Raw genomic sequence first — 72,089 nt, 5'->3', positions numbered from 1 at the left:
ATATTTAATTATACTATTAATAATAACATATAATTATATATATTAAATTTATATAAATACTTATCATTTTTAAAAAAATATCATAATTTATTATTTAAATATTTTTTAATAATAAAATAAATTTGTAAAATTATATTTTACAGTTTTGAAATAATTTTTAAATTTTCACCTATCCATGGTTTATGCCACAAATAGCATCATGTTTCTATTATCTATGAACTCAAAACATGACGAGTATGGAATTGTGATCTAATTGGGATCATGTTTTTAAACAAACCGCATATTTTCTTCATCTATCTTTTTTAATTAAACAATCTTATTTTTATTAAATAAATAATATTTTACATATTTGTTAAATAAAATAAAATATTTAAAGGGATTTCCTTTTTTTATACATTTTATTTTTTTATTTTATCCTTCGTAATCCTAAAATTAAATAAATTTAAAAATTAATTATTTTAAATCGAAAATTTGAATTTTAAAAGGTTTAGAGAAATTTGAATTTTAAATTTTTTTGAAAAATTTGAAATTGAAAAACAACAAAAAAATTATTTTTTAATTCAAATAATTATTCCCAATAAAAAACCAGTTACACAATAAAATTACATACAATAAAATTTAAAATCTTATTTATTTTTATAATTGTTTTTTACTGTTGTGTATTTTATACAAAGTTTGTTATGGTAGTTATGTTAAATATATTGATTTGTTATACGGTGAATTATATCCTAAATGTTGATTTTGATTGTAGTTTGTTAACACTTAATTGAATCATGTTAATATATAATGTTATTTTCTTTTTTACCGTTGTTTATCTTTTATTGTTTCTTTATGGCTTTTTTTTATGTTATTATTATTAGTAGAAGATTTTACAGTTAATTTAGATTATTTATTGTGAAAATTCAATCAGCAAAATTTTCACAAAATATAAAATTGTGAAGTTGATGTGAATGTAACTACAAGAACACATGATTCTTGACATTCTTAGGAATAACTTGAGCTGGATTTGAAAGGCACTTTACTTTAGAATTGGATCAATGTTCTAAATTCAAGAACTCACCAAAACTAAGCACCAACCAAGACTCATATTGAAGTCCATGTATTGTCAAATTGAATCAAAACAAAAGGAAAGAAGAACAAGAATTAAAACTACACAGAATTAAGAAACTAGCTACTGAACCGAAAAAGAAACAAAGAACAAAGCTGGAAAACAGAATGTAAACGGTAGAAAATGAATTATAATAGTTGAAGATTTGTATTCATTTAGTTTTTTTTTTTAATAGTGAGATTGTTAAAAAAATGAAACAAATTTTTAGAAATTAATTTATAAAAACTTTTAGAACGATTTTCTTAATTTTTAATTTGTTTATTTAATCATTTCTTTTTTTTACTTTTCTCTTCTAAATTATTTTAGTGAAGGGTTATCGAGGTGTTAAGTAGTAAGTTCACAAAAGCATGAGCGAAACACGTAAATCTACAAAAGACATACCAACCTGTGGACATGAGGCTGTATTCTATCCATTTAAATTTCCATTGAAACAGTAATAAATTTAATGCTTTGAGTTTTAAAGTCAAAGAGTAGGAAATGCAACATATTAATTATGTCATATATTAATGTGATCTTAATCAATTTATTTCAATAATATAATAAATGTGTCTTAGTTTTTATTAAAAAAAAATCATTATAAATAAGGTCCTAATTAAGAACCCATAAAAAGAAAAATGAATTAAAGAACTGATGAGGATAACAATACACATTTATTACTTGTATTATATGCCGTTTTTATAAACACTACAAGAAAAACACATATTTGCATGGGTCAAAAACGGACGTAAAACAACAAAAATCGACGCATAAGTGTCGGATTTACGTGGATCACTGCTCCCACGAAAAAATCGTGGACGCAAATGGAAATTAGTGTGGACCAGTGAATGCGACGCATATTGCGTAGGTCAAAAACGGACGTAAAGGCGATGCAATTGCAACGGCTTATGCGTGGGTCAAACTAACGCAATTTATAATGTTGCCCTATGCATCAACTTGGCCGAAATGGAAAAAAAAATTGGTATCAGACTTTGCGTGGGTCAGGCCCACGCAAAAGCCGACGCATGGATTAATTTTCATAAAAAAATAAAATATACGTGGGCCAAAAGCCGACACATAAAGAGGATGAAAAAAAAAATTTATATTTTGTTCTAGCCAATTTAATCTGTAAACAAGAAACAACATCCAAATCACATTCACAAAAATTGGTGTCATTCACACCATATGCAAAATACCAAAATAATTCAAATAGTTAGACAAAATCTTTGATCCATTCAAATATTCAAGATAGATATAAATACTTAAACAAAACTTAAAATTAAAATTGTAGTTTACAAATTTAACTAAAAACACTAAAATTTAAAATGCTAGATAATTCAAAGACATAAAAGAATGTCATTGAATATATAAAGTGAATCCCTTGGTGATGTGATTTATGAAAATCTGTAAAAAATACAAACAATATGAATAAATGATCAGCTTAAGAAAGATGAAATTTAAAAAAAAAATCATCATAATAATATAACAAAAATATATTAAACCAAAAAAAAAATAACATGTTACAAGTTTTATCTCCCATAATTCAGAAATAATAATTTATAAAGTTTAAAGACCAATTCATAAAATTTAGAAGTTTACTAGTTTAAATAATTTTGGACTATGTAAGATGATAATGTGTGTTTGTTTAATGCAACAATGTTTCACTGAAATGTTAGAAGGTATAGAGAAGGATAAGAAAATTCTATTAAGACTCATAACAAATTTTCTTAGTCGTTTTCTTAGTCGTGGAGATAATGTGTTGAGAAGAGTTGCAAAAAAAAGAAGAAAATCATAGCAACATGGATAAAGCTGGAGAGTTTTTACATGAAAAAATTGTTTGTTATTAATTCAGATTTTATTATTATTAATTATGATTTTATTATCCTTAAACTGTTTTACCGTTGTTATTGCATTAATGGTCAGTTTACAGGCCTGTTAGTATTTCTATTTTATAGCTTTCAGTATTTGTAATTTTATTATATATATTATTGAAGTAAATCAAAATAAGAATCAGTTCAACAGTTTTGCAATTTTGTGCAATTACCTTCAATCAGTTTCTACAACCTTTTGCCTTCTCTTATTTCCTTCAATTAGTTCCTACAACTGGTATCAGAGCTAGTCTGTTATCATGAACTCTACCCAATTATCAGTCCTTATCATTAATGGAAAAAATTACAATCTGTTGTGTGTGCAAATGAGAGTGTTGTTTGATTATCATGAGTTATGGGATGTCGTTGAGAGTGGAGTGTCTGCATTAGCTGTTAATGCAACCGAAGCGCAACGAGTAGCGCATCGTGATCAGAAGAAGAAGGACAATAAGGCTTTGTATCTCATCCATCAAGGGATGAATGATGAGACGTTTGAACAGATAGAAGGAGCAACAACTGCAAGTGAGGATTGGACCATTTTGTCAACCAATTATAAAGGTGATGACAAGATCAAGAGGGTGCGTCTTCAAACCCTAAGACGCCAATATGAACTGCTACCGATGGAAACCACAGAGACTATTGATGTCTATATAAATAAAGTTCTTGCCTTGACAAATCAGATGAAAACCAATGGTGAAACACATTCGGAGCAGGAAAAGGTGAAGAAGATTTTGAGATCTTTAACTCCCAGATTGAACATGTTGTTGCCACAATTGAAGAGGCCAATGACATTTCAAAAATGACAGTAAGTTTATTGTCTGGTTCCCTACGAGCGCATGAGCAGCGAATGAATGACAATAATATTGAAAAACCAATTGAACAGGCTTTACAAGCACAAGCCTCAATTGGTAGTTCCTATCATAAACACGGTAATTCACGAGGCAGAGGACGAGGACATGGTGGTAGTTATTCCAGCAAAGGTCGTGGTGGTCAGAATCATGGAGGCGTTGAGCAAAACAACACTGGTTCCAATCACATTCCAAGTTCAAATAACTCTTGGCGCGGAGAGCATGGTCGCGGAAGACGAGGGGAAATTTATAATAAATCAAACGTGGATGCAAATGAGTGCAGATCAAAAGGTGATAATCATACCGCCAATTGTGCTCAAGAAGACACTAATCACGTACAAGAGGAAGAGGATCATGCAATACTAATGGCAATCACATCAAATGAAACACCAAACAATCAGACTTGGTATTTGGATACAGGTTGCACAAATCATATGTGTGGTCAAAAATAGTTGTTTGCAGATTTAGATGACTCATTTCGCACAAAAGTGAAATTCGGTGATGGCAGGTTCGTTCCGGTGACTGAAAAAAGGCGAATTCTTATTACATTGAAGAATGGTGATTACATGTACATCTATGATGTTTTCTATGTACCTGATATGAAAAGTAATATGTTGAGTATGGGACAGTTGGCCGAAAAGAGTTACGTGATGCACATAGTTGAAAATAAATTCTCAATTTCTGATAAAAAAGTTAATTTGATTCTTAAAACCTTTTTATTAAAAAACTGCATGTTTCTAGTAGATATTCATATGGGTGATTTCAAGTGCTTGAATGCAATAGTGAATAATGAATCGTGGTTATGGCATTTACGCTTTGGGCACTTAAATTTTCAGAGTTTGGAAAAACTTTCCAAACAAAATTTAGTGAATGGTTTACCCCATATTCATCACCTTGATCAATTGTGTGAGGCTTGCATTTTTGGAAAGAATCACAGGATACCATTTGTTAAGGAGCCTTGACGTGCAAAATTTCCTTTGGAGCTTGTTCATACAGATGTTTGTGTCCCGATGAACATATCATCAGTTAGAGGTAATAAGTATTTTTTAACCTTTATGGATGATTTTTCAAGGAAAACCTGGATTTATCTATTGAAAAGCAAGGATGAGGTATTCCACTGCTTTAAAATATTTAAAGCATTTGTTGAAAGAGAAAGTGACAGACTAATTAAGATGGTGCGTAGTGATGGAGGGGGTGAGAACAACTCTAATGAGTTCAAGAGGCACTGTGAAGAACTTGGGTTGCAACATAACATAATTTGTCCCTACACACCTCAACACAACGGAGTTTCTGAGAGAAAGAATAGAACAATCATGGACATGGCGAGGAACATGCTTAAAGCGAAAGGTATGCCAAATTATTTTTGGGCTGAGGTCGTAACATGTGCGGTATATTTGATAAATAGATCACTGATAAGTGTCTAATTTCAGTAATATTTCATATTAAAATATAGGCACTTATGAGGATTTATTGCTAATTTACATATAAAATAATTCCTAATTTATGAATTTATACCTTTTTACATTTTTTATGATCTTTATTTGAATAAGAGTATTTTATTCCCAAATTTGGTGTTAATTGCAGATTTCTAAGGAAGATTGGAGATTTGGGTTAAAGATGAATGATTTGAGCTAAAAAGATAAAGATAGAAGGTCCCATAATGGAAAAAGATGCAAAGAAAGATTGGGCCTTTTTTATGTTTTATCATTTAGCCCATTAGCGCGACACAATAAACAACCTAACCCTAGAAATCTAGGATAAATAGAGGGCTAGAGGCTCAACCTTAGGGTGCCAGATCTAACACAAAGATGCTTCTAGATGTTGCAGCTGGCGGCACAATGATGGCTCTTGATGTAGAACAAGCGACAAGGATTATTGTTGCATTGGTGTCAACTGGCTCAAAATAAAATTCTGACACAGCAGATTGGGCAACTGACCGCACAAATGGCTAAATTGCCCCAACAGTTATATGTTGTGCATTCATCTCAAAGCCAGAGTCAATCAATCATGTGTGATTTTTGTGGAGGTGATCATCCTAATGGTCACTGTTGTTATCTGAACAATTCATTTGAAGTTGAGGATTCATCCATGCTTGAAAGAATGAGTAAAGTTGAAGAAGCCCTAACAAAGCTTGTGATAATGGAAGAAAATAGCATGACAACGATCAGGAATATAGAGATCCAAATGGGAAAAGTGGCTAAACAATTTGAAGAAATACAAAGTGGTCAGCTTTCAATTGACAACCAAACCAACCCAAAAGAGCATTGCAATAAGGTAATAGCTGAAAAAGAAGATGAGACTGAGGAGTTAGAGAGAGAAATGAAAAGAAGTGAGGAAGAAAAAATTAAAAATAAGGAGAGAAGTGTTCTTGAAAAAGTTTTATCATATCCTCATCCTCCTTCAAAAACAGAGAAGGACAGAAAATTCTTTGACAAATTGCTCCCTAGGAATTATTTTGCAGGAAATCTGAAGCAAGATTCAACATTTGAGAGATTTCTGAAGAATATATAGGAGCTATATTGAAGAGAGAAATAGAGAGTTGGAGGCTAGATGCAGTGTTATGACTCAAAGGGACTTGCTTCAAAATTCTAAGAACTTAGGAGGTTTTAATCTTCCCGTGTCTATAGGTGCTTTATCTGTGGACAAGGTTGCACTGTATTTAGGCGATTTGGAGGTTCAACCCACCAAGACGCAGTTGGCAAAAAGATCCATCAAAGATCCTTATGGTGTGGTTGAAGATGTTCTTGTAACGAGGAAAAATGCATACAACATGATGCAACAAAGAGAGTTGTCCATCTTGAAATAAACAGGCGTCAAGCTAGATGACGTTAAACGAGCGCTTACTGGGAGGCAACCCAGTCCACATTTTAGTTTTATGTTGTTTTATTACCTTTGCTGATTTTATTTTTAAAAAAAAGTAAATAATAATAATAATAATAAAAAATCCTATATGCCTCCTAATCATTTTGCAGGTTATGTATTTTTGACCTGGGGATAGGTTCTATTATTCAGGGGGGCAGATCCAGCAAACGAAGCAAGACTGTAGATAAAAATTTTAACAAAATGCTGGATGACTTCTTAAGAAGAGAGGATTGAACAAAAATATGGTTTTATCTCTCTAATTATCTTTTCTTTTCAGTTATTTGAATTTTTTTCTTATTTTATTTATTTTATTTTTCGGTTATTTTGTTTTCTGTTTATTTGCTTATTTGTTTGCTTTGTTTTTATTGCTTATTTTGAATAAATTTCCTGTTTTATTAGTTTGGTAATTTTAAGTCTTGAATTATCTTTCTTGACTAAATTTCAGTTTTAATTTATTTGTTTTCTAGTTTATTTTTTTTTCAAATAAAAAAGAACTAGAATATTAATTTTGAATTGTGGAAAAAATAATTTGTGTTTAAATATTAAATAGTGAGATGAATTAGACACAGGTTAGAAAAGAAAATATGATTGAATCCCTATTCAAATGTAGTTAACATTATGATACATGAAAATTTAACAGGATGATTGATTAGGACAGATAATGACAAGACAAAAAGGAATGAGACCATTTAAACCAAGTGAGTGTATGAACCTTAAACAGTTTTGAGAGTTTTCCTGATGAATTGACAGTTGTGGTTGCTTAATTTTTATTTTTGTTGCATCATAAAAGAGCATGAAGATGATTGAGGCATTTGTTTGTGTTAATTAGGAGCCAGGGCCAAAAAGCCAACCTTTATATTAGTATTCCATTTTTTTTTATATCCCCTTTGGGCCAAGAAATTTTTTGTTAATATTGCACCTTAACCTTTATTGATATAATTTCCTACCCTTTAGCATGTCTAAGGAAGGAAAACATAGATGCAATACATATAGAAAAGGGAATGGTTGGTTCTGATTGTGAAAGTTCAAAAAGTTTAAAATAGGAAGAATTTTTTCCTATGATTGAAAAAAAAAAAAACAGAAACAGAAGAAGAAAAAGAAATAGAAAAGAAAGATAGAAAGAAAATGAGGAAAAAGGTGATATCGAAAGAAAGTGGTAATTAGATAACATATATGTTCTCTATAATTGAATTGTAGGTATGTTCTTCTTCTTTAAGATGTGCCTTTTGTTATCTAAGAAAAACCAATATTTTTTGGAAGCCCAACCTCATTACAACCCTGGAAAAGACCTCAAGATTCATGTGTCTAATATGTTTGTGATTTGAAGATGAAATGAAAAGCAACTGTGATTTGTTATGATTTAGTGAAAATAGAGAGAAACACTTACCCGTGAGCATATGAGAAGATATTCCTTGATGAATTGTCATTTATTTGTTTTGATTTGATCCTGGAGATTGATTATGTCTATAATTTTCTATATTTGAATTTGGAAGCATCATAAGTTTCTAATTTGATTTGTTGTTTAGTGAATTAAGTTGTTTGATATTTAAATTCAAATATATTCATTTACTTTGCTTGAGGACAAGCAAGATTCTAAGTTGGGGAGAGTGATAAGTGTCTAATTTCAGTAATATTTCATATTAAAATATAGGCACTTATGAGATTGGGAGTAATCTCATACTTCAGTGATAGAAGTATGCGTGGCTAATTCTACCCTTTGGGATTGGGAGTAATCTGCTCAAATTCTTATGTATTGAGGTGATATCTTATATATTAATATTCAGTTCTTGATTGATTATTGGTATTGTTGTTTTACTTTTAATTTTCCGTGACAAATTGAGAATCTTAAATCTGACCGGGAGGTATTTTTAGGGTTCGGACCTAAACAACAATACTTAACATATTTGAGTGCTAGGAATAGACTTGAAATGTTAATTGCTATTAAACGTCTGAGCTTCGTTCTAAGTTGTTCTTATAATTATGCGAGGGATCGATAGTTAGGGAACATTCTTAAGGATTTTATATGCGAGGAATCGATATAAATGATTTTTATACGGGCATCAATCTCAATCAAAGAACTTAATATTGACATGCTAATCAAAATACTTGAGAGTGAGAGAGATGAAACTAATCCTTATTTTTCCAATTGAAACAACTAATTCTTTGTCTGTTTTCTTATTGATCAGTGCCAACACAATTAATTCAAAACTCTTTTAATTGTTCTGTTTTTATATTTAGCGATTATTTTACTCGATAATTCACTGTTCCTTGTGGGATCGATATCCGTCCTTAGGGACAATTATTACTTTTGACAAACGCGGTGCACTTGCCGTAAAAAGTCATCAATCACCTACTCGGAGTGTTCCTAACACAACTCCGATTGAGGCATGGAGCGGATTCAAACCCAATGTTCAACACTTGAAGGTATTTAGGTCAATTACTTATGCTCATGTCCCCAAGGCAGCAAGATCGAAGTTGGATGATAAGGCAGAGAAGACCATTTTCATTGGATATAAGCATGGGGGATACAAATTGTACAATCCAATGACAAAGAAGGTGATTGTTAGTCGTGATGTTACATTTGCCGAAGATGAGGAATGGCAATGGAATGCAGCAGCTGAAATGGGTTCGAAAAAACGATATATTTATGTTTTGAACGATGATGTGGAAGATGGAGTCACTCTTGAAGCACCTGCAGTTCAACCTGAAGCTGTAATTCAACCTGAATTTGCAGCTCCAATTGCAACTATGATGGAGCGACCAAGAAGGCAGTAGTGACAACCTGTACATCTTCAAGATTGCAAAGTAAATCTTGATGATGAAGTTGATGACAATGGAGATTTGGTTCACTTTGCTTTTCTTGCAGATTCAGAACCCGTGAGACTTGCATATGCCATTCAACACCCCAAATGGCAAAAGACTATGAATGAAGAATTGATGGCGATTGAGAAAAACAATATCATGACTCAAATTGGTTTTAACCTAGATGTTCCAATTAAGATTTATGTTGACAATGTCTTTGCAATTAATCTTGCAAAGAATCCGGGTTTTCATCAAAGAAGTAAACACATTGATATTCGATATCACTTCCTGCGAGACCAAGTTGGGAAGAACATGATCAAATTGGAATACTGCATATCAGAAGATCAGATTGCAGATATTTTCACTAAGCCATTGAAGATCGATGCTTTCATCAAGTTAAGAGATATGTTCGGCATGAAGGTTGTTCCAAATCAGAATTAAGGGAGGATGTTGGTTATTAATTCAGATTTTATTATTATTAATTCTGATTTTATTACCCTTCAACTATTTTACCGTTATTATTGCATTAATGGTCAGTTTACAAGCTTGTTAGTATTCCTATTTTATAGTTTTCAGTATTTGTAATTTTATTATATATATTATTGAAGTAAATCAAAATAAGAATCAGTTCAACAGTTTTGCAATTTTGTGCAATTACCTTCAATCAGTTTCGACAACCTTTTGTCTTCTCTTATTTCCTTCAATTAGTTCCTACAAAAATCTATAGTAAATCACCTATATCAAAAAGCAAGTATTGTACTCCTATAAGTAACGCGAAGGCAATTAATAAACAACTGAATGAATTCAATAAGTTGATTATGGTTTGGAGAACATTCATGTTTAGATTGGTGTTAAGGATAATGTTTTATTTATACTATTTTCATTAAATTGGTGTTAAGGTTAATGCATTATTGTTGTTATTTTTATTGCTAAAATGCATGATCATTTTAAGGAAATCTTGTTTAATGGAAAAAATACTCTCCCTTGAAGAGGTTTTAGGCGACTCTAAGTTAGAAATGTTAAATGATAAGTTTGATATTAAGACGTCTAGTGTCAAATGGATTATTATAGTAAGAAAAAATGTCTTTGTGTGCTAAAACATGAGGTAGAAAGAGGTTGAAGACAAGGTCTCCTAATGGTAGAGGTGCATAAAATATTAGATATTTCTATTGAGAGAAGGAAGGTTAGACCAGAAGATTTTGTCCAAAGATACAGAAGAAGACTAATAACCTTGACAAATCATTTGGATTAGATATAAATCATCGACGTCAGGTGATACAACGCTATCACTACAAGAAAAACGCGAATTACATACGAATCAAAATTCGTATGCAAAATCAACATTACATACGGATTTTTACATATGGATTAAATTCCGTATGTAAACATGTATTACATACGGATTATATCCATATGTAACTTTTTGGCGCCATGAAGCGGGAATTAAATTCCGTATGTAGTGAACAAGTTTCAAAGCCAGGTTCCTTCAGTAACCAAAGAAAATTTAACCACTACACCAAGCAAATTCTTTAATATTATTATGATTTTTATTATACTTAGTATTATTAATAATATTAACAATATTAATAATATTAAAATATTAAAAATATTAATAATAATAAGTATAATAAAAATGATAATATGATTAAAGAATTTGTATGGTCTAATGGTTAATGCTTCCCTGATTATTGGAAGGACTTGTGTTTGAGTCCTTGCTGCTGTATTTTCTTCTTACAATATTTACAGAAATTTTGTGTTTACAATTTATGGTAGTTTGGTATGGTTTGAGTTTTAAAGTCAAAGAGTGGGAAAAACAACATATTATGTGATATATTAATGTGACCTTAATCAATTTATTTGAATCGTATAATAATTGTGTCTTGGTTTTTATTGAAAATTATCATTATAAATAAGGTCCTAATTAAGAACCCATAAAAAGGAAAACGAATTAAAGAACTCATGAAGATAACTTAAAAATCAAAATTCATCACACTTTAACACCGAAAAAACAAGATAAAGGAGGAAAATTACCATATTTCTCCCCAAAAGCACAGAACAAAAGAAAGAAAAATTAAATTAGCAACTAGAATGAAAAAAAAACAATAATTAATAAAAGAATTAGTATTTTTTCTTATAAGTTTTTCATTTTTTTTAAATATCTTAAACCATGTTGTAGTTAAGGAATCATGTACATTCTACCTGATTATATTTTCAAACAAAGTAAGTTTATTTTTACTCTAAAGAACCCTTATTCTTTGTTTTTCTCTATGATTCAGTCATCAATCTTAGTGTGACTACTTGAGAAAAGTGTTTCTATCAACTTCATTAAGTTTATACTAAAATTTGATAATGTTTGGATAACTTGCTCTACGTTCCTAAATTTTGGAGTGGTTCCCTTGATTGAGGTAAAATTTTCATAAGAATAAAAAATTTCTGGTAAGGGGTTTAATAGCATCCTAGGCTAGAAGATCTGAATGTGGAGGGGACGTGGTCTCAATATTCAATTTATCTTGCAGGGATGTTATTTGATAAAATTGTTTGATTTTATGTTGTGTGTGTATAAATATTAGATTTTGATAGTTTGGAAGTTAAATATTGTTTTGATTTTTGAAAGGTTCTTTAATGGTGTACTGGGCAGGAGTGCTCGGGATCTCGATACCTCTGTTTGAGCATGTGGGTAGGTCAGCTCGGTTGTTGGACCCAAAGGGTGGGTCATGAGTTTGACTCAGTTGGTAAGCTCGATGGAGAATAATTATAATAATAAGTTTTTTCATATATTGATTGTTAGTTATATATATATATATATATGTTAATAATAAGTGCGTGCGTCAATATATTTGTAATTGTTAACTGAATAAACATGTGCATAAAGCTGTTAATTGAAAAGATAAAGTTGTTAATAAATAGAGAGCACCAGAGAATAAATGTGCATAAGATTCTCTTCTATTGTAGCACCGTGAGTGAAGGTGTCCATGAACATAATGTTTTTCTGTTACGTATGCTTTCGGTTGAGATTATATTCTTCTGAGTGAAAGTTGTTAAACGAGTAAGCTATAAAAGGGGCTTGAGACCCTATGTAAAGGTACGCTATTTCTGAATACTAGACTAAAACTAAATATTTACCTTATTTTGTATGCTCTCACTGACTTGATCGTCGGAGTGTGATCAACAGGTAGAGCCCCCTCTGTCCTAACAGAGCCACGTTCTAGTGCAACGAGAAAACGCAAAACAGAAGCTAGAGGAGACAAGTTAGGAGCGGAGTTTTCCACTCAAGCCAACCGACGAGAACAAATGGTATGAATTTTTAAATGTTATGTGATTGAATGATATGTATTATATATGAATGATGAAAATTGTATGAAATTGACGTCATACATTTGGTATAATGTATGAGTTGTTGTTTGATGGCATTAAGTATGAAAAACATATGTTTAACAGAGATCTTCTAGCTTCACTAATGATCTAAGTCATATAGACTAAGATATTAGGTGGTAAGAAGCTGATGAGGGAGTTTATACACACCGGGTTGTAGACACTCGGTATTGGATGTTTGAACTTATTCTGATCCTTGATTTATGGATTAAATATTAGTCTTTGGTAGGGGCATACTTAATGAGTCTTCCGAAAAACGATGGATTCATGTGTAGTCCGTGTGATTGAAATGAAATCAAAGTACTATGGATTGAAATGAAATCCAATGATTATTATTGAGAAATTGATCCGTGTAACTTGGTTTGCTCTTTTGATTGAATGATACATATTATAAAATTTTATTTTCACTAGCTTACCCTTGTTTTTCTTGTTGTGTTTGAACTACGATGATTGTACTATGCACACAAGCAGATGATCATTCAGGTGTAGGAGAGTCTGGAAGGTTTTCGACTTTTCTTTTGAACTATGAATTATAAATATTTGTATTTTTATAAGTCCTAATCATGTATTAGGAATGTTTTGAAAATCTCTAAGCTTGTATATAAACATGTAGAACTTGTATTGTAACAGTTAGATGTATTTTTGGGGTGTTACATTTAAAAGTATCAGATAGGTTCATCGTAGGATGACCTGAGGGTAGTGGGTTTATTGTGTTTCTCTTGCGTGTAGATTTCGTTTAAGTCTAACTTCTTAGTTAAAAGTTTCTAATAGAACGTTTAACAAAATAGTTTTTTAAGTCTTGGTTGTGGTTGAATTAAAGTGATTGTTATGAATAAATATGAAAATATTAAGAATGAAAACTATCTTTTGACACACAGTTATGAAAGTTACAAGTTCAAATTTTGGCTATAGCCTCTACAGGAGTAAGGATGCGAATATCTACCCTTCCAAACCCTACTATTTAATCAAACAAACAACTATCCTACTATTTATTACATTGTGTCTCTCTTCATTAATCACTAATTACTTAATTGATTATCGAGGAAGTTAATTCCTTAATTCATTGTAATATAATGCTTTTATGCAATATAAGATAAGTAAATTGTATTTTCATGTCACTCTTAAGATGAACATGTTCTTTTGATCTATTGTGTAAGGAGATAGATAAATATTTGTAATCTCTATCTATCACTTATCTAAATTCAGGTTTAAAACAAGAAAACCATATAGGATTGCATTGTAGGAGTGCTTAAAAGGCCTAAAGTTAAACGTCTTCGATTTTATGAACCTCTCCACCAATTTCTTCGCCAATCCTGCCTCGCCACAAGTACGAATCAAGATATTGAAAGTTCGAGCCGTAGCAGGAAGCCCTTATGTTCTTCAATGCATTAAACTCCTCACACTCAGCATATATGTTCATAAGTAAGTGATATGCATTCGTAGTGTGTCGGTAACCCTCTTGTTGGCTACACCACACAAAAAACTTGTATGTCAGCTTTGCACACCTAGTTTTATTCTTAGAATTTATGTTCTTCAAAATTCCAAAGAGAACCTCCCTCACAAGAAGCCCTAATGGCTTTACATGCAACTCACATAAAACCAACCTCGCATTGCCAGAGAACCTTAAGAACCCTCTTAGCATCTAACTTCACATTTTCTAAGAACCCTTTTCTAAGTGAAAACTGCTTTTGGTTATAACCCCAATCCTCGTTTAAACAGAGTGTTACATCCACAGTAGAATCAGAATTTAATCTTAGTTTTTTCAAAGGCTCATCAATGCATTCAAATCCATCACCATCAAGCGGATGGCTACATAAGTAATCCTGTAGATGGTGGAAGGAGAAGCTTCAGTCACGAAAGGGGTACCACCGTAGGGTTCAAAAACTTGTTGAGGAGAAGCTTCAGTGTGCGTGGGGAAAGTTACTGTAGGGTTCAAAAAATTGTAGAGAAATGAGAAGATTGAGAGCGCGCTGAGGGGCTACTTAGGGTTAAATGTTTTTCATTGTGTTAGGTTAAAAAACTTATTATGTCAGTTACAATAAAATATGACAAAATAAAAATTTATTATGATGATTCTATCCTGAAGAGACATAGTAAATACTTACTATGTTAATTTTAATTTTAACCATCATAATAAACTTCATGATTATTACAAAAATACCACCGCACTATATTTTATGACAGGTAATTAACTATATCCGTCATAATAAGCTGTCAGTGATTCTTATTTTTACACTAGTGAGATGAATTTAAACATAAGTAATTATACCTACATTCATTATAAACTAACATCTAGGTTCTCCATCTACCAACAATTAAATATTGTTATTAAACTTGCTCTTAAATGCTAATCTTAATGCACTAGTGCACAAATTTTCTTAACAATGATTAAAACAATATTTCATATAATGGTTTTGGAACTCATTTTAATACATAAGTAGTTAAAACAAGATTTGACCATGATTAATAAGTTTGTTGTATCTCAACATATAACAAAAGATCTAGTTTTAATGGTCTTTATTAAAATATGATCACGATATATTTTACTTTTGGTCAAGTTTCACCAATGACTAGTGGTCGTTAAAAGTAACATAAGATGACAATTACAACACAAAAACTATCATTATATTATGTATATTATTTTTAGTGCTTGTTTTGTTATATAACTACTTCCAACTTACATTCAACGAGATAAATACAACAAAGACAAGTAATTAAATATTATTACACTTCATTTCACATCATAAGCACTGTAACAGCGTGCCTTTTAACAGCGTGCCTTTTAACAGCGTGCCTTTTTTAAAAAGCCAACACAAACATTCTTTCCACAGTACCATTTTCTTTTATTTTTCTTCTTTCACTTTCTCTCTCCATATTCTCTTCTCTCCCTCTCTCTTAATTTCTCTCCCAATCTTCATCTATTTTAGAATCTAATCATACCACGCTGTAGCTGAGGAATTAAGGAACATTTCTACCCAATCAGATTTTCAAACAGAGTAAGTTCATTTTTACTCTAAATATCCTTTGTTCTCTATTTTTTCCTTAGGATTTAGTCATCAATCTTGGCGGGGTCAGTTGAGAAGTTTAATCCTCTCAACTTATTCTATTATATACTGAATTTTTGTTCTGTTTGGATAATTTGCATTAGGCCCGTAAATCTTGAAGCTTATCCAAACGGTGGGGAATAAAATTCTAAAAGTTGCTTGGAAAGCAAGCAATTGAGGTAAGGGAAGCTAAATTTATTTTTTAATAGCATCCTAGGATAGAAGATCTGAATGCGGAAGGGACGTGGTCCCAATATTCAATTTCTCTTGCAGGGATGTTGTGTGTTTATTTATATTGGGTTGTTTGTTTATATATTATTAAATTTGTGGAAATATTGGGTTTTGATGATTTAGTATTAAAGTGTTATTTTTTTTATGCCAAATAAACTTTTGAATATTGTGGATAACTTTTTGAATGATATTGTATGACAAAATGGTATGGAATTGAATTCATACATTTGGGATAATGTATGGACTGATGTTTGCTGTGTATTAAGTATTGATGTCTATGTGGTAACAAAGATCTCCGAGCTTCACTGATGATCTAAGTCACATAGACTAAGATATCAGGTGGTGAGAAGCTGATGGGGGAGTTCATGCACACCGTGACATATGAGATGCACGGCTTGGGTTGTATTGAACTTACCCTGATCCTTTATGTTGGATTCGCTGGTAATCTTTGGATCAGGTGTTAGTCTCTAGTAGGACTTACTTAATACGTGTCTTCCGGAAGACGTTGTTTGTTGAATATTCTGGATGTGTAGATCCATGTGAGATCTATGTGATTGTTTATTGTTGAGATTTGAAGAAAATTGAATAATTTGATAAATTGATCATGTAATTTGGTTTTCTCTTTTGATTTAATTGTGTATATTATAAAATTCTATTTTCACTAGCTTACCCTTGCTTTTCTTGTTGTGTTTAAACTGCGATGACTATACTATGTACACGAGCAGACCATACAGGTGCAGGTGAGCCGTAGAGGTTTCAGAGTTTTATTTTGAGCTGTGGATATGTAAATATTTGTATTTCTACAAATCCTAATCATGTATTAGGAATGTTTTGAAAAACTCCAAGTGTGTATAAAAATATGTAGAACCTGTATTGTAATAGTTAGATGTTATTTTTCGGGGTGTTACAAGCACAATTATAAACAAAAGGATTTAAAAAACTTTTAAATTAATATATAATTTAATTAAAAACATAAATATACTCCAAAATTATCTTAAATCAATATACAATTTAGTAAAAGCATAGTAAAAGTATTAAATGATAATTAAAAATGTTATAAAGACAAAGTACTAAAAATTTATATGACAATATATTTTTTCAACGTGGCTTTGAAATCGTTTATATCTTGAAACTTTATATTATGTGAATTGCATTTACATGAGTCAACATTTATCCAGTTAACGTAATTATACGTCATGTTGTTTTAAATCGACGTAAAAATGATTTTTACGTCACTTATAATTTTGATTTTTTGAGCCATCCCTATGTGTCGATCTTTATACGATGCAATTTGGCCATAGAAATTGACATAGAAGACATATTTTATACATAAATTTATATTATCTAGATAGATTTAAATTTATTTGAATAATGTTATTAAATATAATTAATAAGTCTTCCGTTGTAGATAATGAAGTAATAATTAATGAGTATTAAATAAATAAAACATGAAAAATTAAAGATTTACTAGAAAAATGTTACATTGATAGAGGATTAAATATATAATAAATAGGAGGCATGTTATTAGAAAATTATTAAATAAAAATTAATTTTAAAAACTAAAAATAATTAATTATTATATTGATTAAATTAGAAAATATTTTAGAGACTAAAAAATTATTATTATTATTTAAATAAGTTTTTTTATTGATAAATAATTTTTAAATTATTATATAATTAGCTACCAAAATTTTAACTAACAATTTTAGAATTTAAATAGTTTGTAACTAAAATTTTAGTACCTAATTAATTAGATATTAATTTAAAAATTATTTATCAATAATAAAAATTAATTTAGATATCAATAATTTTTTTTCTCTAAAATAATATATAATAATTTAGTTAATATAACCGTTAATTATTTTTTATCTTTAAAATTAATTTTTATTTAATTATTTTTTAATAGTGTAAATATTAACGGACATAAACCTATATTGAATCGAGATCGTAGACAAAACTCCATAATATGAATGAATGTTGTTCATTTTATTGTCTCTTTAATTTTGGAAGTTTCCTTTAAAATTGAACCGAGATCCTAGACAAAACTACATTCATAATAAGAATGTTGTTCATTTTATTGTGTATTTAATTTTGGAAGTTTCCTTTAAATTGAACTCTTGTTTTGTATTTTGTTTGAAGGAAGATGATATATAATTAGTGTTTTGATAGATATTTTGGAAACTTTATATCTAAATGGATTTTTTGGTTGTAAATTTTGAAAATAAATTTTGTTGAAAATCTATTTTATAAAAGTTGGATTACCTCTAAAATACTTTATTTAATTAATTATTATTGATAAAAAAAATCGAAATACATGTGGAAACTACAGTTTCTAAACCCTTTTACATAGAGTTCAATAGTATAAATATTTATTTAATCTGTCTTACTTTTTTTTCAGTATCATTTCCATATCTTACATTATTTATCATTTATTGCATTATCACTCTTGATTCTTCTATCAAAACACTATGTTTCCATCACTAACCCCACACCAAACCATTAAGAAGAATTCTGAACTTGCACCTCTACAAAATATCTTTGTTTTCAGATTTCAGAGTTGATCATACACAAATCACATAAAGAGAATTAAATGAATTAAACAAAAATAAATAATTAATAAAAAAATCATTTAGAATAGATCACTAAAAAAAATTTGATAAATAACAATTAATTTAAAGATAAAACATAGTTATTTGTTATTTTATATAAGGTAGATTTATTTTGTAAACTAAAAATTTATTAGTATGGAGAGTAGTTTTTATGTATACCTATATATAAAGAAATTTTTTTCTTTATAACCGTTTTTTGGTGTATACAAATTTTTTCTGATTCTATCCTTTATTTAATATATCTTATTTTATTAGTACAATGTAGTATTTTGTCATTTCATATGAATTACTTAAAAATAAAATTGTTTTTTATTTTAAATTAATATTAATGGATAGTTTTTATATGCAAACTAACTCTACTTTTTCTTTCATTCTTTATTTTAAGACAACAACAAAAAGAAAGAGAGAGTATACTCTCACCTGGTTTCCACACCAAATCTCACATAAAATAAAATAACATTTATTTCTAATTACTCTCTCCATCCATTTCAAGCAACTTTATTCTTTGGTAAATTCATTATTCTTTTGTATCTACCATCAAGTCAATCCTAACCTTAACGTAAACATCATCACACTCTTCGATCTCAAAACTCAAATGAGACAAGAAGAAGAAAGAGGTTGATTAATCAATTCATCATTTTTCCTTTACATGTTATTTTTTGTTTTTCAATTTCCACTCATACAAAATTATTTATGTATGTATGTTAAATTTCTATCATCGTGAAAATTGAGTGGAAGAGGAAAATGTGAATACACAAGCACAACTGCGCCTGTGTTTTTCCAGTTAATAAAGTTTTAAAAATAATTTTTAAACAAGTATTTAACATTACCAATATCTTATATACTAATTACTTTCAATTATAAATTAGTCATTAATTTAATTAAAGATTAACTAAAACTAAAGTAGTTAGCAGTTAAAATCTTGGTAGTTAATATTATATATTCATTTAAGAATTAATTTATACATTTGTATTAATAATAAAAACTATCTTATATATCTATAATTTTTGAATTTACAAAACAACATCTAACCTAATCATAATTATTTTTTATCTTAAAACTAGTTGTTATTTAATTTTTAATGAATAAACTGAAACAAATTAGTAACACTTAACTTTTATCCAACAAAAACAAAACACACAAATAAATTATAGAGAAACATCTCTTATTCCACTCTAAATCTTAAATACATGAAACTCTAAATCCTAAACACAGTATAACAATCAACTTACAAAAAAAATCACAACACGCTCATATAAAGGTTCCTTGAGTTCAATTATCTGTCGTCATCGTTCAGTTTCACATCCTTTACCACCCACGAACTCCATAGTTAACTGTGTTGGACCCCAACAAGTTGCCACCCCCGCTGAAATTACTAGTGTTGTTGTTGTTATTGTCATGGTTATTATTGTCATGTGTTTGTTGATCTCGAGGAAACTTTAGAATACCAGTGTTCTTGAAGGTGGAGACCGTGATTCTGACATGTTCAGCAGCAATGACACTACCAGTAACCACACCTCCAAATATCTGGCCATGAGAGTTTGAGAGGTTGATGGTGAAAGATAGGGGAAAGGGAGGGGTGGCTCCGGGGTGAAGGGTATAGAGGTTGTTGTACAAGTAGGAACCAGCAAGGGAGAGCAAAGTGAAGGGACCGTGTTGCATGGTGGTAGGGGCACTGAGGGTTGAGTTCTGCAAGGTGACGTTGTTAACAGTGCCAGAGGCATTTAGGATGGCCACACTGACGTGACCCTTATGAGCAATGTCCAAGATGAACTCCATGATGTCCCTATTTGGAGGTACAGTGAAAGCAAAGACCTTCATGGAGGACTCCTCAGGCTGGGGCACTGGGAGGAAGGTGGAGCTTGGCTTGTTCTTGGAGCCTCGGGGCCTTCCAATAGGTTTCCTTGTGGATGGGTTCATCGGAGGCTAATGGGTGATGGTAGGTGTAGGTGGTGTTGTTATGGAGTGTGAAACTGTGTTTGTGGGAGGATTTATAATGTGGTGCTTTCTCTTAAGAGTTGATTCAGTGTAACCAAATCAAAGAAAATGGTGTGATGTAACGAAAGTGGGTCACTTTAATGCACATTGCAACAAAAGGTTTTAAGTTTTGAATAATTTTATTTAGAAATGGTTAATATAATTTAAAGCTGGATGAGACAAATGCATTAATATCATTTATTGAAATTTAGATGAGTTTCAATGGAAATTATTTGTCCTAATAAATAGTCATTTATTTTATTTATTAGTTATTAATGTGCTATTTAATTTTTTGAGAACTTGTTAAAATCATTGATTATTAACGTACATAAGGTTGCCAAATATCAAATTCAACTTCTAAACTTGAAATATTATAAATATCAGAAGGGGAACAATATAAACCTATAAAGCTGGAATAGTATAGAACTATATTTTTGGTTGGTACCTTCTATAAGTTTGATTAATTGGAGTCCTTTTATAAGATTATATCCAAAGTACTAGCATAAATACCTCTCAATCAACATTCATTAAGAGAAGACGATTTTGGATATTATAGCGGTAGCCAATAAAGTAGTAGAAAAAACTAGAAAAAAAAAGTAATTGTTGAGGTGAATTATATAAAAAAAGTCTATTATTGAGTAAATTTATGTATTATATGATGAGTATACTATATTTTTTTTTTTACGAGTTATCAAACTACATGAAAATCATTAAATATAAACTAATTTTAGAAATCAAAATAATTAATAAAATTAGTTTTTATATTAACTAAATTAAAGACCATTACATAAATTAAAAAAAATTATTCGTATCTAAAATAGTTTCTACTATTAATAAAAATTTATAAAGTAATTTATAAATTAATATTTAACTGTTAGTTACCAAAATTTTAGCTACTAACTACTTTATATTTTAAATTAATTTCTATTAATCTTTTATAGTCTAATTTATATTATAAAATATTAGTAGTTAAGATCTTTGTAGATAGTTTATATACCAATTTAGAAACTATTTTATAATTTTTTATTAATAATAGAAATCACTTTAGATACCAATAATTTTTTAGTATCTATAATAATATCTAATTTAGTCAATATAATGACTAATTATTTCAAATCTCTAAATTTAGTTGATATTTAATGATTTTCTTTTAGTGTGTATGAACTCTTCCATAATTTTTGCCCTTGTTAATGGAAGTCTAGAGTTCAAACTTACAAAAAGATTAAGGGAAGGGGACCATATGATTCCTTTCTTATTTTTAGTAGTAGCAAAAGACTAGTTGTGATGGTTAAAAAGTTATCTAGGAAATGTTTGTTGGATGGACTGAAAGTAGCTAAAATTAAAGTCCAGGTTAATATTATACAGTTTGCTAATGACACATTGTTTATAAAATATCAGAATCTTGGTCATAAAAAATCTTGGTCATAAGTGGCGACATGGGTCAAGTCAGCTAATAATCATTACTTCTCAAGCTATTTATTTTGCTAATTCACAACAATAATTCTTTATTTATTTTTCAAATACAATAAATTTTCATTTATTTATTTATTTCCAAATTCAATAACAATTTTCTTCATTTTTTAATTAATCAAATAATCAAGTTATTGTATTACATTACCGTCAAACATGATCCATACACGATTATCCAATTTTTTGTTCCTTAAAACTAACACTCTTAGAAAATTATGTATCAAATAATTTTTAACATTACATAACTCACTACAAAAAAACGTGTATGTAGTGGCGGTTATTAAAAACCGCCATAATTAGCAGTATAATACGACAGCTTCATAGACGCCATAATCTTCCTTCGAAATGTGACATTCAGAACCGTCATAATTATCCTTCTAAATAAAAATTCTCCCGCATTTTGTTCCCTCCATAATGTGTTTTAGTCCCAACAAAGCCCAATAGCCCAAACATTCAATATTCCTCTCTCTTCAAAAACCTATTTCGTTTGTCTCAAAACCTTAAACCCTCCCAACTTTGTCTTGGCATCCCTCTGTGGCTGCATCCTCTGGTCACTAAACAATGAGAGCCCCCAGAGGCGTGGGCGCGGTGGAGGTTTCAGAAGTGGCTGTGACGATGGCGGTTTCAGGGGTGGCCGCGACGGTGGCGATTTCAAGAGTGGTCGTGACGGTGGCGGTTTCTAGAGTGGCCGCGACGGTGGCAGTTCGGTCGCGGTAGAAGTGGATTTGGTCGTGGCAGTGGAGGACGCGGCGGTTTTGCAAGAAAGGGCCACCCTCCGAACACGTAGGTTTTTTTTCTTCCATTATGGAACTTAAGAAATGATTCAATTTCTTTATTATCTATTGGGTATTTAACGAACTCTGAAGCCTGAAAAGTATCCTACTTTGTTGATTTTGTTTCTGGCGACACGATTTTGAATATCAGAGTTTCCATCCACTTCTTGTCTCCTTCTTTGCCATTCCGGTTTGCTGCTATATTGTCTTTACTTTTCTCTTTGGAAAAATCGGAAGGGTTATATCGATTCATTGTTTTAGGAGTTGCTTATGATATATTAGTAGTTACATTAGATTTCATTGCAAGTCTTATTCAGTTAGAATTTCTATAGCCAAAGAAGAGAAGAAGACAGAGATTTAGGTAACTTTTTCAATTTCACAAGATAAAGTTGCAGAAAACAGATGGAAAATGGTTTCTTCTTCTTTTTTATATTATGATTATTTGTGATTGGACAAATTCATGTGAAACTGTTTCAAATAAAGCTTCAAAACATAGTTTCTATATATATATATATATATATATATTTATTTTTATTTTTATTATTTTAAAACAAATTATTTAATAGAAAGAACACTAGTGTTCGTCAATTTTTTACTGCCAATTTTGTGTAGAATTAGAAAAACAACATGATAGAAAAAGTGATTCCAATGGGATTCATTTGAAAATTAATTGATTCTGTGAATGTGAGGTTTTAGATTATCGCAACGTCGTTCAGTTTCTTTAGATTTTGTGCTCCTACTATCTATGGAATCCATTTCATTACTAATTGATTCTGCTATGGATTTGTCTTTGTAACAGTGCGCATGTGTTCACAGTTGTCACGTACTTATGGGCTTGTTTATGTTATCGTAATCTCATACACTACAACCACGGGCTTCCTTTTATTTTCTCTTTTGGATTTTTTAGTTTTCTTCCTCTTCTACGAGGAAACTACGAGTTTTGTATATGAGTGAGTTTTGCATGACACGGATCAGGTCACACGCCAAAGCTGAACACATAAGAGAAAATTAAATCTGGTGCCTACACGTGTGCTTCAAAGTTGGATTATACAAGTAAAACGTGGATGAGTACGATTTCTTCCACAACCCAAGTATGACCTCTTTGCATCTCTTTGCCAAAAAATTAACAGTATTATGCAATTAGTTTTCCCATTGATGAATAAGGGTGAACCAACGTCCAATTAATTTTCCTTACTTTTATGTATGTTTCTGATTGTCCTAGTACTTTTTTTATTTTTAATCTAATTTTATTTATTTATTTATGACAACATGTTTTTTTACTATTCATGCCACATCATTGTTTTAAGTGAATTTTGAAGTACGAAGTGTTTCATAGTTGTTTTTGGTGTATGTTGTCCATGCCTTAAACAATGTTTTTTTTTCATGATTATTTAAATTTGCAATTTGCAAAAACGCTGTTTTATTTTGTTGTAAGCATGCTTCTATTATTTCATAGAACAACTGATTTTTGCACAGCTACAAGTTGAAAGTGAATATGGAAGTCTTGGTTGGTGTAGCCTCTTTAGATTATATATGATTTAAAGGATTATAAGTTTTGTGTTTACAATCTTAAAAATGTTATAATGTTGTTTTCAGTCCTTAAAACTTTATTATAATATTGTTTTTATTTATTTTTTTAAAAATAAAAAATTAACTATAAACATATTTTAATTTATTCAGGAACCGGAGAGATTGGAAGAAGGTTGGAAGTGATGCTCCATCACCAAACCAAAATATTATTGGATCAAGTGGAGGTAGGAAGACAAATTAGAATTAGGACTATGAGTTTAGTTGTAATATGTTCAAATATAAAACAAATTTAATTTACTTGTTGTTTGTATTAGTTTGACATTATCAACTTTGTTCTCTCAATGAATGAATGAAGTCATCTTTTGATTATTATATTTATAAATTTTAATTATATTATGAAGTATAATTATATTATGAAATTAGTTTATGTTATAATTTAATTATATTATGAAAATATGAAATTAAATAATATTATGAAATCAAATTATAAAATATAATTAAATAAATTATTATAAATATTAAAAATAAAATTAAATATTTAATATTCGAATTACGATATTAAGTGGCGGTTAAAACTGCCACTATTTACGTTAGAATTGATTTACCCAGTTTTAAAATTACGACATTTATAACTGACGCTAATTACACGCTTAAAACCGCCACTTTATACCATGCATAATATGGCGTCTGCTACAACGGTTCTCAATTGACCGCCACATTAAACTTTGTGGCGGCAAGAATTCTGGCGGTACGCGGTACCGCCACAGACGTATAATGTGGCGGTTAAAAACGTCAATTTTTACAAAAATAACCGCCGTATTATTCACGTTTTTTTGTAGTGACTTACTACCCAATATATAAACAATAAAATTTAAAAAAAAATTATGACGTGGCAGAAGTCGTGCCAAGTTGGCACGACTTCCGTATGACATGGCTGAAGTCGTGCCAAGTTGGCACGACTTCAGTATGACATGACAGAGTCGTGTCAAATTGGAACGATTTGTGCATATGAAGTCGTGCCAAATTGGCACGACTTGCCTAAATTTGTAATTTTTTTAAAACGGACCCAATTTTGGTAAAAACCAAAAAAAATAACCCCATCATGGTCAAAAACCCAATTTTCTATTAGAAATAAAAGCTAGTATGATATTTTCATTTAAGATTTTCCTATCTCCAGGGAGAATGGTTGCATGTTGCATGAGCGGTGATAAAAGGGGAGAAAGTCTTCAGGAAAAGGTACGTTGTTCTTGACGCACTTTTTAACTTGTTGCTTTTGGTGAGTCCTAGTTGACTTGATCGTCAGAGTGTAATCAATAGGGAGGCTTGGACTTGGCTCCAGAAGAGGTAGATCTAGAAGGGGAATTCAACCTGAAGTCAATCGACGACCCAGTCAACCAACGAGAACAGTTAGATAGTCATCTAAGAAATGTTTGCTGCATGGACTAAAAGTACCAAAAACTAAAGTCCAGGTTAATATTCTACCGTTTGCTAATGACACATTGTTTATAAAGTAACAAAATCTTGGTCATAAAAAATATATACTAAGGTGTTTTGAATTAGCATCGGGACTTAGGTGAATTTCCACACAAGTATGATAGGAGTTGTGAGAATAGAAAAAGGAGGACTAGAAGAATTTTCCAAGTACTAAACTATGGTTAAAAAAGAAGGGTTGTTTGTATGGAGTATATGGGATTAGGACCTTTATTAGGTTTTTAGTGTTAATTTCGTTGTCTCAGATTACATAGGTTTCTTGTTTTGTTTTTATACAATAATGATAATTTCTCAAATCTTTGGAATCCTCTACAATCTTCAATCAAAAGTTGTGAATGAGTGATACTACGTGTGCAGTGTGTGTGAGGCAATCTGTGTGGTTCATACTCTGTGAGGAAACAAAGTTGTAGCATACAAGGAGCACACTTAATGTCAAAGTCAAAACCAAATCTCCATAATATCATCTAAGATAAAAAAAAATCTCCTTACAAGATCATCAGTCTTCCATATAAAACCAAAAATACCTGGAATAGACCAATTGGACTTAACATGCTTCAAAAAAAACCCAAAGAAGGCTTTTCGAAACTTGTCAATCAACCTCCAAACAAAAATACATAATATGTATTAGAATTCCTTAAACATATGTATTACAATCAAAGAACAAATATTCAAAACCCTAACTTATTTACGGTAACTCAATGCAATCAACATACCTTCGCTTATGATTACGATATGCTTCAATTGAAGACCTAATCAACTTACAATCAACGATAGCGTTTTGCTCCAATTGAAGTGTGTTTCAATTTTCTCCCACGACATTTTAGTCTGATAAGGGAATGCCAAATTAACAACGAAAATGCCCAAATCGGATTAGGGCTAACAAATTTAGTGAGTCAATGTGAGGTATCACTGTGCAAAAATAGGTATCAATGCGAGGTTAAAAAATGGGAGAGATGGAGAACACGAGCTCACAAATTGGGGAAAGTGAAAATGAAATGCATAAAAGAACATTTTATTAATGATCAGTTGGTTGATCCATCGGTAATGCACGAAAAATATAATCTACATCACCCAACACAAACGCAAAACGATTTTATACATTTTTTTGTTTTTTAACATTTGTGTTCGTCGCTTTGTCCATCAGTAATGCATTCCACACCCACGAATTTAAGTCCATAAAAAATATCCAGTCGGTAAATCCCAGTTTTCTTGTAGTGTTGGGTGCACATAAAAGGAGAAATCCAAGGAGAAACGGATTTTGACAACATATGGTAAATAAGGTTAGGACAAAACTTACAAGATGGAAGATCAAATTTATAATTTTTGTTGGGCGACTTTGGATTATTAAATTAGTAATCACAATCGTTGTTGGAGATCCCACATCGACTAGAGATAAGGACATTTCATAATATATAAATGGGTGCAAACCTCAACCCTATGAGCCGGTTTTATGGGGTTGAGTTAGGCTTAAAGTCCACTTTTCTAATATGGTATCAAAGCCATTTCGAGCCTATCCTAGCGAGTGTTTGTGTTGGGCCTATCGTGCCACCCGCTATCGGGCCGCTACCGGACCACCCAAAATATATAGTCCCACGCACGAGCTTCTATCTATCACTCTCGGCGTGAGGGGGGTGTGTTGGAGATCCCACATCGACTAGAGATAAGGACATTTCATAATATATAAATGGGTGCAAACCTCAACCCTATGAGCCGGTTTTATGGGGTTGAGTTAGGCTTAAAGTCCACTTTTCTAATAATCGTTGTACTATTTATCTTTTTAGCACCCAATGCAATATGCCAAGTAATCAAGAATCAAAGAAATTTATTCTAGGGTTAAGGATCTGAACTCAAAAAAATAGCTTGGATTAAATAAAAACTTGTGTGAACCAAATAAAGAAATATTAAGGACATAAGAAATATTTCACATAATGGTTTTTGAACTTTTATTAATCTAAGATTAGTTCAAAGAAGGGTTTGAATATGATTAATAACATTCTTGTATCTCAACATATAACAAAAATTATAGTTTTAATGGTCTTTATGTGACATAGGATGACAATTATTTTAAAAAATATCACCATGTTTTATTTCTTTTTTACTTTTAGTCAAATTTCAAACATGATTCTATCTAAAATTTTCGTCAAAAGTAACATATGATGATAATTATAACAAGAATTATCATTATTAAAAGACGGCTTTAAACTAGAGGGGGGTGAATTATTTAAAGAGGGTTTTCGCAAACTTTTCAAAACTAGAATGAATTTATCTCAGGAACCAATTGATTCAGCAATTCAGTTAGCCAAAACAGCAAGTAAAAGCTATAGTGCCAGAAAAACAATCGGTTGTTTCATAGAAACAATCGGTTGTTTATACCAGCAAACAACAAATAAACTGAATTTAAAGAGTTAGAGATAGAGAGATTTTACACAATTGTTTATACTGGTTTACTCCAAACCAGAGCTACATCCAGTCTTCTCAGAAACCTTGAGGATAACCACTAAGCAATCACCACTTGATCACTTACACAACATTCAAGAGAATGACCTTGAACACCTCAAGAAACACACTCTCCTTGGCCAACACTAAGATTGCTGATCTTGAACACCTCAAGAACACACAGCCAATCTCAGCAAACATAGAAAAAAAAATGTTCAACAGAGTACAAGGATTACACTTGTTACAGAAGATAATCTGAAATCAATACAAGCAGAATCCTATTCCAGCACTTTGATCAAAATCACAAACTCTTAGCAATCTCAGCACTTTGAAAAAACTCTCTTAGAAAAACTTTGTCAAAGATTCTTAATTGTTAAATCTGTTTTTCTGAATTTATTCAAAGATGTAGTTTGTTATCAAATCTTAACAAACTCTTAAATTGCATTAAAAGATTGGTCAAAGCATTTAATGACTGGAGCGTAAGCAGTTAAAACATTTAAAGCTCAGTCAAAGAAAAACAGTTTTTCTGTTATGGTCCCAAAACAAATAATCGGTTGTTTTGGTACTTAACAGTTCAACCATTCAAAACAGTTTTCAATTTTTTTCCAAAACACCTAAGTATAAACAATCGGTTGTTTCGACAAAACAATCGGTTGTTTTAACTTAGTTTGAAAACATTTTACTTTCACAAAGATTGAGAATGCTAATGCTTTAGATTTAATCACAGGGTGGATTACAACATATAAACTACCCCAAAACAAAGCTTAAACCAGCACAGCAACATCAAGCATAGCAGAGGCTTCAACATCCTTCAAAGGATTTGGATTCTTCAAAGCTTGAACACCACTTGGTTCAACAATCTCCCCTTATTTGATGAAGACAAATCCCTGATGCTTGTGTTTTACCTGATTAAATCTGAAGCAGTTTCTGCAATAGAACTTTGAGCAAAACATTGAACTTCTGATATTTTGTTAGCATACAGATAAACAGTTAAAGTTCAAAACACCTAATATCAGAAACATATTACATAACCCAAACTATTTTATCAACTGAAAACAGAAACTTAAAACACAACATATATCTCCCCTTATTTGTCTTCACAAATAGACAAAGATAAGAGATAAAACAAGATATTGTTTTCATTACATCAGAATTTAAAACAGTAACAACAGAAGGAAGAAAATAAAAAAACCAGAAAGATCAGCCAAAAACAATCGATTGGTTAACGAAACAATCAGTTGTTTTTCCTTCATTCTTCTTCATCAGCAAACTGAAGATCAAAGATTTGATTTTGAACAGCTTCAATCTGTTCATCCAGAGTCATAAACCTTGCATCCATGTTGTCAATCCTGGTGTCAATCCTTTGGAAATTACTAACATAGAGATCATGGGGGCTCCTTTGATTTTCAGCAAAGCTATCAAGCCTATTCATCATGAGTCTTTCAAAAGACGACATGGTTTGCATCCTTTCTCCTTGATGTCCATCATCAGCACTTGGTCCAGCATCTTAAAAATCTTCAGGTGGATTTTCATGTTGAACATCCATATCAGCAGGTTCATCTTGTTCAAGATTAGCAGCACCACTAGATGAGGCACCATGATCACCATCCTTGCTTATCCACTTTCCACCTACTTTTGTAAAACCCATCTTGCTGAGTGATCCATTGTTCAACTCTTGAGTTGACTTGACCAGCTCAGAAGTTTCATCTTCAAGATTAACTTTAAAATAGAGTAGAAATTTAGATATCAAAACAACATATGGATAGTTATAATCACCTAACCTCATGGCTTTTTGCATGTGTTCTTTGATTATATGAATCCAATTGATCTTGATTTTCTTGGTGATGCAGAAGATATAAACCAGATCTTCTTCAGTTAGCACCGAATGATTACTCCCCCTTGGAGTTAGAATCCAAGTTATAATGAGAGCAAGCAATCTCTCATCAAGTTTCAAACCTCCAACCGAGCATGTACTAACTTGAGCATGTTTATTCTTCAAGCAACTTTTGTAGAATTGGATTTTGTTAAAATCCTCCACCACACCAAGGTTTCCCTTGTTGATTCTTAGACCAGAGAACTTAAGTCCAGCAACAGCAGTCCATACTTCATGAGTTATCTCCATTTCTACACCTTTCACATGAGAAACTAGATTGTTTCCCTCAAACTTCAAGTTTGTGTAGAACACCCTCACCAAATCTGGATAAATGTTTCCTTTTCATCTCCAGGAACTTTCTGAGAGATTGATCCTTGAGTAGCCTTCTCACATTATCAAGCTTTTGACTTTTCAGCCAATCAAAACATACAACCTTGGGGTTGTTTATCTTCTTTATACTTGTTTCATACCTATACTTCTCAATGAGATCACTGTCTCCAGAAAACCAGCCTTCTAGCCTTCCTCCAGACCTTACAACCTTGGTTTTGACTCTTTTTGAGGTGGAAGGAGTTGATTCCATGACAGTAGAGACGAAAACAGAGGAGAGCACACTTTACAGACTTTTGCAAGAGATGTTGCAATTGGTTGTTCTTGTGGAAGAATTCTGCACTGGATTTTATAGCAGTAAGAGAATCAATATGAATTTAATTTCATTAAAGGGTACCTGTTTTTCAGAGAGAGAGGACTTGACTCTGCTCTGCACAGAAAATGTCAGAAAAAGCTGAGAATCACATGGTCTTCACATGTGATCTTTGACTAGTCATTAAGGCTCTTGAATTTCCAAGATTTTGGAATATTTTCCTTTATGACTGTTGTAACTCCTCTCTGAACATAATCAGCTTTCAACACAGATCCTTTGACCAAGATTCTCTCTTTTAAATTGATCTGCAACAGATAGAAACTCAAAATAGCAATTAAAGAAATTTCTTCATAGTGCTGTCAGACTCAAAACAATCGGTTGTTTTGAAGAAACAATCGGTTGTTTTTCTACAGCAGTTAAAAACTTGATTTTGAATTTTTAACCATGAGCAGAAGCAGTTTAAAGTAGATGACATTGATTAAAAAAAATTTTAACCATAAGAAAGAACTTTGAAACAGAAATTGAGAACAAATAAAGAAAAGTCTTATCCTTATGTTGATTTTTCAATGAGCCATGTGCTTTTTGATCAAGAAGCTTCTTTTCACTGTTGAGGTCTTTTGCATAGTATTGATTCAGCTTCAATGACTGCCTTTTTCTTCAACAGCTTGATCAGATGACTCAATTCTTGTTTTTCTCTTTATTTTTCCTGCATAAACAATTTCAAGTAGCAAGATTTGGTCCCCTTACAAATTTGGGTCCGTTTGACTTTTCTTTGCAGTTAGAAACATCACATCCCTTAGGAATCCATTTCATAAAACCACTTGGAACAGAATATTTTCTAATATTACAAAACCTAACAGAGTGACCTTTCTTCATGCAGTAAAAGCATGTAACAACCGGTTGTTTCGTCTTAACAATCGGTTGTTTTTCTAATTTTCTTGAAAAACTTTTTGAAAACCTATCTTGCTTGTTCTGTGGATTAAAGCCTAAACCAGCCTTTCCAAAAACAGAGCTTTGAGATGCCAAGACATTCTCAAAGTTTGAATTCCCTTTTGAAAGCTTGTCCATAGTTTCAACAAGATAGTGAACCTTTTTCTCAAGATTTTCACAATTTGTGCAAATGAGAGTATCACACTTGCAAGAGGCATTTTTGAAATGATTTTCCAATTTTTCAAAATCACTTTTTGCTTTTTCCAGATCCTCTTCAAGTGATTTAACTTTCTTTTCAAGCCAACTGTTAAGATCTTTCAATCGGTTGTTTGAAAGAACCAATCTATTAGCTTCATCATGTGTTTCTTGAAAAGCTTCAAGTAATTCAGTGTAATTTTGTTCATTTAAGGAAGCACATGAACTTACCTCACTTGAGCTGCAAGATTCATCATCATTTTTAGCTACCAAACATATGTTTGCTTTTTCATCTTCACTTGATGAAGAACTTGATGATGACACCTCATTTTCATCCCAAGCTATGTAGGCTCTTTTTGTCTTGCCTTTCTTCTCCTTGTAACTAGTCTTTTTCTCTTTGCTCTTGTTGGGACAATCTGCCTTTATATGACCTTGTTCACCACAACCAAAACAAGTATAGTTATTTGAATTGAATTCATTGGGTTTCTTGTTTCCATACCTATCCTTGTTGTTGTCTTTGTTGCGGTTTCTCTTTAGGAATTTGCTGAATTTTCTTGACAGCAAGCAAAGGTTTTCCTCATCACTATCATCACTTGAATCTTGCTTTCCCTTGTGTTTGGATGCTTTCAAGGCTATGCTCCTTGTGTGCTTATCTTCACTCTCTTGAACATTGAGTCTATTCATCTCTAGCTCATGTTCCCTAAGCTTTCCAAACAAAGAAGCAACACTTAATGATGTTAGATCTTTAGATTCGGAAATAGCAGTTACCTTTGGTTGCCATGCTCTATCAAGACATTTCAAGATCTTGATGTTCAGCTCTTCTTTATCAAAGGTCTTGTCTAGGCTCATAAGGTGATTGATGATGTGCATAAACCTTTTCTGCACCTCAGCAATTGTTTCTCCTTTAAGCATTCTAAACATGTCATACTCTTGGATGAGAGCATGCTTTCTAGCTCTTTTCACCTCATTTGTTCCTTCATGAGTGACTTCCAAAGTGTCCCACATTTCTTTTGATGATTTGCATTGTGAGACCCTGAAAAACTCATCAGAATTTAAAGCAGAGGTTATAATATTTTTGGCAATGCAATCGAATTTGACCTTTTTGCTTTCTGCATCAGTCCATTGAGACCACGGCTTCTCAATGACAGATCCATCCTTTTCAAACTTTGGGATAAAAGGACCATTTTCAATTGCATCCCAAATTCCTTTGTCAAGAGATTCCATAAATATTTTCATTCTTACTTTCCAAAACTGGTATTTCAAACCACAGAACAAAGGTGGTCTGTTAATTGAAGCACCTTCCCCAAACAGTAGTCTATCTGCCATTTAAAAAGATTTTTTAGGATCAACTTGAATAACTTTCAAGAACCAAGCTCTTGATGCCAATTGTTAGAAAAGATGGCTTTAAACTAGAGGGGGGGTGAATTGTTTAAAGAGGGTTTTCGCAAACTTTTCAAAACTAGAATGAATTTATCTCAGGAACCAATTGATTCAGCAATTCAGTTAGCCAAAACAGCAAGCAAAAGCTATAGTACCAGAAAAACAATCGGTTGTTTATACCAGCAAACAACAAATAAACTGAATTAAAAGAGTTAGAGATAGAGAGATTTTACACAATTGTTTATACTGGTTCACTCCAAACCAGAGCTACATCCAGTCTTCTCAGAAACCTTGAGGATAACCACTAAGCAATCACCACTTGATCACTTACACAACATTCAAGAGAATGACCTTAAACACCTCAAGAAACACACTCTCCTTGGCCAACACTAAGATTGCTGATCTTGAACACCTCAAGAACACACAGCCAATCTCAGCAAACATAGAAAAAAAAATGTTCAACAGAGTACAAGGATTACACTTGTTACAGAAGATAATCTGAAATCAATACAAGCAGAATCCTATTCCAGCACTTTGATCAAAATCACAAACTCTTAGCAATCTCAGCACTTTGAAAAAACTCTCTTAGAAAAACTTTGTCAAAGATTCTTAATTGTTAAATCTGTTTTTCTGAATTTATTCAAAGATGTAGTTTGTTATCAAATCTTAACAAACTCTTAAATTGCATTAAAAAATTGGTCAAAGCATTTAATGACTGGAGCGTAAGCAGTTAAAACATTTAAAGCTCAGTCAAAGAAAAACAGTTTTTCTGTTATGGTCCCAAAACAAACAATCGGTTGTTTTGGAACTTCACAGTTCAACCATTCAAAACAGTTTTCAATCTTTTTCTCAAAACACCTAAGTATAAACAATCGGTTGTTTCGACAAAACAATCGGTTGTTTTAACTTAGCTTGAAAACATTTTACTTTCTCAAAGATTGAGAATGCTAATGCTTTAGATTTAATCACATGGTGGATTACAACATATAAACTACCCCAGAACAAAGCTTAAACCAGAATAGCAACATCAAGCATAGGAGAGGCTTCAACATCCTTCAAAGGATTTGGATTCTTCAAAGCTTGAACACCACTTGGTTCAACATTGCCAAGTAATCAAGAAAATAGAAATAAATTTATTTTGGGGTTGGGGATTAGAAGAAAGAAGGAAGGTTGGATATTAAAGACTGATGGATGTTTAATATGACCCTTCTAGCTAAATAAAAATGGAGATTAGAAGTAGAAAATAAGGGCACGTGGAAAGACATTTTGGAGTCTAAGTATGGATCAATGACAAGACTAAAGGGAAATCATACAATAAGGAACAAATCATTGTGGTGGAGAGCCATACACAAAGTATGCGGGGAAGGACAATAAGAAAACTATAGTTTGACGACAATGTGGATTAGAAAGTAGGACCAGGTAGTAAAATCAAATTTTTCGAAGACAAGTGGTTAGGTTATACAACTCTTAGGTTCTATATAGAATCTCAAATAGGAAAGAAAAAATAATAGGGGTAATCAGTACATAGGTTGATAACAAATGTGAATGATGCTTACCTTCGAGAATAGATAAGTTTGAATGGGAAAATGTATGGGAACAAACACTATTATACGAAATAACATGTGTTTTACCTAATTGTGCAAAAGAGGATATATGGAGATGGTAAGGGGAAGGGGAAAGTGTATACACAATCAAGTCTGCATATAGAATTTTGGGAAGTAAAAGCACTCCCCACTGTGCAACACTTTGCATGGGAGGGTCTTGCTAAATAAAGTGCCGATGAGTGATAATCTAGATAAGGGGTAGTGGTAAGCAATGCACTTTGTCATTTTTTTTCTTTAGCAAGAGGAAATGGTTAACCACCTTTTTTTAGTTCCAAAGTAGCATATATTATATGGAATGTGTATGGTAGATGAGTGATGAACATAATTCTATTATCACTTAATAACTTTAATCATAGATTCTTGGATCTGTAATCATGGATAAATCCACTGTTTTAATTAATATTATTCTAATTGAGTTTATTTATGTTAATTATGTATTTTTAACCCAAAATTGCTTCTTTTGAATCAAATCAGGAAACGAAATATGAGATACATAATTAGAGAATTAAATATGTAAATATCTCTAAAAAAGAATTGAAATAAAATCTTCTGCACGAATATTAATCTCTCAAAATCCTGCAATTAAAACTTATCTGCAAAAACCTTCGAATATAGAGAAAATATACTTTGAAGATATTATTCAAGATTTTTTTTTGCAATATCTCTCACAGCAGTGTTGTAATTGATTACAATCAATGCACAAATCTGAAGAAAAATTGGAAATAATATATTTGGAAAAGAAGCAAGAATAAAATCTTAGACTGATTGGGAATGAAGATATTTGTTTAATAATTTGAAACAGAAAAGGAAACATCTGATAATTATAAAATAATATCATGAGACAAATTTTGAATCCGATTGTGTGCAAGGAAAAGAAGATTATAAAAGAGACTTCAGAGGAAGATAGAAAAGAGTTTTTGAATCGTGTCTCATAGTTGCACAACGCACTCTAACCTAGTTTATTTTCTTTTATGTATTATTCTTGTTTTGCTTCCACATGAAAGGATAAACCCTTTTTTGGTTGATTCCTTTGTAATTCCCCATTGAGTTCTGAGGTTCTGATCAATAAAAGTATTAGTTTTCAATTGTCTATAGCAGTTGTTTTAATTTTCCGATCTCTTGGAAAATTGGTTTTTGCGAGAGGTTGTATTTAAACGCATGATGGAGAGTCTTCTTTATCCTAAATTTTGGTTTCTTAGTTAGTTTGCATTAATCTGATTAATTTCTTGGACACATGATTCAAGAGAGAGGAGAGAAGCATCCTATGAGTACACACATGAATACAAGTAGGGTATTGAATACATCAGTAAACACATGCTTTGTTGATAAGATTCAGTTGAATTGGATTAACGCATGTTTGATTTAGTTTAATCTTGTGTAAGAATTGAAGGGTGATCATTTTTAGATAACATGTGAAGAATTCATTGGTGGAGAAACCTGAGAGTCAACCTACAATTTTTATTATTTTATAATCTCTACTTTATTTTTTTGCACAACCATCTCAGCCTACCTTTTATTTTTATAGTTATTGCTAACTTTTATTTATTTTTTGCTCAGTAATTAATAAATTAAATAAATTTGGAACACTTGAGGAGTGTTCTAACCCTTTTACAATATGCTCTAGGCCATATTCCATTCTTTTCACCTATATAGGCCATGAGCAATGAACAAAAACTGTATCAAAGCAGCAGCTTTCCATCACCAAAACCTATGAATACAAACCTAACTAAAAATAAATATTCCATAAATAACATGCCACTGAAACCATATTCATACACCCTCTCCATATGTTGCCTTAAAAGGTCCTAATAACCATTTTTAGGCTACGCATATAGCAATGTCCTTGGGTACACCTCTTCACCAATCCATAGTTCTACAAGTATGATATAAAGCATAAAGCCTAGAGGTGACTCTTTCTTGCACATAAGACCATTGTTAATAATACCTATCCCAAGATCATTCAACAGAAATTACTAGTAATACTAGATAAAAGCATAAAAGGTCACAACCTTCCTCTTAAAAAAACTACCCAACATCATCCTTTCTTTCTAACAGATGATAAACATGTCTTTGGGTCCATTCACCACTGAGCATAAGTAAAAGAAGCTATGTTTTCTTTACTCGTAAGCCATGACCACGCCTTGAGTTGGGCCAAAGAAAAGATCTCAGAGCAATCAACTCTACCATTCTTAAATATGATGACATTCCTTTAGCAATCCACACATATCCCCAAAATTTGCTTGTCTTCTGAGTTGCCCAACCTAATTTAAACTGAAAAAATGGGATCTAGCATCCCAATGGTACACTATATTCTCCCCTACCCACTTACTACACAAGCACTAGACTCTCCAAACTAGTTTACATTTGAAGAAGACATGACTCATTGTTTCCTCTTCTTCCCCACATATAACACACATGATGCTTTCAAGATCTACCCCCCTTCAAAGACCATAGGAAAAATGAATTCTTGTGGTCAGAAGAGCAAGAGCTTCTTTTTTATATTTTCCTGTGGGGCATGCTTTCATTCAAAGAAAAGAGAGGTGTCAACAGGCTAACTTTCCTAAGCTCATTTTCTGTCTCTTCTCACTAGTTTGTATTCATTATCCGGTGAACTTCAATTAATAAACAACAAGAAGATCCTTAATAACACACATGATGCCTTCAAGATCTACCCCACTCCTATGATGCCCACACTTTCTTTAGATTCTTCCACCAAATAGAATCCTTAGGATTACTTCCAACACTTCTTATTTTCCTCCATTCGCCATACTTTGATTCAAGGATCTCTTTCCATAAACCACCATTCTCTGATTTAAGACGCCAAATCCATTTCCCTAGCAGGACATCATTAAAAAGGCGTATATCTTTTATACCTAGTCCACCGTCCTCTCTGGGCTCACATACTTTATCCCAAGCCACCCATGCTATTTTATTTCCATCCTTTCCCCAATTCTAGAGGAAGTTTCTATGGAGTTTCTTTGTAGTAAGAATCACTGACATTGTCATCCTTAAAAACAACATATAGAAAATTGGGAGAGATGAAAGAACCGATCTAATTGTTTGCAGATAGATTTTGAACATTGATTTACTGATTTCACTATTGAATTTGTGAAGAGACGATTTGGGATCATTTGACCATAATTATACTACTATCTCTTTGCGGTTAGACATTCTAGCACTGGTTAGACGATCTACGTTGAAATCATTTTAATCCATGAGTGGATATAAGTTTTGTGCACCACGACCATTCAATGAGCCACTTTCAACATTTTCATTTATCACACCATAAAACAAAAGAAAATGAGATTTGGAGGCACTGTGGATATGGATTGTTTGGAAGTTGTGTGGGGAAATAAATAAAGTTATATTTAAGAATGGAAAGGTATATGAAGAAGAAGCATTCCAAGGGACCCAGCTAAAAGTTTGAACTTGGATCAAACACAAACACAAAATACCTGCTGTAAAATTTTCATTCGCAAACTGATACCTATGCCCATTGCAATGTATAAGAACTTTAAAATAATCTAGGAATACAAGCACTATCGAGATAAATCATAGCTGCATATTGGAGATAGTAGTCCACTTTGGGATATACATAGGGGGATGAATGACTGCAAAACTAAGAGTACCTTGGAATCGTCTATATATAAGTACTGAGTTCCAAGATTTTGTATATTCTTGTAGCGATATAAGAGTGAATAAAGCAAACAAATGATGAAAAGATCCTTTGATTAAACTATAAAACCGTGTTAAATCATGATTTAGGGAAAACAAGGAAAGATATATATTTTTCTTTTATTTTATTTTCTTCATTTGATAACTGAACTCCACTTTGGCTAATGGTTTGGAAAAAAATTAAATGCATATTGTTCGCATTAATTTTCCATTGGAATTAGAAGTTAACATTTTAATGAAACGTATTAACATTTGAAGAGCTGTTTTTGTTATAAATATATATTCAAGGTAAATTTTCAATGTTATTAGAAAATAATATAAACATTGCTTATATTAGTATTTATTTGTTTTCCAAATGGATATGTATTAAAACATATACCAATACGAGAAAAAATGGTTTTAATGGGTTTATTTTTACATTATTGAGGGTTAAAATCTCTATTAAGTCATTTATTCAGGGTTGCAGTTTCTCCCACTAAACCATCCCTGGGAGGGTTTTTTAAATCTCGGGAAAAGCTTTTCAGAACCCCTATTAAATACCATGAGTTTCAAAACATCCGTTAAATACCATAGGTTTAAGAACCTCCGTAAAATATCATGGTTTTAAGAACCTTAGTAAAGTACCTTGAGTTTCAAAATTTTCGTAAAATAACTTGTCATTTGAAATAAGCCGTCAACCCCATTTTCCACTATCTCTAATAATCCTTTTGACTTCTCTCTTCCACCATAGACACACTGCTCTCTGGCATAGGCTCAATGACCGCCGACAACATTCCTAATAAGGAATCACAATTCAGCCATACTTATGTCTATTATATCTAAGGAGAAGAAGCACTAAATAAGGCACCATCTTCTTCTTATTCCAATATTACTTCTTCCATCACCTTACTACCCAACTTAGGTCACAAGCCACTATTACCTAACTCGACAACAACTAGTGTTTATCACTGCTTTATAAATCCTAAATAATTGTATTATTTATCAAATATGGGCTTCAAAGACACGTGTGTTCTAGACTAAAGATTGCAAAAACATATTGGGAGGAGAAATTAACTTCATTACTTCTCACTTTCACAATGAATTAATTATTAAATGCATTTTAAGATAAAGACCTTAATTTAAAATATTTTAAAATTATGAGAATTAATTATTAACAATTATAACAAAAAATAAATTTGCACATAAAAACCTCTGTCTTGCTAAGGTTTTAGAATAAACCTTTCAAATTTAACAAAGGTGAAAAAAAAACCTCTGTTATTTTTCCGGGGTTTTAGAATAAACCTTTGGAATTTAACGAAGGTTAAAAAACCTCCTTTATTTTGCTGAGCTTTTTGAATAACCTTTGGAATTCAATGAAGGTTAAAACAACCTCCGTTAGTTAAATTAATTCCTGGGGTTATATCAACTTCTGCTAAATAACCTCCGTTTAAACCCTTTTTTCTTGTAGTGTGCATTTAATTTTTTTAAACTTACTTTTTAAATTTAGCTTTATAAGCATTATTTTATAAGATCTTAATTTATTCTTAAGACGTTTTATAATTTTTATTTCAGTTAAAAAATTATAGGGCAAATAATTGATTCAATACAAAAAGTTGGGAGTTCTCATTATACATGGGATGATTAATGTTTTGTGGAAAATGGATTAGAGCATGTATTGAATCTGCTACTATCTCGGTCTTGGTAAATGAAAGCCTGAAAAAAACCGTAGAGGCCTTTTTTGTTTCTGATTGTGGCACAAGGTTTGATTGGGCTGGTAAAACAAGCGACGAGAAAATACCTGTTTTCGAGAATAAAAGTTGGGGACAAGAAATTATTTGTGAATTTACTCCAGTTTGTTGATGACACCCTTTTAATATGCGAATCAAATGTGCAAAATATCATGTTCATTAAGTCTATGTTAAGATGTTTTGAATTAGTAAACTTCCACAAGAGTAAAATAGATGCAATTGGAGTAGACAGGAATGTGGTGAATATGTACTCTGAAATACTCCATTGTAGCTTAATGGATTTACCCTTCACCTACTTAGGCCTACCTGTCGGTGGGTAATCCATCTAGGTGTTCATTTTGGGAGCCAGTGCTATCGTAGCTAAGAAAGAAACTTTCGATATGGAATGGGAGGAACCTATCCTTCGCGGGAAGAGTTTGCCTTATAAAATCTGTTATTAATGTTATACCTCTCTTCTTTCTATATCTTTTTAAAGCCCCGATAGTACAAAGAAATCACAAAATTATAGAAAAAGTTCCTGTGGGGATGGGGTGCGAAAGGGAGAAAAATCACTTGGACTAGCTGGGAGAACATTTTTAAATCGAAAGAGGAGGGAGGCCTTGGTATTAGGCACATTGATATATTTAATAAGGAACTCTTGGCTAAATGGTTATGAAGAATGGGTTCCCTTGAGACTGGCCTTTGGAAGGATGTCCTAGAATCGAAGTACGGTTTGTGGAGGATAACACACTCAATTACACTGGTTTGAAATGAGTATAAATCTAGATGGTGGAATGATTTATCCAAAGTTAGCCTCTTAGACCAGGAAACAAATGGTTCAATTCTAATATGGTTTTTGGCAAGTTGGATATGGGGAAAAGTTCAAATTTTGGAAAGATGAGTGGTTAGGCAACGGTCAACTAAAAGAGAGATACTCTAGAATATATAATAACTTTGTGCTTAAAGAAAAAAACTATTGGTAGTTTTGGAAGGTGGTCTGGTAAGTGGTGGGAATGGGCATTTTGTTGGAGGAGAGAATGGTTTGAGTGGGAAAAACCGATGGTAGAAGATTTTATGGCAAGTATATCACAGGTGTCCCTACGTCCAGATAAAGAGGATTTATGGTTATGGAATGATTCTCCATCATACACTTTCTCGGTAAAATTTGCTTATAAAAAGTTAGCAAATCATAGACCCGGGGAGGCATCTGCGATGTTTGAATATCTTTGGAATCTAAAGGTTATGCCCTTGGCTCAATTTTATGTGTGGAGGGCTTTATCGAATAGGATAGCAATTAAGCACAATCTGCACAAAAGGGGTGTGACGTTGGGGGATACATTATGTGTCTTATGTGGGAGAGAAGAGGAGTCCACTTCACACATTCTTGTTTCATATAAGGTATCAATTAAAGTTTGGAATATGTGCTTTAGCTAGATTGGGATTAGCTCGGTGAATCACGGTGAATTGATTAATCATTTTGAACAGTTCTCCAGTATATGCTTTAATAAAATAGCTTGTGGAAAAGCCTGTGTCTTTGCAGTATAGTGTATTTGGAAGCATAGAAACAGGGTTATTTTTAACCAAGCAAAGAATTTTTTTCATAAGATTTTCGCAAAGTTTGGAAGTAGAGTGAAAAGTTCTAAAAATATCAACCAATTGATTTTCTGTTCAACTGAATAAAATTGTTTTTTATAGTTCTTTATAGAAAATCAACTAGTTGTTTTCTCGAAAAAACAAGTTTGTTATACTAGCAAAACATAGAGTAATGTTAAAAACTGTGTATAAGAGAAGGGATAGAGAGAACCACACAAAGAGATTTATATTGTTCACTCCTAACCAAGAGCTACATCCAGTCCTCAACTAACCACTGAGAGTCCACTGTGTAATCAAACCTAGATTACAAAACACACACCAAGAGTGATGATCTTGAACCCTTCAAGAACCCACACCCGTCTTTGGCAACACCACAGTTTTCAGAAACACTTTTCTGAAACTGTCTTACACAAAATTACAGTGTTCAAAGTGAAGGAAAAGAATACATCTGGACTTTACAAAGTAGAAGAACAAAAGTATACAAACACCCAATTCTATTCCACACATAAGTGATGATCCAAAGCTCTTGATCTCTTGAAAAACATTTTCATTAATATTTTTTTCTTAGAGTCTTGAAAAGAATATCAAACAACTTTTATATAGACTTCAGCAAGTGGTCAAAGCTATTAGATCATTAATTAGAAGCAGTTGGAATCATTTAAAAATAGTTTCAAATTCTTACCAAAATTTTGTTATAAAAACAAAAAATTGTTGTCCAAAACAACAATTTAAAATAAATATTATGTTAAGGATTTAATAAAAACAACAAGTTGTTTTATCGAAATAACCGATTGTTTCAATTTGACAGAAAAGACAAAATAAAACAAAGCTTTTGCAAATCATTTTAAAAACCATTAAGTGTCAAACAAGCAGTTGTTTTGACAATTCAACATGTTAAACTTTCACAACTTTTCTTTTCAAAGAGATAAAGAATCAAGAGAGTTTGGATCAATACAATGAGTGAATTAACAAGTAAAAAACTACTAGACAACACACATAACAACATGGTCCTTAAGCTTTCCACACAAATTTGGAGGCATCAAAACATTTTGTTCAACAATAGATGTAGAGGAAATTCTTACTATGGCACAAGTCCAGTCATGGACATGGATGAAACATAAAGTAAAGAAAATCAAGTTCTCTTTTTCTGATTGTATTTTATCCCCTTTAATCTGCATTAACATAGCAACAAAATAATTGCATAAAAGAATTACTTGCTCCATATTTCATTATTCATTGTTTGGTGTTGTTGGTATTGAAGTAATAAATTGTCGAATGTGTTATTGTTGTCAAACATTATGGGTATGCTTTGTATCTTTGAACTAGCTTAGAGGTGTGGAAGGCAGTGTTTTTTTTGTTGCAGGTAAAGCTACAGTGGAGCAGTGCATAAGCTATGACAAAGAAAGCTTCATAGGAATAAATCTTGGAATGTAGTGGCAAAAGAAGGAGTGACTGACAGCGATACAAAAGTGCAGTCTAAGAGCTAATCTACCGAATTGCATTGATGAAAACCATTGAACCCATTTGGCAGCAGAGTAAAACAAAAGCATGCGCAGAGCTGCAGTGCAGGAAGAGGAAAAAGGATTTGTGTGGACTGGTTTTATGCAGGTTCTTAGCAAGGCAGAATAGCTATTGGTTGTCATGGTTTGTCAAGGAAGGGTGAAAGTTTCTGTTTCCAAATCAAATAATTTCCATCCTTTTTGGCCATATGGATACCCGAAAAACACACATTTTCGGCTACGACTATCAAATTTATCCCGCTGTCTATTTTGATTATGAGCATAACATAATGAACCAAATACTCGTAAGTGCGCGTAACTGGGTACACATCCATGGATCACTTCATAGGGAATTTTTCCTTTTAGAATGGAGGATGGTGTGAGATTGATTAAGTAGCTTGCAGTCAAAACGCATTCCCCCCAAAATTTAATGGGAAGATTGCCTTGAAACCGTAATGACCGAGCAACATTCAGAATATGCCGATGCTTGCGTTCGACGCGTCCATTTTGTTGCGGGGTCCCGACACAGGAAGTTTGGTGAAGGATACCTTGTTGAATGAAATATTGTTTTAGACACATGAATTCGGTTCCATTGTCAGAGCGAACCATTTCAACACATTTGTTGTATTGCCTCTCAACGAGTGTGAATTTTTTTTCAAAGTCACTGATACCTCTATTTTTTCTTTTAACAAATAGATCCAAACTGCCCGTGAACAATCATCCACAATTGTCAAAAAAATATGAAGCACCACAGGATGAAGGAGTTTTATAAGGACCCCATAAGTCACAATGAATTAAATCAAAAATATTCAAAGCTTGATGCGCACTTAAGAAAAACTTATCTCTCGTTTGTTTCGATTTTTCACAAACTTCACAAACTTTATTCAACTCATCACGAGTACATTTCCCACTTATATCAGGAAGCATTTGCACAATCTTAAATGACGGATGTCCTAATCTTTGGTGCCAAAGTGCTAGTTGATTTTCCATCTTAACATGACATGCTTGAGTCTTCCGTACCCCACGATACCAATAAAGCCCATCTTTCCGTTCACCTGCTCCAATCAGCGTCCTCGAAGTGCGGTCCTGTATAATATACAATTTATCAGTGAATGTTACAACACAATTTTCTTCATCCGTCAATTGAGGTACTGAAAGTAAATTGCATTTTAATTTGGGAACATAAAGGACATTTTTCAATTCAAGTCCTTCTTCAAGAGTCACTGTTCCCTGTTCGCAAGCTAGAACACGTTCACCATCGGGTAACCCTACGGGGCACCCTTGTATAGTTTCATTTTCACTCAAATTTTCCAGTGACCTGGTCATATGGTTTGATGCCCCACTGTCAATAATCCACAAATCCCAAATGCTCTTACCAGTCATTTTCTCTTATTCATTTGATTTTTGTTTGCTGATCATATCAACCAGTACCTTCCATTGTTCATTGGTCAGACCTGCCATCTCAAGTTTCTTGTCGTCATTGTTGGCTTGACTGTTGCTTCCACTAGCGTGTGCCACATTTGCACGTGTCGGGTTACCTTTGTTTCGCATCCCTTGGCGTCCCCTGCCGTTCCATTTGCCTTCACTTTTTGGTCTGTCACCCCACCATTCGGGATATCCGATCAATTGGAAGCATCCCTTCATGTCGTGACCATTTTTACCGCAATGACTGCACGTCATTAATTTTTCTACCATATCTCCACGCCCTTTTTCTTTGTAGTTGGCCTGCATCGCGAGACCCACGACCAACCCCCTTTCTTCCGTTGATTTGGCCATCATTCTCACTCTTTCTTCTTGTACCAACATAGCATATACGCGGTTCAGAGACGGCAATGGGTCTGAGGCAAGAATGTTTGATCTTACTGTCCCGTAGCTTGCGTCATCCAACCCCATAAGGAATTGATGAACCTTCTCGTTTTTCCAACTGAGCACCAATCCCACACTTGCATCCACCACACGTACAAGATGGAATTTTGTCACTGTTAGCAAGCTTTTTCCAAAGTAAGTTGCCACCACCATTCCCTCCTGCTTGCATCTTGACAAGTCCGACCTTAGTTGTTGAATTCTAGGTCCATTCACGACTGAGAATCTTTCTTTAATGTCTTCCCACAAGTTATGTGCAGTCTCAGCATATGCTACTGTGGATCGTAAGCTTGGTTCAATGGTGTTTAGAATCCAAGAGACAATCATGGACTGCACGGTCCACCAATCTTCAAGGTCGGGTGCCTCATCCTCTGGTTGGATATGTGTTCCATCAATGAAGCCCCATTTTCTCCGGGCACGAAGCGAGATCTTTACTGCTCTTGCCCATTCGTCGTAATTTTCTCCGTGCAATTGGACTTGCGTGATTATGTTTCCGGGATTGTCACTCGCGTTGAGATCATATGGCGAGTAGGTCTTCTTAGCACCTCCTCCTTCGTGCTCTGCTTTGTTGGCATTATTCTTTTCTGGTGCATCTGCCATGGTTGTGCACCGTTGCCTTTGCTTTGTGTTTGTCGGGTATCAGAGTTTTGTGCTCTGATACCATGAAAGAATATTTTCTGTTTTATTCAATCTGTCTTTCATTTATAGCAATGATACATATATATAACCATAGCATTAGAACCGTACAGAACCGTAAAGATTCTTTTTCTAACCTAACATCTGTAATTAAGACTAATTATAGACCCATTAATAGTGATTATATTCCTATAATTAAGTCTAATTATAGACTCATTAATAGTGATTATATTCCTGTAATTAAGTCTAATTAAGTCTAATAATGATTTTGTCCGGTAATACTAATTAAGTCTAATAATGATTTTGTCCGGTAATAAAGGGCATGTAGAAGCTTGTGGCAAAAATGGTTTTCTTATTCTTCTGCACATGTGGGAATTGATGGAAATAAGGATGAATGGATGAAGGAGGAATGACATGGAGGCACTATGTTACGACATATTAAAAACAATTTAGGTAAACAAGTAAGGTGGTAAATTCTCTCTATGGGTTGCTTTTATTTTTTAATCAATTGAATAACTTAAGCAGTATGACATAGTCTTTGCTTGTAGTTGGGAAGGGTTGTTGTTTATCTTGTATGCAGGGAAAATTGTGAAGATACCAATGTACTATGGGAAGTGAAATTATGTAGAATAAGATGTTGAAAGTTCCACTGTCAAAGCTGATTTTGTGTATGCAATTTAAGAGTTTCTACATAATTTCGTAGTATGCCATAGTTGGGCATATTGGCTCGCCTCGTGTTGTATAGGGTGTTATGTGGTTTCTATATTGGGTTTACTATGTTGGCTTATTCTTTATATACTACAAGAAAATCTTCAAATAGAAATCAATTTTTAGAGACCAAAATAATTAGTTGTAATAGTAACTAAATTAAAGACCATTTTAGAAACTAAAAAAAATTTGGTTTCTAAATTGGTTTCTATTGTTGTTAAATAGTTTCTAAATTGGTATCTAATTAACTACCAAGATTTTAACTACTAATTATTTCGTTTCTAAATTTGGTAGCAAAAACCTTGGTTGCTAATTAGATACCAATTTAGAAACTATTTAACAATAATAAAAACTAATTTAGAAACCAAAAATTTATTTAATCCCTAAAATGACCACTAATTTAGTTACTATAACTCCGGTTAAAGGGATGTAAGATAGATGGAAGGTATTTTGGTACTTGTATAAGGATTGAGACACACTTGAAGTGTCTTTTTTAATTCATTTATTCTTTACTAATAAAAAAATATTAATATATTTCATTTTTAGTACAGTAAAAAAAATTACAATTTTACTATAACAAATTTAATTCTATTTTTTTTAATTTTATTATAGTTAATATAATTGAGAATGTATTTAGTATTTATTTATTATCACGTGTGTGAGTTTTAAATTTACAAAAAAAAGGTAAAGGACGAAAGCCATTTTTTTCCATATTAATTACATATTAACATTACTATTTGTTTTTCATAACAAATACACGTGACAATTAGTAAAAGTTAAATATATATTATATTACCACAATTGTTAAAGGAGTTAGTTTAATTCTTATTAACGAAATTAAAGTTATTGTACTAAGTCACTTATCTTTTTTTTATACTAAAAATAAAATATTTTAATACTAATTGTACGGACTATTTAATCAAAATTTTATAATATTTATATTTTAATTAATATTTCATTTAGCTATTAATAAAAATATTTTTAACAATAAATATATATTTTTTATTATCAGAATTTTATTAAAATCAAACTGTAAAACATATTGCATTTCCCTTTTTTATACATATTGTTTGTCTTAAATTTGTAATCTCCGTATAGATAGATGCAAGAGAGATAACAAAGGGAAATGCAATAATATAACAGGATGCGTCCACCGCTATGAAACAAAACAAAATAATAATATTTTTTTGAGGTTATTTAATAAAGTCTGAATCATTAAAAAAGATGCATTAATTGAAAGAAATAAAATAATTGTATTTCTATGTGCTTATTTAATAAAGTAATAAATACTTGCTTTTAAAATTTTGGGTAGTTCATACGCAGGAATAAAAAAAAAGATCATTAATTAGTCCATTTATAATATACTAAATACGAGAATATCTTAAAATTGAAAGTCACTAGCTTTTTTTTTTAAATAGATTGAAACATCTCCTAAATATTTATTTTATTTTATTTTATTTTTTGTTAATATAAAAATTAAATAAGATATGTCTATAAACAAATAAATTATATTAGTGAGAGAGATGCAATATAAGTTATCTCATAAATTTATATTATCTGAACATATTATTTGAATAATGTTATTACTTAGACATGTTTTGTATGTTTTTTTATACTATATTTACATAAAAATAAGTTTTTTATTCTAATAAAAAATTGTACAGTATTTTACTTTTTTTTTTTCATCTAATATAAGAAATATATATGTAAATTATCTAAAAAAATCTTGTAAGAGCTAGCATAATAGAAGAAACAATAAATATATTACTAAAATTTAAAAAAAGAATAAATTATTTTCAAAGTTGAGTCAGCTTAAAAAAACTATGGAGTATTTGATATAATAAATGAGTCTTATTTTTTATTCATAAACAATTCAACAAGTAATAAATAAGGTATTAATGAAGAGCATTTGAAAATTTAGAAAAAAAAATAGATTTAATAAAAAGAATCACACTTTGAAGGAGAATTAAAGAGGTCTGTAAAAGCAAGGAAAAAGAGAGGAGAATTTACATAATTTGTTCCTTCAAAAAAACATGCACATAGATATTGAATTAAAGATTCAATATATATAAAAAAAAAAAAAGCATGCCACTTTGATATAAAGGTTAACCTCTTTTCTCTTTGATTTATCTTTATGCTTACAAAAATAACTTTAATTCTCCATTCATTCACACACAAGCAAAAGTTTTGAACACCTTGAAAACTTCGAAACTCCACCATGGATACCTTTGATTTTGCACGAACTCATCATTTTCAGAGACACAGAAAGAGAACTAAATAAAAATTTAGACAAATAAAAAGATTAATCAAAGAAGTGCATAGACTTAAAAGCTTCAATTTCTAAACAACTCAACTTTATAAACTCAAGAATATAAATATTTATTTTATGTCTTCTTAACATCATTCCCTTATCTTACATCACTTATTATCACAATGCAACATAGTGGAACTCATCCTTACTCTACTCTCAAAGTAAAAGTAAAAGTAAAGGGAGATTTTTCTAGCATGAGAGGGAGCGTAAACACTAGAAAGTGGCATGGAGACCATGGTTCATCACAGGATTACACAACGTTCTTCTTCTCCAATTTTCCATATGGTTATACGGAAACAGATATGCTCAAAGTTTTTCAAAGATGGGCCAGAGTGAAAGAAGTGTTTGTCTCTCGAAGGTTGAATAAATGGGGGAGAAGGTTCAGCTTTGTGAGATTTTTTTACGTTAGAAATGTGAGATGGTTGGAAAGTGAGCTAGACCAAATAATCGTTGGAAACCGGAAACTATACGTTAACATCCCGAAATACTGTAGGACTCAGGAGGAAAACGAAAGGTATGGTAGAAGGGTTCTGAGGAACATAGATGTGGGGAGGCACAGGGAGGAAGGGAAGGAGCAACAAAAGAAAAACGGGACTAATCGGGAGAAGAATGGAAAGCAAGCATGGGGGGAGAATGGAAAACAAGTATGGGTGGAGAAGCAAGGAAGTAGGTCCTTCGTTGAAGTGGTTACAAGGGCAAGCCAGGCAAGCTGGAAAGAACCTTCGGTCAAATGTCTATAACAGTCGCTACCATGGATGGTAAGAAGTAGTATAGGCCAGTTTAAGGAAGAATTAAGCTACGACCAGGTGGAGGAGGAGTTCATAAAAGGAGGCATAAACTTGATGCAAGTAAGGTTTCTAGGGGACAACTTTGCCTTATTGACACCGAAAGAAGGGGTGGATTTTGAAACTTTCTGCTCAGATAACCAGCAATGGGTGGATAGTGTTTTCGTTAGTATTAAGCCGTGGACGCCAGCTTTTGTAGTGGACCATAAACGTGTGTGGGTGAGGTGTTACGGGCTTCCCTTAGCCTTGTGGAACATGGATGGGTTTACGAAGGTGGTGGGCAAAGAGGTAACGTTGGTGTCTCTGGATGATGCTATGTTATCCTGGGAGAACGTAGAGTTCGCTAGATTTCAGGTGCGCACTTCTCTAAGTCATAATTTAAGGTGGGCGAAAAGTATGAGGTTGAACGATATGTGGTGTAGCATTATCATGGAGGAGGAATTTGTTATAGATGGCATAGGCGTGTGCAAGTGCAATATCTATGATTCAACGGTTAACGAATCGTCTTCGGAGACCTACATTGAAGAATCTTCCTTATCGATTAAAAGTGGTGAGGATGAGCTCCGCCAGTGGGAAGGGGAGTGCATCCGTTCATGGAAGGAGGAGGACGAAAGGGAAGCAAAGGCAAGGGGCATTTTGGGAACATCATCAAAAGAGCAGTTTTTTAAGGAATCAAGTGCAGAGACCAGAGATGATCAGGGGAAAAGCTGCTCTTTTTTCACAAAAGAAGTACGTGAGAGAAGGACGCATACGAAAGGTGCTGAAGTAGGTCTTCTTTCCGCTATTGCGTGCGCCGAGACCTATAGTAGTAGTCCTGTACATGCTGACTTGGCTAAAGTGGTAGTAGATATTGAAGTATCTTCCATAGCAACGCTCAAAGATAACGGTCTGGGCCAAGTGGGAAATCTGGAGGCCCAAACCGGGACGGGACGGGACCAAACTCTCCCTATCTTTGAAGGTGGGCCAAGGCCCGCTAGGGAGTGTTGTGTGAGAAAGGAAGGAAGTGAAGGTTACGCGTGTGGGATGCAGGGGGCAATAGAGGAGGCGCACGCACGTATTAACGACCGCAATTCACAGACTGAAGAGAATTGGGAGGGAGTTGCACGGTCAATGTGCAGCTTGACAAGAATGGGGAGTATGGGTCAACGGAGAAAGATGAGTATCAGAGGAATGGAGAAGGCGTAGCGGTCGAAGGGGGAAAACACCCAAGGGGCCACTCGGAACGAATTACAGGCTTGTGGTCTCCTCCACTTCGTCAGCGTAAGGAGAAAGGGCTCACTAATCTGGGGGATTCATCTCTACCCCAAAGGAGGCGGTCTGTAAGGTTACACGAGAAACAAGCTCGCTCCGCACCGTCCAAGCATCAACAAGAAGGTAAGATCTCTGCCTCAATCTCGGATGGAGACATTTATAACTGTAATTCTCGGTTGTGCGAACAAGGCAATGGGGCTGAACCAGCAGTGTTGTGGGAGATTGGAAAAACATCAAGGATTTTCTGTCATGGGATTGAAGAAGAAGTCATCCAAGAATATGTGTGTAGGGAAGAGAGAGACATGGGGGTTGCGAAATTGGCCAAGGAGGGAGATAAGGATGGGTTGTCATGATAATAATAAATCTGAACATAAGAGGGCTGGGGGGAGGTATCAAAGCTAGGTACTTGAAGCACATTATAGTTAAAGAAGATGCAGTTTTTGTTTGTTTGCAAGAAACTAAAGCGGTTCAGCTCTCGGATGCGAGGTGTTATTCGCTATGGGGGATAACAAAGTTGGATGGGTGCATTACGAAGGGGATAATGGTGGGGGAAGTTTGCTATCTATGTGGCGCACAAATGCTTTTATCTATGACAACCACATTATGGGGAAGGGGTACATAGCAGTTTCTGGGCAGCATGTAAAAGCTAATTGCAGGTGTGTGGTGGTCAATATCTATGTCGTCTGCTCCTTGAGGGAGAAGAAAGTTTTGTGGGGGGAGCTGTCACGCATCAAATTTGCATCCCATGATCTAATCTGGTGTTTCTGTGGCGATTTCAATGCAATAAGAAGTCATTGTGAAAGGAAAGGCACGAAGGAAAGGGGCTCTCAATTAAGTGAAATAAGAGAGTTCAACCGATTCATTGACTCCAACTTGTTGATCGAGCTCCCTTTTTTCGGTAAGAATTTTACTTGGTTCAATTCCAATGGGAAGGCGAAGAGTAGGCTTGATAGAGTGTTGGTATCGGAAGAGTGGATGCAAATGTGGCCTTTGTGCAAACAGTATGTGCAACGTAGGGAAGTATCCGACCACTGTGCGTTAGTAGTAAAGTCTGTGGACAAGGACTGGGGTCCTAAACCTTTCAGAACAATTGATGCCTGGTTAGCAGAAAGAATTTATGGAAATGGTGAAGGATAGATGCACTACATACACAGTACAAGGGAGTAGTTTCACGAAGGTTAAAGACAAATTGAAACGGTTGAAGGGAGATTTAAAAGTATGGAACAGGGACATCTTCGGTAATCTGGAGACGACTAACACTAGTGCAGATAAGTTAAATAAATGCGGCTATTTTAAATTTACAAATGCGGTCATAGAACCACATTTGATCAACACGCATTTGTAAATCTGGAATTTACAAATGCGGTCCTATGACCGCATTCATAAATCACATTTACAAATGCGGTCATTTTAGATAACCGCATTTGTATAATCACATTTACAAATGCGGTCATTTTAGATAACCGCATTTGTATATTATTCTGAATTAGGGAGTGGGTATGGGGTTTAGGATTTATGAATGCGGTCTTGGTAAAAACCGCATTCATAAATCACTATTTACAAATGCGGTCATTTACTAAGACCGCATTTGTAAATGCGAATTCACTATTTACAAATGCGGTCTTGGTAAATGACCGCATTTGTAAATAGTGTTTTTTTTTTTGGTACATCCTGTTTTGTGCAGAAACCATATTTAAATAACCTGCATAATGATTAAACCCAGCCAGACAAATACAAAAATGTAGTAACCAATTGAAATCATCAAAATGTACATTTACAAGTGATCAAATTACATATAATAAAACCACTAATGTTGTTTACTTATGCTAGAGTTATAAAAATTAATAAAGTATGTGGACCAAGAATCTCTAACATATGAAATGCCTTCCTCACTCATTGGTGTTTCTTCTGTGAATAACTGCATTGCAAAGTTGACATAAATTAGTTTCTAGATATATATATATGTTCAAGAATTATAAAAATGATTTAACATATACCTCCTTCCAACCAGTTTTAACACCTAGTCTTATAATGGTAATCATCCATTGCATAATGTAATAGCCACACTCATAGCTTCCTGGTTGTTTATTACACTATATAATTCAATAAAAAGTAATATGTTAGTATATTGATAAACAATGATAATAGAGAAAGAAAAAAATTACAAACCTTTACTCTTATGTAGTTCAAATTATTTGAACTGGATCGACCTTTTAGGATGTTATATCCACGCCATGAACTGGTTAATACAAAAAACCTCGTTAGTAGATGGTTAATTAGTAACATATACAAAGTTAAGTTTATACTATACTTACGTATCAATGATATCCTTAAATTTTGTGGGCATCTTCTTGTGTAGGGAACAGAACCACACAGCAGTCTTATCAACCATTGATAAGACAAGTAACTGCCAATGATGCCTATATGATCATTGAAAAGAGTTAGTAAATATTTAAAACATGAAATAATAATAATTGATGACATATAATTAAACTTACTCATTAATGTAAGGGCATAAATAAATTTGTTTTCCCTCTTTTTCCAGGATGTTAGTGATGTATGCTTGAGTCTCAGTTGAGTTTGGTCCAACGGGATTAGTATATGCAGGATCTACGAATCCATACATATTTTCCTTCCCCTCAGTGATACAGACTCTATGCAAAAACCTACAAGTTTTTAGTTAAAGCATAATCAATAATAATTTAACATAAAGTAAATTGAATAATAGGTAAAGATACTTACATCATAAAAAATTGAATTATACTTATATTGAGCTCCTGGTTCCCAGATATAAATTCTGATAAATCTGTGTTGTAAATCATCAGTGGCAGTTCAGTGTTGATTTGAAAAAATGTATTATCCCACGGAACTGGAAAAGGATCATTGCCAATCTGACTAGCAATGAGACGTAGGGAAGCCATAGGATCGTCAACTGGAACCTCACGCTTCTTTTTCGGAGTTGGTGGCTGAAAAGGTTCCTACAAGATAAACAACATTTGTATTAAATTATATGTAATATATAAATATAAATAAAAAATAATATAATGAAACGAAATTATTACATGAGGTTCGGGCATAGATCGAATGAGCTCTCTGGGCCAGGCAACGAATGTCTGAAATGCATCGGCCACAGTGGTTACCTCATCTGAAGGTAGTGGAACACGAGCATCAGGAAATCGTACTTTTTCAACAGTTACCTTCGCCACATCAGGGGAGAGAGGAACGTTATGTAAGGTGGTGGCGTTTTTATAGACTTTTCCAAGTGCCACCACCCGAGGAAGTTTGCCGCCCACTACCAGTAGCTCACAATCCTCTGTCTGCCCATTGATATCATCCCCTGATGTTGGAGGAGCCGCACAACTCCCCTTTGTGCTCTTGGGAGTGGGACTAACAAGGGGTTCAATCGGCTCAGCACAAACTTGTTGCGATAGAAACTCTTGTCGCATTCGATCATTCTTTCATCTGCAGCCACATCAAATCAGTCTCCTTTCTCATCCCCTCCATTATTTCTTCACGTAACTTAGTCTTCATTTGAGTTTCCTTCTTGGAGGAGGAGGATGGCTGTCGTTCTGAAACTCCAAAAAAAAGTTTAATTCCGACCCCTTGTCCAGCGGCACGAACACGACCAGAGTGTTCAGGTCGTCCAATTGCTTTAACCAAGATATCGTGACGACCTTCAGCAACAAATGTACCGTCGGATTCCAAGGAATCCTGCAAGAGTACACAAAAATCATATTTTCAATCATTAATATAATTAATGCTTTAAAAAAATTGAAAATAACAAAAATAACTTACAATTTTTTCGATTATAACCCCGGATTGCTCGGAACTTGGTGCACCGGACTTTTTAATTCGGGCCCTCTTCCATTTTTCATGGCGAAAAGGTGGTGGAGGAGAAGTGACCCCTGTTTCCACATTCTCAGAATACGTCCCCTGTTGAGATTTCTCCTTTTCCACCATCAGTGTTTGCTCAAGTTTTCTATACCCCGAACGAGACATAACGTGCGGGGTAAGATTCTTCAAAGCTATCTCTTGAGCTTTCTTCCGACGATCCTGTCATAATTGAAATAAACAAACTGAAGTAAATAAGATAAACTTATTAATGTTATATAAACAAAAAAGTTACTTCACTTACCATCCAAGCCTCATTTTCACGGCTTTCTCTAAAAAGACGCCATGTCTCTTCATCAATATGTTGGTACTTTAAACATGGATTTTTGTCTTTAAGGTCGCCAAAAATGTATCTCGAAGTCAGTCTTGACTTAAAGGTACGAAATTTAAGTGCGATATTGGATAATATCTTTGATCGAAGCGGTTCCACATCAGGAATGTCAAAGTTTGCCTGGAAAATAACATCATCAAATTAAAATTAATTAATCAATATTAAAAAGCATTATATGATAACAATAATAATGTAAAGCTTACCAGAACATCCTCCCATAGCATGTTCCGATCAACCTCTGAAACCTCATCCCATGAATTAATCAAAATGGAGAGCCTTTCACGAGAAACAACTCCAAGATAGCTCATAAACTCATCTGCCTTAAGACCAAAAGCCACTCCAGTGTTGACGTCAATGTCAACATGTGTCTTCTCACCAGCAGCACGTCTCAATGCAAGACGCTTCAATCTAGTAGGTCCTCTACTACCTCGCCCAGATCGAGGTCTAACTGGAGTCTGGTCGTCATCCATGTCTCTGTTAAAAAAATTAGGTAACAAACATTAGTTAATGTGCATCGAATTAAAATCATATAAAAAATAATACATAAAATTATAAATGTTTATTTACATGTTGCATGTGGGTTGAATGTTTATATGTAAATTCCTTCACTGTGGTCTTTACGGGTTGCATGTACATCATCAAGTACATCGTCATCTTTATTAGTTATCATTGGTGTGAATGAACGAGTTTCGCCATATTCAATATCATTTATGGCTTCCCCTTGTTTTTTCCCGTGTAAAACGACATACCAATGTTCTGACGTAGGATCTTTCACATAGAAAACCTGAGATGCTTGTTGAACCATTATAAATGGCTCATCTCGATACCCTATCTTTCGAAAGTCCACTAGTGTGAATCCTGATTCATCAATTTTAACCCCACTTTTATTATCAACCCATTTACACTTGAAAACTGGAACGGAAAACTTAGTGTAGTCAATCTCCCATATCTCTTCTATAAACCCATAGTATGCCATTGATCCAAGTACTGGATTTGTATCTTTCGAAGTCGAAAACTGCATTGACTCGGCTTCAAGAGTAACACCAGAATTTTGAACTGTACTCTTTTCATCCAGGGACTTCGTGTAAAATATACAATTATTCACTTCGTACGCTGTACATGAAATGACATCAAACTTCAATCCAGCAGCCAACCAAGTCAAGGTCTCTGATGCCGTTGAATCCTTGAACACCTCATCTTTAAACCAAGGCATGAAAGTTCTATTATGTTCCATCAAGACCCATTTCTCTGCTTGTCTTGGGTTATTTGCCTTCACAATGGCTTTATGAGCTTCTATGTAAGGTACAACTTCATCTGTGTTATTCAATATGTACAAATGTGCTTGCAAGACTTCTGATCGAGATTTGCTTACAATATTCACACCACGTAAACATTTACTTGTAGAACGCCTGTGGTGCCATGAATTAGCTGGAACACCTATTGGATTTGCTTTTGTCATGTACTCTGAACAAAATTCAATACTTTCTTCAGCTATGTACCTTTCAATCATTGAAGCCTCTGGACGATAATGATTTTTCACATAACCTTTCAAAATTTTCATATACCGCTCAACAGGATACATCCATCTTAAGTACACTGGTCCACACAATCTAACCTCTCTTACCAGATGCACCACTAGATGAACCATGATGTCAAAAAAAGACGGAGGAAAAAACATTTCCAATTCACACAAGATAACAACAATTTCATTTTGAAGTTCATCTAGTTTTGAGGGATCAATGACTTTACAACAGATGGAAGAGAAGAATGAGCACAAACGGGTTATGGTGTGTCTAACATTTTTTGGTAAGATCCCACGGATAGCTACCGGCAACAACTGTTGTATCAAGATGTGACAATCATGAGACTTCAACCCAATTAACTTCAAATCTTGCATTGACACTAGACTCTTCACATTTGAGGAATGTCCTTGTGGCACTTTCACACCCTTTAGACATTGACAAAAACTAATTTTTTCATCTTTTGACATTGTGTAACAGGCTGGGGGCAAATATGTACGCTTACCCATTTGTATGGGTGCCAACTCGCCGCGTATGTTCATCTCAATCAAATCTAAACGAGCATTTAGACCATCCTTCGTCTTCTCGTTAATGTTAAGAAGTGTACCAATTAAGCTATCACACACATTCTTCTCAACATGCATTACATCTATACAATGTCTGACTTCTAACCTCGACCAGTACGGAAGATCAAAGAAGATTGATTTCTTCTTCCAAATATTTGTCACAGATGACTTTTTTTTGGACTTGCCGAAGGTGTGGTCTATGTTATTTACCTTTTCGTAAACCTCAACACCGGTTAATGGAGTTGGTGGACCACTACCCTCTTGGTGTCCATTAAAGGCTTTTTTCAACCTCTGGTAAGGATGATGACTTCTAAGAAACCTCCGATGCCGAAGATATACTGTTTTCCTTCCATGTTTCAATTGTTGAGAAGCAGTGTCTTCTTCGCATATTGGACACGCTTTGTGACCCTTAACACTATAACCTGATAAGTTACCATATGCCGGAAAGTCATTGATGGTGCAAAATAACATGGCATGAAGCTTGAAAGTTTCATTAGCAAATCCGTCAAATACTTCGACACCCTGGTCCCACATTAACTTCAAATCTTCAATTAGGGGACTTAGATAAACATCAATATCATTCCCTGGTTGTTTCGGACCGAATATCATCATAGACAACATCATGTATTTTCGCTTCATGCACAATCCAGGAGGTAAGTTGTAAATAACTAGTAATACAGGCCATGAACTGTGATTTGTACTCATATTACCAAACGGATTCATTCCGTCTGTAGCTAAACCAAGTCGGATATTTCTTGATTCTTTACCAAATTCTGGAAAGTCATCATCAAATTTCTTCCATTGAATAGAATCAGCTGGATGTCGGTACATGCCATCGCATTTCCTCTCATCTGCATGCCATCTAAGATTCTTAGCATCGTCTGGGTTTGCAAACAAACGCTTCATCCTTGGAATGATGGGAAGATACCACATAACCTTCATTGGGGGTCCATGCTTTTCCATGTCATCAATAGAATCATCATCTTTTTGTTTCAACTTATAACGTGATAACCCACACCTCGGACAACTTTTCAACAATTCAAAATCTTTCCGGTATAATATACAATCATTAGGACATGCATGTATCTTTTTGTACTCCATACCCATTGGACAAAGAATCTTTTTGGCCTCGTAATTACGATTAGGTAGACTATTTCCCTCTGGAAGCATATCCTTCAACAGCTGGAGCAATTCCGTGAAGCTTTTATCAGTCCATCCGTTTATTGCCTTCAAATTCATCAATCTTAACACCGCCGACAACCGTGTGAAGTTAGTTGATCCAGGATACAAAGGAGTCTCTGCATCTTTTGACATACTTTCATATCCATGCGCTTTTGCAAAACACTCAGCTCCCACATCACGAATCATGTCCTCCAATCGATCATCATCTCCATCATCGTGTACTGCTTCATCCATGGTAGAACCCACATATTCTTCAGTTACGGAAACACGTGGTAAATTTAATAATTCACCATGCCATGTCCAAGTTGTATAAGATCGAAGAAACCCATCACATAGCAGGTGTTCCCTCATGATATTCACATCCAGTATCCTTCCATTCAAACAGTTAACGCACGGACACCTGATCTTTGCTCCATCATGACCACTAATAATCGCGTTACGCTGTGCAAATTGTATAAATTCCTCTACTCCCCTTTCGTACTCATCACTTATACGAACAGCATTAATCCAACTTCGATCCATTATATATTCTGGAATATAGTTAGGATTTTCTAATAATTAGTATTCTCTTCAATCTCACACATTTGCCGAGGGTCGAACACCCCCGGACTCAATCCAAACACGATATTTCTATTCTAAAAGTAACAATAACTAACATAACATAAAACTTTTATTAAAATGTAATTAACAACTAACTAAATATTTCACTTCTAAAATTAAAATTCTAGAACAAAGTTTAATACACTATAGAATTATACTTCCATAAAGATTAATATCATATTCATTTTTATTTAAGTAAAAGTAGTTTAAAGTGACAATTATAAAAAATAAATGATGCCAGGGAAAAAAAGAAAGATATGCAAAGAGAAAGTGCAAAAAATAAAAATAATTACAAAAATAGAATTTATATATAATATAAATTTAAGAAAATAGAAATTATATAATACAAAAATTCAAAATACACACAAATATATAAATTATTAGTTATTAGTTATATACATTCCAAGTTATATTAGTTATTAATTAAATATATATTATAATACAGAAAAATAAAAATTCAAAATATTAAATATGAATTCAAAATTTTAAATATAAATTCAAAATATTAAATAAATACAACACCAACCTTTAGGTTGATGGTGATCGGAGACGTAGGCGAAGGCGGTGGCGGAAGCAGTGGCGGTGACGGAAGCAGTGGCGGTGGCGGAGCAGAAAAAACCAGAGAACCAATAGAACAGTAACCACCTATATGCAGAAAACGAGTAAGGAAACGAAATGACAATGCCAAGGAAGTGAATAATGACAATGACAAAAACGAAAAACGAAAACAAACGTTGAAGCAGAGAGAGCTGAAACTTACAATGCAAAGCGGAGACAGCTGAGAACCAGTGAAAGTGAAACGAAGAGTGGAGAAGACGAAAGTGAAAGTGAAAACCAGTGGCGCGCTTCTATTTTTAGGGTAAAATTGATTTACAAATGCGGTCTTACCCTAGAACCGCATTTGTAAATCAATTTAATTACAAAAATGCCACCGCGTTTTTTACAAATGCGTTTAAACGCAAAGCCGCACTAAATAAATAGTCGTTGTTTTCAAATTTTGTACTAGTGTAAAAAGAGGATCCTACAAGAGATAGAGGACTATGATTGTCAAGATTGCAATGACAATCTGTTGGGTTGTGATAGAATGAAGAGGATCGAGTTAGTAGGCCAACTGAAGGAGGTTGATAATAAGCTTGAGTCTCTTATGCGCCAGAAGACCAGAGTCAGCTGGTTTAAGAATGGGAACTCCTGCACGAAGTTCTTTTACTCTTCGCTGAGATGGAGAAGAAGCAGGAATGAGGTGAAGGGAGTGGAGATAAGAGGATTGTGGTGTGAGGAGCCTAGTACAGTTCGTGCTGAAGCAAGAAGGTGGTTTGAAAACAGATTTAGAGCAACAAAATATTTACGGGTAAGACTTGATGCAGTTGAGTTTAAGTCTTTATCTATGACAGATAACTTGAGGCTGATAGAGGGATTCTCTGAGACAGAAGTAAGGGATGTCGTGTGGCAATGCGAAGGATCAAAAAGTCCTGGACCTGATGGGTTTAACTTCAATTTTTTAAAGAAGGGTTGGGAGGTTGTGAAGGAAGATCTTATGGAAGTGATGAACTTGTTTCATGAAACAGGTTTTATTCCCAAGGGGTGCAATGCGTCTTTCATTGCACTAGTTCCTAAAGTTAGGAACCCTGTCTCTCTTGATCATTTTAGACCTATTTCACTTGTTGGTGCTATGTATAAAATTATATCCAAAGTGTTAGCTGAAAGGATCAAGAAAGTGCTGCCCACGGTTATTGATGATTGTCAGTCGGCTTTTCTGAAGAATAGGGGGATATTAGACAGTGTTCTAATGGCTAATGAGGTGATTGAGGACATCAGATGACGACGCTAAAGTGGGTTATGTCTAAAGGTGGACTTCGAAAAAGCCTATGATTCGGTTAGATGGGAATTCCTCTACGACATGATGCGTAAGATGGGGTTTCATATGAAGTGGATCAGTTGGATCCAGGGTTGTCTGGAAAGTGCTTCAATCTCGGTGTTGGTGAACGGGAGCCCGACAGATGAATTTAAACCGAAGAGAGGTTTGAGGCAGGGAGACCCACTTGCTCCGTTTCTCTTCTTGATTGTAGCGGAAGGCTTGACTGGGTTGGTAAGGCAAGCTGTAAAGGCTAACTTACTATCCGGTTTGAGGATTGGGAGGAAAGAGGTTGAGTTAAGTATTCTACAGTTCGCTGATGACACCTTATTCTTCTGTAAGGACTCTTTCAGCAATGTGGTGACTTTAAAGGCTGTCTTTAGGGGTTTCGAGATTGCTTCTGGCCTCAAGATTAACTTCCACAAATCAAAGATTGCAGGCATCAATGTACACATGAATAATATCCTTTGCTATATGAAGACCTTGAATTGTGCGGAGATGGCAGTTCCTTTTAAGTACCTAGGGCTTGAGGTGGGAGGCAATCCGAGGAGGAAGAAGTTTTGGGAGCCAGTCATTGATAAGTTGGAAACTAGGCTAAGCACATGGAGAGGGAGGTTCTTATCAATGGCAGGAAGAATCTGTGTTATTAAATCTGTGCTCACAGCGGTACCCCTGTACTATCTATCTATTTTCAGAGCACCGGAATCGGTCTGTAAGAACATTAATGGTATTCAAAGAAGGTTTCTGTGGGGTTGGGGGAAGGAGAAGAAGCCCATCTCATGGGTCAGTTGGAAAAATGTGTGCAAATCAAAACAGGAAGGAGGGCTGGGGATTATAGATGTACGTGATTTCAATCATGCTTTGCTGGCTAAGTGGAAATGGCGATGGCTCTCGGATGAAAAAGGACGATGGAAGGACATTTTGGAGTCGAAATATGGAGAAGGAAGTGAGGGGTCGCAATCATCACTTAGGTTGCAATCCTAGTGGTGGAGGGATCTCCGTAACGTATGCATGCAGGGTGGAGGACAGGGTTGGTTCCAAGCAGAAATGAGTTGGAGGATAGGGCGTGGTGACAAAATAAAATTTTGGGAAGACGTATGGGTTGGGAATACCAACCTCAAATCTGAATTTCCCAGGTTGTACTCCCTATTGTGCAATCAGACTCAAACAGTGGAAGAGGTAGGCGGGTGGGAAGGGGATGTATGGAGATGGAACTTAAGGTGGAGGCGGGCTAGATTTGAGTGGGAAGCGGTGTTGGAAAAGGACCTAAATACACACATATCTAGGACTATTATTAAAAGGCAGGAGCGAGACATTCGGGTGTGGGGGATTAATAATAAGGGGTGTTTCTCAGTGAAATCAACTTATGAGAGCATAAGAGGCGATGGCTCTCGTATTGGTGTCTTCGATCTCCTTTGGAAGGCCAAGGCCTTTCCCTCTGTTCTGATTACTGCATGGAGGTCCATACTGGATAGACTACCAACTAGAGAATGTTTGAGTAGGAGGGGGTGACGATGGAATCCACATCCTGTGTGTTTTGCCATTCTAAAGTGGAATCCAACCAACATTTATTGTTGGAGTGTGAGGTGGTCGTGCGCGTTTGGGACCTATGTCATAGATGGATCGGCATACTCTCTGTTCAACATAATGCATGGAGAGGGAGGTTCTTATCAATGGCAGGAAGAATCTGTGTTATTAAATCTGTGCTCACAGCAGTACCCCTGTACTATCTATCTATTTTCAGAGCACCGGAATCGGTCTGTAAGAACATTAATGGTATTCAAAGAAGGTTTCTGTGGGGTTGGGGGAAGGAGAAGAAGCCCATCTCATGGGTCAGTTGGAAAAATGTGTGCAAATCAAAACAGGAAGGAGGGCTGGGGATTATAGATGTACGTGATTTCAATCATGCTTTGCTGGCTAAGTGGAAATGGCGATGGCTCTCGGATGAAAAAGGACGATGGAAGGACATTTTGGAGTCGAAATATGGAGAAGGAAGTGAGGGGTCGCAATCATCACTTAGGTTGCAATCCTGGTGGTGGAGGGATCTCCGTAACGTATGCATGCAGGGTGGAGGACAGGGTTGGTTCCAAGCAGAAATGAGTTGGAGGATAGGGCGTGGTGACAAAATAAAATTTTGGGAAGACGTATGGGTTGGGAATACCAACCTCAAATCTGAATTTCCCAGGTTGTACTCCCTATCGTGCAATCAGACTCAAACAGTGGAAGAGGTAGGCGGGTGGGAAGGGGATGTATGGAGATGGAACTTAAGGTGGAGGCGGGCTAGATTTGAGTGGGAAGCGGTGTTGGAAAAGGACCTAAATACACACATATCTAGGACTATTATTAAAAGGCAGGAGCGAGACATTCGGGTGTGGGGGATTAATAATAAGGGGTGTTTCTCAGTGAAATCAACTTATGAGAGCATAAGAGGCGATGGCTCTCGTATTGGTGTCTTCGATCTCCTTTGGAAGGCCAAGGCCTTTCCCTCTGTTCTGATTACTGCATGGAGGTCCATACTGGATAGACTACCAACTAGAGAATGTTTGAGTAGGAGGGGGTGACGATGGAATCCACATCCTGTGTGTTTTGCCATTCTAAAGTGGAATCCAACCAACATTTATTGTTGGAGTGTGAGGTGGTCGTGCGCGTTTGGGACCTATGTCATAGATGGATCGGCATACTCTCTGTTCAACATAATGCATTGCACAATCACTTTGAAAGCTTCTCTTTAACTCAGGTTAGTAAAAAACAAGAGATGGTTTGGAAAGGCATATGGGCTTCCATAGTGAGGAGTGTATGGGAACATAGGAACTTGGTTGTGTTCAAGCAAGGAGTTGTAGATGCTGAAGAGATGTTCTAGCAAGCCCAGCTGAAATCTTGGTTATTGATGAAGTATAGGGTACCCAGGTTCAATTACTCTTTCGTGGACTGGGTCCTAAATCCATTGCTCTGTATTAAGAGCTATAAGTAAAGGATCATCATGGAGTACTCCGGTTCAGGAAAGGTAGAAGGGTCTAATGAAGATTGGGATAAGATTGGGATGCTAGTAGGATGTTCAACAGCCTGGCGTATCTGTTGTTTACAGGTACAATGTTGGTTGGAGGAATTGCTTATGGGCGTTTTAGTGAAACGGCTTTGGCCTGTTTTGACGAGGGTGCTGCAGTGGTTGGGTTCGGTATAAGGTGGTGTTGTGGAGTTTTCTGGTGCAGGTTTGGATTGGTATGGTCCAGATATGGAATGGAATGGTGCAAGGATAGTAGGAGCGTCATGCCCACCCAATGCTATATACCATAACAGGGAATGATAATAGGTTCTCTCTCTGTTGATGGGAACATAGGAAATTTGTGGATGTTTTGGTGAACTCGGAGGTATGTAGTTGTGTGCAGACGTTGGCCTCTGCTACCTTGCTGTATTGACTATGCCCATACCTCTTGGTGGGTTATGTACTAGGAATGAATGGAAGAGAGGGACCTTGTCTACCCCTGTTGCCGAAGCCCAATGGACTTTATGTAGGTCATGGTTGTTTGGGAGGAAGAAGTCACTTATAGCTATTTTTCTAAGTCATTTACAGTTTTCTCTATGTTCCTAGCTACAAGTGTTTTTGTATATGGGTTAGGACACCCTTAAGTGTCCCATTTTTAATTTAATTAATTATTTGCTGATAAAAAAAAACTTATTATTTATTTCACTACCACTCGTGTTTCTACTATCAAAACACTATGTTGAACACTAATATCACCTAACCTTCAACAACAGTTATCGTGAACGTCAATAAAATTAAAAAAAAAAAAATTATTTGACAACCTGACAATAAAAAATAATTATTTTATAAATTTTTTTAAATAAAATACAAATAATAATTTTTTAAGTGTCAAAGTAAATGAAACTGTGTCCATTTATTATTATTCTAGAATTAATTGGGATTCTCTCATAGCTAAAAATGAATAAAAATTAAACGCAATTTATTAATGGAAGAAATTTATTGATAATAGATAAGCAAAGAGAGTTGCAAAGAACCCTAGTCTTGTAACACACTATAACAAACAACTCTATATAAAATAAACAAAAAAAATCACAAGACATTCAGATAGATCTTCTTTGAGTTCACTTATTTGTTGTTGTCGTCCTATGTTGTCACTTCCACATCACTCACCCATGAACTCTAATCCCAACAAGTTGCCACCCTCACTGAAATCACCAGAGGTGATGTTATCATTGTTGTTATTATTCTCATATCTTTCTGCACCACCTTCAGAAGTGTACCTTAAAAACGAGGGTTCTTGAAGGTGGAGACCGTGACGCTGACATCCTCACCGGAGATGAGGCTACCACCAATGACACCACCAAGGAGTTCGCCATGAGAGGTGGAAATGTTTATCCCAAAAGATAGGGGAAATGGAGGGGTGGGTCCAGAGTGAAGGGTGTTATGGTTGTTGTATAAGTAGGAACCAGAAAGGGAGAGCAAGGTGAAAGGGCCATGCATCATGATCTGAGTGGTATCATCGGTGGAGTTACGTAGGATCACACTATTAATCTTGCCAGAGGCACTGAGGATAGTGACATTAACGTTGTCCTTGTGAGCAATGTCAAATATGAACTCCATGATGTCTCTGTTTGGAGGTACAGTGAAATTGAATACCTTCATGGAGGACTCGTCAGGCTTGGGCATTGGGAGAGAGGAGGGGCTTGCCTTGTTCTTAGAGCCCGGGGGCCTGCCACGAGCCTTCTTTGCAGATGGGTCCATGAGAGGCTTAAAATGGTGGTGGAGGAGAGGAGGATGATGATGATGTTGTTGTGAGTGTGTGAAACTTTACTTATGGGGAATTTATAGAATGTTACATTTTCTAGAAGCTAAGCATAGCCAAATTATAGGGCTTTTGAGAGTTTAGTTACGAAAAAAAATGTTACATTTTGTAGAATGATACGTTGTATACAACCCTTCACGTGATAGGTTTAGAAATAACTATTTATAATAAAAGTAAATTTATAATTAAATGATATAAAAAATTATTAAAATAATAATATGATAGTTATAATGTGGTTGTATAAAAATTGAAGTTGTCCCTATATCATTGTCGTTGTGAAAATTTGCAGGTGGGTCTCTTTCATGCACATTGCAACAAAATAGTTTCAATTTTAGACAATTGTTTATTAAAAAATTGGTAATATATTTTAAGGTTGGCTCAATGAAATTATAAGTAAAATAATCTCATATAAAATTTATGTTATAAATATACTTTACCCAAATAAAATTAAGAATGTTGGTAATTATTTTTTCAGCCACCACCTTTGTTATAGAATTATATACTCCATTACACCTTTGTTATAGAATTATTCTTCTTGCGAGGTTCAGCCACCACTAGAACACAATGTATTTAAGGAGGAGATCGTTTCATATAAAACTCCAAAGGGAAAAACCGGTATTCCATCTTATGGAGGTGCAGGTCAAAATTTGGGGAGCAGGAAGCAAAAACACAAACTCTATTGGTTCCACCATTTCTTTTCCTGGCACGGTCAAATATGTCAAGGGGCTGTTTCTTCCTGCACTTCCATATATTCTTCTCCCACCTCTATACATTTCATATTTTCAAAAATATCTCTCTGTAATTGGATTACGCAATCCAGAAATCTTTTCAAAATTTGTGATTAGCTTTTGGATTTTATAATCCGAAAACCTTTTTTCAGATGCATGATTAGTTTTCGAATTATGTAATCTAGAAGCCTTTTTAGCTTTCAGAATACATAATCCAAGAGTCTTTTTCAAATGCATGTTCGGACTACATAATCTGAAAACTATTCTATGGGAGTGGCACAAGAAGGTTAAAAAGGTATTTTCACGTTGTGTATGGGGTGACAGAAGAACCTATGGAGGTGCAGGAAGAACAGTCTGTCACAGGACACATCTTGGGCTTGATTGCAGATCTCCTCACCCAAAGCACCCCCACAAGGTTGCGCAAAGACAAAAGTGTCCCTATATAAATTGTACATTTTTTTTTTGTATTCTGGATTATGAAATCCGGTAAATTTTCGGATTGGCGCTTCCGGTAAATTTTTGGATTGGCACATCCGGTAATCTCCCGGATTGATGCTTTTGGTAGTACATGAATGATAGTGTTAATCCAAAATAAATAAAAAATGCAAAACATCCATATTTGAAAAAACCATTTCGGATTCGTCAATCTGTAATTCAAAATATGCATTCCGGATTCAGAAATCCATAATTGAAAAAATTCATTCCGGATCCACCAATCCGTAATAGAAATTAGGGTTCCGGATTCAACAATTTGGAAATCAATAAATTTATGCAAACTTTGCTTCCATAACAGCCCTCATCCAGAATGCAACATGATTCACTTCCGAATTGATGAATCCGTAGCACACTCCCAGATCCCAAAATTGTGGGGTTCAATTTCAGAATTTATTGTGAGGGTGCAGGAAGAAAATGTAGGGGTGCAGGAAGAAATTGCCTTAATAAAGTCAAAAGTATTTTCGTTTAAAAGTTTGATTCATTAATAAGATGCATTAATGGAACGAAATAAAATTATTGTATTTTTATGTTCTTGTTTAATAATATAAACTTATATAATCTAAATATATAATCTGAATAATGTTACTCCTAAGGTCTTTTATATATGTTTTTTAAGATTATTTTAAACAAATATAATAAAATTCTGATTCCAATAAAATAACTATACAATTTTTTTATTTTACTTATTTTTCTCTCCATCTAATAAATACATATGACAATTATTTAAAAGTTAATAAATACTAATATATTATTAAAATTAAAAATAAATTAAAAATAAATTCTTTTCAAAAATTAAAACATAACAAGAATTATGAGTATTAGGACAAAATAAGGAGAAGGATAATGGGATGCAAGGAATGATGGAGGAAGAAAAAAATTGTGATTTGGTCCCTTGTGGTTGAGACCCTAAACGCTATAATTGTTTATATCCCATTAGACAATCTAATACTAGTAGATCATCTATGGTTTTTTATGATAACAAAATAATCTAATCATTTGTTTGAATGTGAATTAATCATTTTAACATGTGTTTTGTGACAGTTGAAGGATTCATTAGACCATCTAGTATTTATAGCAAGTATCGTGACAATGTGTCTTATAGATCCTATGAGTTCTAGATAAAAACCAAGTGTTTAAAACATTATTTTCAACGTCTAATATCCATGTTTGGAAATATTTCAATGTAAACGATCTTATAATCATCCATTTAAGGAAACATATGACACTAATTGTGATTAATTATTATATATATCTTGTTCAAATTATTTCTCTAAATAGAACCAAGACAAAGCATTTGAATATTCAAATCATAACTTTCCATACCAAGTGTCTAAGCCAATGAAAATGAAGATTCTCATTGAAGTTTAAGCAAAGAACCTAGGGTTAACAAAATGAAAGTTGCAATAGTCATATTCCAAGCCTATATAAAGAATTCAAGATGAAGATAAAGAATGCAAAAATTATCTATGATTCTTTTAATCTTATAAGTGATATCATAGTACTCTTTGTGGGTGAGCAATAGGGTTAAAGTAAATGATGGAAAGTCATCTAGTCACCACATTGTTGGCAAAGAGGAATAGGGAAAATAAAGCTCTTTTGGAGGGAGAATCAACATTTGAAGTATTTTAAAAATATTTCCTTCTTCTTAGTCTTTTAAAAATGTACATGAACAAATTTGTTTAAATAAAAATAGAAGTAGAAAATTGTAGGAATGGGGAAGAAAAATCCCTTTTGGAGGGTTATCCCCTAAATCTATATATGGGGGATCACGGGATAAGGAGGGGGATAGGGAAAGAGAAAAAGAAAAAGAAAAAAAAGAAGAAGGAGGAACACAAAAATATAATTATAGGGAACCCTTTAAGGAGGTTAAAACAAAAGGAGTCAAGGGCTTCAAGTGTCTTAAAAAATGACAATACTCTTCTGAGTGTCCTTATAAAGGAAACATGGTTTTAAAAGATGAAGACATAAAAATTCAAGAAAACTCTCATTCTTCACGTAGTGAAGAAGAAGTTTTAGATTATGAGAAGGAAAACCTTCCTTGTGAAGGAGAGTTGTTATTGGTTTGGAGGCTTCTTGAAAGCAAATCAATTTAACTAAAGCAATCTCAATGTGAGAACCCATTCCACACAAGGTGTAAGGTTTTTCAACACATTTGTTATGTTATTATGGATATTTGTTTTAGTTGCAATTGTTTTAGTTCAAGATTGGTATAAAGGTTAGCTTTGACTGATAAACCTCATCCTAAACCTTATCAACATGAATGGATTAAAGATGATAGCAATATAGTAGTCAAAGAGCAAGTGAGTGTATTTATTTCGATATGAAATCATAATGAAAATGTTTTATGTGATATGGTTCCTATGGAAATTGGACACATTATATTTGGTAAAATATGATCATAAATCTATGGATGATGGCTGCACCAATAAAATAACATTCACTCACCAAGGAAGCAAAATAATTATAATTCCTCTTACATCTCAAAAAGTGAGAGAGGACAAAATAAAATTTAAGTTGAAAATACAAAAATAAAATATTGAAAAGAGAAATATGAAAAAAATAATAATAAAAAAGAATAAGAGACCAAACACCCTAGAAAGAAAAAATTTAAGAGAATATCCTAGAAATTTTGATTAAATGCTTAAATAAATAAAAAAATTATGAAGTTTTGTCCAACAAACACTAAAGGAAGAAGAGTAGATCATGCAATTTTGTTTGATAGATGATAATAGTACCAAGCAAACTATTCATTCTGTCAAATAGAAGATAAATTTTGATCATACGATAAGTACAATGGAAGACTAAAATTTGACATGAATCAAAGAATATTCCTGAACCTTAAGTCTGAAATACAGAGAATGTCTTCACCGTTTGTTGTCAAAGAGATTTGTGCCAAGTAAAATATTTATTCAAATATCTCTTTTGATTTGAGCTACAGTTGAAATTTCAGCTAAATCTCCTAACACAGGCTATTTTCAACTCGATTTCAACTATTTGTCTTGTACGGTGTGCATTTTTACCATTGTTTGGGGTAAAAGGTTATAGTATCAAGGAATATAAGTACTGTTAGATATAAGAGAAAATGCATTGAAAAGAGAAGATAAATTAATGTTGCATGAAACATATTAAATGTTTCTCAATGTTCAACCTCGCTAGACGATAAGAAGACAATAGAGTGGGTTCGATGGTACTCAAGTGACCAAATAAAGGAACGCAACGATTATTTTTTTCAAGCCTATGTAGACATGCTTTGAAAAGAAAAATAACAAGAAGAACCCTAATTTGCAAGCACTAAAATTCTAGTAATTTTTCTTTGCCCTAAAGGCTTTATGAGAACATTGTTTATGTTCATCAAAGCAAACTATTAGAAAGAGCCTAAATCATTGTATATGCCGAAAGACGTTATCCTCTCTAGTGAGCGAAAAAATATGATTTGTTGATCACAAAGACATTGTATTTGTCTTGAGATAAGAGTGACTTGGTAAAATAATACTTGAGTTAAGCCAAGAGTGACTTATAAAAGAATACTTGGGTTAAACTAGGGGTGGTTTTTATGAAAGGATACTTGATTAAGCCAGAAGTGGATTATGAAAAAAGAATACTTGAACGAGATCAGCCAAAAGTGGCTGAGAGCTGAAAGAATACTAGAATGTACTTTACAGGAGTAGTCTGCTGCCTTGTAGAACTTGATTTGTTGGACGTAGCCTCTGCAACCCCACTTTTAATGATAGTCAGCCACCACCTCCCCCACCCATGCAATAATGATGAACTTAATCTATGAATCCTTTATGTTGATTTCAAAAAAGAGGGAAAAATCAATTTCAATATTTTTCTAAGAGTCTTGTTCAGTCTTTTCTTTTTAGTTTGCATCCTTATTTGATCATTTATATGTTTATGTTCATTTGATTGGCTTGTATACAAAACATTATTCAATTTTATAAATGTTTTCTTGTTGTGCATATCTCTAATTATTTTTTTTTATGAACTTATAGTTTTTTATCATCATAAAAATGGGAGAGATTGTTGAGACCATAAATAGTTTAATCCTCTAGGTCCTATTAGAAGGTCTAATACCAATAGATTCTCTGAATCTTGATGATAACAAAACACTCTAAGAGTCTTATCTATTTTGAATATGAATTAATCATCTAAACATTCTAACATGGATTGTGTGACAGTTAAAGGATTCATTAGACCATCCAATACTTATAACAAGTCTCGTGATGGACTGTCTTATAAACCATACGAGTTTTAACATGGTTTTAAACAATTATCAAACAGTAATAATAACATATTTCCTAGATTAAAATTAAGTGTTTGAAACATTATTTCTAATGTCTACATATCCATGTTTGGAATTGTTTTATTGTTGACGGTCTTATAGTCATCCACTTAATTAAACAAGTAAATATATGCATTTATGATTAATTGTAATTAATTATTGCATTTGCAAATCTTGTTCACTTTTTTTTGTCTATAAATATAACCAAGGCATGAGCACTTTGAAGATTCAAATCAGAACTTTCCATATATCAAGCATTTAAGAAAAAGAAGATGAAGAATCTTATTAAAGTTGAAGTAAAGAACGAGTGTTAACAAAATTAAAATTTCAATGGTCATATTTCAGTCTATATAAAGGATTCAAAATAAAGATAAAGAACACAAAACTATTTACAGTTTTTTCAATTTAATAGGGGATCTTATAATGCTCTTTATGGCTGAGCGATAACCTTTGTAATTTTTACATTGTGAAGTATACCTAGAGAGTTTTAAATGTGCTCTCTCTGAGAGGGTTCTATTTGAGAGTGCTCTTTTCTTTTGAGAGGATATAATCTTAGAAGGAGGTTTAAATTGTATAACTACGAGTAATTTGTGTATTTGTAAGAACTAGGAGTGGTTTGTATACTTATTTGTAACAAAGAGTGGTTGGTGTACTCGTTTGTAGTAAATTGATTGTTTAGTGAGACCTCTTGAGTTGTCCGCTTAAGAGAGAATTGGATGCAGCCTATGAATTTGGGTGAACCATATAAAATCTATTGTGTTTTGTATAGCTTTCTACAAGAAAAGTATAAA

General features: G+C 33.6%; 7 protein-coding genes across 7 annotated transcripts; 3 read left to right on the top strand and 4 right to left on the bottom strand.

Moving 5' to 3' along the window:
• Positions 1-3,278: 3,278 nt before the first annotated feature.
• LOC137833387 (uncharacterized) lies at positions 3,279-3,755 on the top strand. The gene has a single exon (XM_068641739.1). It carries the CDS (start codon positions 3,279-3,281, stop codon positions 3,753-3,755), a length of 477 nt encoding a protein of 158 aa, XP_068497840.1.
• Positions 3,756-20,028: 16,273 nt separating this feature from the next.
• Positions 20,029-20,640, bottom strand: LOC137833386 (AT-hook motif nuclear-localized protein 17-like). Its single transcript, XM_068641738.1, has one exon. The coding sequence runs from the start codon at positions 20,638-20,640 to the stop codon at positions 20,029-20,031; it is 612 nt and encodes a 203-aa protein (XP_068497839.1).
• Positions 20,641-31,086: 10,446 nt separating this feature from the next.
• LOC137833385 (uncharacterized) lies at positions 31,087-45,955 on the bottom strand. The gene is made up of 2 exons (XM_068641737.1): positions 45,293-45,955; positions 31,087-31,215 (listed from the first exon to the last, which is right to left on the bottom strand). The coding sequence occupies exons 1-2, from the start codon at positions 45,953-45,955 to the stop codon at positions 31,087-31,089; spliced, it is 792 nt and encodes a 263-aa protein (XP_068497838.1).
• Positions 45,956-49,132: 3,177 nt separating this feature from the next.
• On the top strand, positions 49,133-49,750 carry LOC137833384 (uncharacterized). The gene has a single exon (XM_068641736.1). The coding sequence runs from the start codon at positions 49,133-49,135 to the stop codon at positions 49,748-49,750; it is 618 nt and encodes a 205-aa protein (XP_068497837.1).
• Positions 49,751-53,054: 3,304 nt separating this feature from the next.
• LOC137833036 (uncharacterized) lies at positions 53,055-54,492 on the bottom strand. Its single transcript, XM_068641426.1, has 3 exons — positions 54,109-54,492; positions 53,789-54,024; positions 53,055-53,712 (listed from the first exon to the last, which is right to left on the bottom strand). The coding sequence occupies exons 1-3, from the start codon at positions 54,490-54,492 to the stop codon at positions 53,541-53,543; spliced, it is 792 nt and encodes a 263-aa protein (XP_068497527.1). The 3' UTR covers positions 53,055-53,540.
• An 8,169-nt stretch (positions 54,493-62,661) lies between these two features.
• Positions 62,662-63,848, top strand: LOC137833383 (uncharacterized mitochondrial protein AtMg00310-like). The gene is made up of 2 exons (XM_068641735.1): positions 62,662-63,216; positions 63,726-63,848. Exons 1-2 carry the CDS (start codon positions 62,662-62,664, stop codon positions 63,846-63,848), a joined length of 678 nt encoding a protein of 225 aa, XP_068497836.1.
• A 1,404-nt stretch (positions 63,849-65,252) lies between these two features.
• LOC137833382 (AT-hook motif nuclear-localized protein 17-like) lies at positions 65,253-65,732 on the bottom strand. The gene has a single exon (XM_068641733.1). It carries the CDS (start codon positions 65,730-65,732, stop codon positions 65,253-65,255), a length of 480 nt encoding a protein of 159 aa, XP_068497834.1.
• Positions 65,733-72,089: the final 6,357 nt, after the last annotated feature.

This window comes from Phaseolus vulgaris, chromosome 6, assembly GCF_000499845.2.
Source record: "Phaseolus vulgaris cultivar G19833 chromosome 6, P. vulgaris v2.0, whole genome shotgun sequence".
NCBI lineage: Eukaryota > Viridiplantae > Streptophyta > Magnoliopsida > Fabales > Fabaceae > Phaseolus > Phaseolus vulgaris.
Note: the sequence above shows the minus strand (reverse complement) of the source record. Positions and strands in the feature narration are given on the sequence as shown.

Coding starts and splice junctions, on each gene's coding strand:
- LOC137833382 (XM_068641733.1), bottom strand. CDS start 65,732: ATGGACCCATCTGCAAAGAAGGCTCGTGGCAGGCCCCCGGGCTCTAAG.
- LOC137833387 (XM_068641739.1), top strand. CDS start 3,279: ATGAGAGTGTTGTTTGATTATCATGAGTTATGGGATGTCGTTGAGAGT.
- LOC137833036 (XM_068641426.1), bottom strand. CDS start 54,492: ATGCGACAAGAGTTTCTATCGCAACAAGTTTGTGCTGAGCCGATTGAA. Junction 54,025..54,108: donor GATCTATGCCCGAACCTCAT/GTAATAATTTCG, acceptor TTTATCTTGTAG/GAACCTTTTCAGCCACCAAC. Junction 53,713..53,788: donor ATAATTCAATTTTTTATGAT/GTAAGTATCTTT, acceptor AAAAACTTGTAG/GTTTTTGCATAGAGTCTGTA.
- LOC137833385 (XM_068641737.1), bottom strand. CDS start 45,955: ATGGCAGATGCACCAGAAAAGAATAATGCCAACAAAGCAGAGCACGAA. Junction 31,216..45,292: donor ACCGCGTATATGCTATGTTG/GTACAAGAAGAA, acceptor TATCTGTTGCAG/ATCAATTTAAAAGAGAGAAT.
- LOC137833386 (XM_068641738.1), bottom strand. CDS start 20,640: ATGAACCCATCCACAAGGAAACCTATTGGAAGGCCCCGAGGCTCCAAG.
- LOC137833383 (XM_068641735.1), top strand. CDS start 62,662: ATGGCAGGAAGAATCTGTGTTATTAAATCTGTGCTCACAGCAGTACCC. Junction 63,217..63,725: donor AGACTCAAACAGTGGAAGAG/GTAGGCGGGTGG, acceptor TCTTTAACTCAG/GTTAGTAAAAAACAAGAGAT.
- LOC137833384 (XM_068641736.1), top strand. CDS start 49,133: ATGCAACATAGTGGAACTCATCCTTACTCTACTCTCAAAGTAAAAGTA.